The sequence below is a fragment of the Rhagoletis pomonella genome, unplaced genomic scaffold, assembly GCF_013731165.1.
Source record: "Rhagoletis pomonella isolate Grant_MI unplaced genomic scaffold, Rhpom_1.0 Rhpom_scaffold_00003, whole genome shotgun sequence".
Taxonomy (NCBI): Eukaryota; Metazoa; Arthropoda; class Insecta; order Diptera; family Tephritidae; genus Rhagoletis; species Rhagoletis pomonella.
This window is the reverse complement of record NW_023458557.1, coordinates 101,376,983-101,439,155: the sequence shown is the minus strand read 5'-3', so window position 1 is coordinate 101,439,155 and position 62,173 is coordinate 101,376,983. Positions and strand designations below refer to the sequence as shown.

The 62,173-nt window shown below is 32.5% G+C and overlaps 2 protein-coding genes and 1 pseudogene across 2 annotated transcripts; all 3 read right to left on the bottom strand.

The window, feature by feature from the left end:
• Positions 1–2,406: 2,406 nt before the first annotated feature.
• LOC118735994 (guanine nucleotide-binding protein subunit gamma-e) lies at positions 2,407–28,731 on the bottom strand. The gene is made up of 3 exons (XM_036466092.1): positions 28,534–28,731; positions 11,940–12,081; positions 2,407–2,740 (listed from the first exon to the last, which is right to left on the bottom strand). The coding sequence occupies exons 2-3, from the start codon at positions 12,050–12,052 to the stop codon at positions 2,635–2,637; spliced, it is 219 nt and encodes a 72-aa protein (XP_036321985.1). The 5' UTR covers positions 12,053–12,081; positions 28,534–28,731; the 3' UTR covers positions 2,407–2,634.
• A 6,812-nt stretch (positions 28,732–35,543) lies between these two features.
• LOC118736442 (odorant receptor 49a) lies at positions 35,544–40,926 on the bottom strand. The gene is made up of 4 exons (XM_036466536.1): positions 40,145–40,926; positions 37,014–37,215; positions 35,830–35,985; positions 35,544–35,737 (listed from the first exon to the last, which is right to left on the bottom strand). Exons 1-4 carry the CDS (start codon positions 40,924–40,926, stop codon positions 35,684–35,686), a joined length of 1,194 nt encoding a protein of 397 aa, XP_036322429.1. The 3' UTR covers positions 35,544–35,683.
• A 19,730-nt stretch (positions 40,927–60,656) lies between these two features.
• LOC118735993 overlaps positions 60,657–62,173 on the bottom strand; it is a 9,700-nt pseudogene continuing 8,183 nt past the window's right edge.

Sequence of the window (62,173 nt, the reverse complement as noted above, 5' to 3'; positions counted from 1 at the left end):
GATTTACTTACTGCACACACGACCGTAATATGTGTAAATAAATAGATGAACTTTATAAAAGGAACTATTTACTTAGAGGTTAACTCTATATAACTTCTAAAACGTCTTAATTATTAGACATTTTTAATTCAGTATAAAAAGGGAGTGTTAGTGCCCAAAAACAGTCGAGGAGAATAAAAATTAGCGAAACAAAGTACATACACTTATGGTTTTCTTAAAATTAATAAAAATGTAACACTGAACTTTTTTAAAAGTTAGTAAGTGTTTTTACGTTTTTAGTGTTTTTAAATGACAAATTTCTTCGTTTCAATTTGGTTCCTTTCTTTAACATAACTGTTGGTTATTTATCTATCACGTACATATGTATGCAGAAAAGTTAATTTCTCAAAAATATTTCTATAATCGCTTTGTATTTTTCCGAATTTAACTGTTCGCTGACAATTTTTGTAAGTTAAGACATTAATCGGTTTTTTCTATGTACTGGTTATATGTATTTTATTAATATTTCCTTTTTGCTGACGTTGTGTGTTCATCGCGGATGACTGTTTTAAACAAAATGAACAATGCTGAAAATATATCCAAGATTTCGTTTATACAAATCAATGCGAATGCAAACATATAAGGTGGTATCAATTCAACAAATACAACAATTACTTGTATGTATTTGGTGGGCCATTGTCAAACTTCAGCTATTCGTACCCGAATGAAAAAGAGCGACAGAAAATACAAACACTCTCGCGTTTTCCCTCACTCACTAGCGATATAAAAAATTTTGACAATAAAACGCCACACCTACCACCTTATATAAATTCGTCTTGATACAAATTTTAAATTTAAGGACAGTATCACATAGTACACTGCGTTGAATTTAACTTTTGTTGTATTTCTGAAAACTGATATTTATATTAAAAAGTACATTAATTTTTTACTCATGGTACTTGGTGCTCTTTATACTGTATGCACTTCATTTTCTTAATATTGCTAGAAAAATAGGGTGGGATCGGGGCTGTCTCTTTTATTATCCTCTATGGTATGTATATATTTATAGACGATTTAGTAGTAAGAATAACACTAATATCTACATATACATAGATACATATAACCCTATATTTAGTAGCGATGATGTTAATAGTGGATTTGCTAATTTTTAGGTGCCTTGTTTTTTGTTAATATGTGGGTAAGAGATAAGAGAAGATGGTGGGTGACGGATGCAAAACTAAAGGAGCTTCTAAATCAAGCAAAACAAAATATAAATAAAATATTCAGTGTTGTATAAAAACCAGAAAACATATAAAATGCCAAATAAAACTCCAAAAATATCAAATGTTAATAATGGAAGTGACTGTTAAGAAAAAATATACTAAAGGTTAACTAAGATAAATTATTTAGCAGTCATTACTATTAGTAGCTATTGTACAGTTGTCACACTATGTTTTGTTTATAGGATTGCATAAAGCAATTCTTTGGCCATTTTATTCATTATTATGTAGCAAGTTTGCAGATAAAGTAGTATGCAAGTAAATTGAAGATAGGTGAACAATTCGTTCTCGATTTCGCGAATTAAGGTTGCTGGTTTTTTTTTTTTTTTTTTTTTGAAGAATAAGCATTTAAAAGAAATATTTTGAACAATTAATATGAGTAAGTTTTGTTAGTAAATATGTATATAAAATTAGTTTGAAAACGCACGGAAAGTAAATAGAAATGTATATCTACATTCTTGTTGATATAAATTTGCAACATTCACAAGAGCGGTCGTCAAGATGAAATACTGAATCTTTTCCTTTATACTCTGCTTCTTGAAGAAGTTGGTGATATAAAAAGCTGTAAAATATCTGAAGAATCCTTCCACATGACATTGTTTGAAAAGTGAATTCGGCCCTGGAGCAGCAAGTTTTTAATGTGCAACAAAAGCCCTCAACGCAAAAATTAGTATTTCTGGTTTCAGACGCCCACAAAGTTCCGTGTCTTCTTCTTCTTATCTCACTGTAATCTTCGAGTCAGTGTCTCATAATAAAATTTCCAGAATTTTCCGTGAAACCACATGAAAAGTGCCACGATTTGTATAAGAACCGGTCGTTGTAAGATTTCATGTAAAGTGCGCCGTTTCAGCTGACGTATTAGCGTTTGCGTTTTAGATTGGGATTGTTCGTAAAGGTGTTGATTGTAATTCAAGTTGTAGTTATAATAGTGGTAATTATTATTGTTATTGTAATAATTATTACTATAACTTAATGCCGCGATATTAGCATTTAAAATATCTTGATTGACTTCACTTTCGTCGTCTCCACTATCATCTTCGATTTCTTCAATACCGTGTTCTAATTGAATATTTTCAGGATCTAGGGAATTAATGCGGTTATTTTGTCCTCCGTTTCTCTCTTCACACGCGAATTCGCAGCTGTTTGGTTGCTGCCGATTTGGTTTATTGTTATTATTGCTGCTGTTGCTTTCATTTTGAAACTGTTCTCTTGTTTGTTGGGACTTAGCTTTCTTTCTAAATTTTTTTGATTCTCTGCTTTTGTTTTCGCTATACTTAACGGTGTTATTACGAATATTAGTAGCATTGTGGTTATTATAGTAGTAAATGGGAAACTTATGAATGTTTGTATGGTATTGTTGTGGTTTGCGATAATATTACATAAGAACGCATTTTCCTTTTTCAGCCCACGGATTGTTCTTTTTATCCGGGGCATTAATTAGAGGGTCGTTTTTTTCATTCTCCTCGATGAACGATCGCATTCTGGAAAAAAAAGGAATAAAAACAGTACGTTAAAATAAAGAGATAATACTCAAGGAATTATAAGTAGTATGTACATACATATATATGTATGTATGTATGTGAAAAAATTAACGTACTAAGGATAAGCCTGACGCTATAAGGCTATTCTTTGCCATTCATCCATTTATATATATTTCTTGTGCTTACATAAGTATTTGTAAAATGTTAGCTTGCTAAAATTTTGAAAGCTTCAAACATATATTTTCCATTATCATGACAAAGACTTATGCAAGCGTATATCCAAGGAGTTGCACAAAAATGTCGGATCTAAAGTATCCAAACCTACTCATATCGATACTCTTGGTATGACGGTATTCCGAATGAACTAAATGGGTTAAATTTAATTTTTTGGGTCATAAGTTAACTAATATCTGGTTTGACCGACCATAGACTGGTGTGTCTAGAAATTTTGATCGATAATGAGTTCAGCTCAATAAAAAAAAAATCCAAATAACCACATTCTATAACTATCAAAATGCACAAATCTCAAATCGTGTGATCCCTGCTTAGTATTTTTTTGCAATCAGCTCTTTTTCTTCTTTGTTTCTTTTCTTCAATAACAGAGCTAGACTTATTTGCCTGTAGTATTTTCCGCTAGTCGTTTCAGCGCGAAGAATAAAGCCCTGTTTAAATGACGGGAGCTAAACATGCGTTTACATCTACGCGTATTTCATTGCATTTTACTCAAGGTGTCCCCATGCTAACGCGACTTAAACGCACGTAAATTCCATTAGGTGTTAGTAACAAACGCGGGTTAAGCGCATCTCAAGTGAACGGGATCTAATAGAGTTACTCTGTGAGTTTAACATCGCGTTGAAACGTCTGTACTGAGCATTCATCCAGTTTACACTCCCACTCGAACATTTGGGCCTTGTATACGTCGCATTATATCGACTTTGGTGAAGCAATTAGAGATTGCGCCGTCTTGGCGGCGATGACATTTGTGAACAAAATGTAAACAAAGCCGAATTGGGTGTTGCCGCGAAGAGCCAATTTTCTTAATATTAAACTTTTCGAAAGGCTAAATTTTACATTAATAAAAAATTAAGAAGACTTTAATTGCTTTATAAAACGAAAATTTGTTTTAAAATGTCACTTTATAAAGCTATTTAAGCCTATTTTATTTTTATGAATAAGGCCATATAAATATAGTTTTTAGAATAAGATTTAATAAGGAAAATGTGATTTTTTGGAAAAAGGGTATTTTTTGTGGAAGTATTAGTGCATTTCTGTGCATTTAATGTCTATGAGGCGTCGTTTACTTTTAGATCAGAATTGTCAAAATCGACAAAACCAAAGTAGCGGTATGTCTTACGGTGTCACCTTTGTCCGCTTCATCGTGATTGGAGCGTACATTCTTTGCATTATATCGACTTTGCGCCTTCTCGCGGTTTATGCTGCCAATTAAGCAGCCATGAAGAAAAAGGCGCTTAGGAATAATAGTGGAGGAAAAATTGCCGAAGCCAAATTTGCCTTAGTATAGACTTTCCATAGGAGTATTTGTTTTTCGATACCCACTCAGTACTTGGTTCAAATTTATCGATACCAAAATTACTTGGTATCGAACGAAAAGTATCGATTATCGTTTCATCCTTATTTATGGCTGCTGGACTTTTTATGCATAAGAAATTGTATTTATATACATTTTGTAGGGATGCGCTTCAAATTAACAAAAATCAATGTTTCTTGCTCGACGGTCAAATTTAATATGTTTTCTATAAAGCAAATATTTGTGTCCGAGCGACGTTAACGTTCTTCAAGAATTGTATAGCAAAAGTTTAAAACAGCATCCTTTGGTTATAAATTTGAAAAGGACTTTTACTATTGGACCTAAATACCCTCTTAATATACAATATACATATGTCTCCATTTACATAGTAGTGTGTTTACAAAATGTGCACGTTGAGGACGATTCTAAGGTTATCCAAAGTATGCACTATGAGATATATTTATTTGTACGACGAATGCAATGTAAGAATACATACATATGTATATAAAAGGAATAAGTAGATACGAATGCACAGTCCGCAAAAAACCGAAACGCTTCTGCCGAGTGCACTTGAACAGGAATGAAAGATGAAAACGAAAAGCACATACATATAAGCACTAACCTTTGTAATATTAGCAACGACTTATGAATGTAGGATAAAAGTAAAAATGCGAACACGTAAGAAAAACCGAACAAGGAGACGTTTGAAAGGCTTTGAAACAAAAGAAAATTTCGCAATAGCCTTAAAAGTCCTTAACCTAAGGATGTATGTACTATATATGTACATACATATGTAGTATGTATGTATACGAGTATATTCTTCTCTTCTCATGCTCATGTAGTCAATTATTAGGTGCAATCCCGTATTCCTCGGACTCGGACTAGTAAAACTGTCAAAAAAATAAAAATTCGCTCAGAGCGAGAGAGTAACATTGAAAAGTACGGGATCGCTTTCTAGTAAAAAATGGTAACTTTTGTCAACTTCAACACAACCTCCCAATTTTGCTTGTAAATTTTTGCTTATTTTGTATGTAAACACACTCAGTTCACACATGTAAATAACCAAAAATACTTTCAAATTCACTAGAATCCACTTAAACAAGTAATTAAATACTTTTCAACATGAATTAGCAGAGTGCACTTTTCTTTTGTTTACAATTTGGTTGCCAAAAACCTACAGCTGATCGTTTGACACATTTACCAGAATTTACCAGCAAAAAATTCTCGGACTAAAACTGGTAACTTCTGATAGAGAGAGAACCGTATTTACTCTCTTTTTTGTCCTCTCAATAGTCAGAGAACCGAGTACGGGATCGATTTCCAGTAAAATCTGACTGATTCTCACTATTTCTGACTAGTCCGGACTCGTACGGGATCGCAACTATTATGTTTAACGTGTTTATTTCTAATTTTTTTTTATCGTAATTTTGAAGATTCATTAAAATAGATTTTGACTGGGTTTTGCCTTAGTTCGCGTTTAGTGCATGTTTAAACTCCTTTTACAAGGTGCATTAGCGAAAACACACCCGTCACACACATCATAGTGCAGTGAAATAGGTATCGTAAAGTCCCTGACCCTTAATTTTTTTTTATAACTGATATCGTTCGAAAATATTGAAATTGAATAGCAATTTTAGAATTTGTCAATTATATTGAGGATCTCCTCATCAGACTTCTTTAACTAGACTTCAGCGTGGATCGAACCGGCATCATCGATGTGCAAAGTCAGAAGCGCTAACCATGCACACCCCCTAAACTCTTTGTTGCTAATTCATTTCCTTATTCAACCTACCAGTAGTGGAGCTGATTTACCGCTATTTAAACTTTACAGCGTGGTTGTTATTGTACATTCTATACATTATACATTTGCTGTATTGTATAGTTTCAGGCAGGCTCATCCTAAACCATGTATTTGTCAATTTTATTGTGGCTTATTAACATTTTATTTTATATTGTTACTGAGCTTTGTACCACGATTATGTTTAAAGAACTTTAGCTTAAATTACGTTTACATGTAATTATAATCTCAATCAAAGCTCGTTCTTTAATCACCCCGTTTACACAGTCAAATCTCGGATTATTAGTCATCAAATTTGGTTTGCTTGTTTTTCTCACATCTCAAGGCAAAGTTGAATTTCTTCTCTGTGCCATTGTGACCACTCTTTCTGCTAAACTAAACACTTTAATTAAATTTTAAATTAATATTTTACCTTTGGAAACCTTGCCAGCGTCCATTTTTGTTTACGTTATGAGAATTTATGAAAATTTTCTTAAGTTGCGTAATTTATTTACGATCATCAGCGCTAAGTGCAAACTTTAATGCCGATTAAAAAAAAATTACATGCTGCGGCAAATTTCGAACATAAGTGCTTTTTTCTCATATGTACAAAAAAAAGTTAGATTTTGTCGGAGGGTGTTATAGACCGAATTACAAGTATATTTTAAATTAAAAGTATTAAAAGTAAATAAATAAACATAATTTGAAACCATATCATTGTGCATTTTTGGTGCTATTTTTTACCGCAACTGTATGTAAATCATCAAAATAAAGAAATTAAAAAACCAAAATTTTTTAAGATTTTAGTTGCAATGAGTACTTCTAATATTTGCTCAATTCGTCTAAAATTATAAAAAGTGTAAAGCTCTTAGGTGCAATGGTTAAAGCTTGCTGAATTTTTATAATTTTTGTACGAAGTTTGAAATTTGGATTTATGTATGTGGTGCCGAGAATACCCCTATTGTGAGTATTGTATTTAGTTACAAGAAAAATGGTGAGAAGGCAGAGAGTGTATAAGACGGAAATAATGTCAGAGTTGAGGGATTCACAACGGTGTCGTAAGTGTCGTATTGTTGTATGTCGTAAACATTAAAAGCTCAAATAAACGTTTATTGAATTTTAAACCACGACCAACTGTTTTTCAATACTACGAAAATTCATAATATAGCTTTTATGGTACTTTTCGAACCCCTTAATATGTTGTTAAAGCGTTTAAAGTTTACGATATACAACAATACGACACTTACGACACCGTTGTAAATACCCCAAGTGTATCTACATACATATAAGGAATAAGTCGAGCCGCTGTAACTCCGCTTTAGCGATTGTGCTTAAGAATTGCTTTGCGCCTTGTTGTTCGTTAAAATTCAAGTTACATACCTACATACATACATGTGTATATATGTACATACATACATATAAAGCAAACTGAGAAAAGTAAAAAGCAAAGGCATCGAATAATAACGTATGAGCTTGCATTAATGTAACATTTTATGCAAAATAACAATAGGATGGGGTAAATGCAGCAACAACATGAAAACAATTCAACACGAGTGGCAGCACTTGTCCTACTTGCTTAAACGAAGGCGATAAATTTTCGAGGAAAACTTACGAATCTACGTACATATGTACATATACACGTATTTGGTTTCTATAGCCCATTTAGTGGTGCAACTTTCGTCAACCGTGTCCATATTCGTACATATGCAGATATATTCATGTACATATGTACATTAGGGTGGAGTAACTTAGATTTGGAAAAAGTGTATGCCAAATTTGCATTCTACGTTCGATTCTAAGCAAAAATGGTGAACAAACTATATACCAAAAACGACGTTTGACGCTCCCAATTTTTAAAAGAAAAATCGGTGTATTCTAACTTTTTCTGAACGAAATTAATTTTTCATTTATAAAATTTTGTGTCTTCTTGATACAATATACTGCTTTTTCTTTTGAAAATTGGGAGCGTCAAACGTCGTTTTTGGTATATAGCTTGTTAGCCATTTTTGCTTAGAATTAATCGTGAAATTTTAATTTGCTATACACTTTCTTCGAAAATTTTGCTCCGAACAAATTACTCCGCCCTAATGTACATACATACATAGTACACTAGCGTTTTTCTTTCGTTCTTCTTGACAATATTTCCGCAGTGCTGATCTCAGCCTTTTGCTTTGTGTAGCGCTGGGCGGTACTTGAAAGTATTATGGCATACCCAAAGTCAACCGTTAAGTCCGACTCATTGGGCCGTATGAATAAAAACAAAGCAATTTCAGTTTCTTAAAATTTCAGACTATTCACTCGATTTATTCAAGTAAATTTAATTAAAAGTTATGAAATTTTATGAAAAAACATTTGCTTAGTTTTTATGCATACGGCCCATTGAGCCACATTGTGCGGCTAATCACAAAGAATGTAAAACCTGACAGCATGGTTGTGGTATCGCTGGCAACTTGAAAACAATATTAGGATGGCAGATGGATCTATTAAAATGTTAATATGCAACATGAGAGGAGAACTAATCCGTTAATTCCGGTTATGTCGGAAAAAAATAATTGATTCCGAAATTTGTAATTCATTGTTGGAAACGAGGTATACATAAGAAATTATATATGTAGGTCCTAAAATAACATTTAATTTTGATTTAAAAAAAAAACTACATACATATGTACATATGTGCGTACTTAGAGATTAATAAACGTAGATATTAGGGGCGCACTCAGGAATATATTGTGGGAGGGGTTTATACTTCTAGAGATATATCATCAGAAAATACTGCAAATTCGCTTGAAATAATATGCTTTTTAAAATCCATTTATGCACTTTATTTATGTACAGTATGTAATAATCAAATACACTTTTTAAAGTTTCATACTTTGCAGTTTATTTACATAAAATTAATTTTTAACCGACTTCAAAAAAATGTTATCAATTCGTAAGAATATTTTTTATGTATGCTACCGTATAACTTTGGACCAGGTGAACCGATTTCAATAATCCTTTTTTTTTATCGGAAAGATGTTACCTTTACGGGTCGTCTGTAGTTTGGTTTATATCCGATCATTGGATCATGAAAAAATTAACGTTACTCTTAAATTTTTATATGAGAATTGAAGTCGGCTGTTTAACAAAAAATTCTACAAACACAAGATGTGCTCAACTTTCAAAAATAATAAAAAATGTTAAAAAGAGTTTTAACGTTAATTTTACTCGCTTTCTGGTTTTCGATGGAGATGGTGATTTTTCACGATTGTCTAATGTTTTAATAATTCGAAACCCGAAAAAATTAACTCAAGGGTCATTTCAAGACAACGACATTAAATTAAATATGCTTTAATTATCACTATCTTCTTAAATGACTACATTTCATTTATCTGTAATTTTTGTCTATGGAAACTTTTATTTCATGCATAACGGTAGATATGAAAGTTTATTATAAAGCCGATAAAAGATTGTGTACTCCTCTGCGTATGAGTGACGTGTGCATAACAATCCAGATAGTTAATTCATTGTTTTTTTAGATCAACGCAATTTACATGCATAGGTATGTATGTATTAGGGATGCTTCGAATGTCATATTTTTCACATTCGCGTATACAATTTTGAAAGTGCCCAGCGTCGCGGCGCGTCCCCCGTCCACTCCCCTCCTTTCGCGATTATGCACAGGTTGCATTATAACCGTTTAGAAAAAAGAATAATAATAAAATGACACTAGTTCACTTCTGAAACTGCTTTTTAATGTCCAAGTAATGAGAATTATTGCGTGCATCCCCCGTATGGTGGAATTATACCAGGTGAAGTAATATTAGGGTGAGAAGAAATATTTTGACACTGCCTTCTTTGAAAAATTGAACTATAAGGCAGCCGAATGTCAGAAAATAAAGCGAGAAAGCTGTTTTATAACTTCACCTGTTTAGTTCGCCATGGTTCCATGCAAACATTTTAAGGTTTTCCAGCTATGTTTTCACCATCTAAAAAGCATTCAGATACAATTCATACAAAATATTTTTTGAACATTACTTTCTTCATATGAATTATATCCAAGGTGTAGTAAATAAGGTGTGATTGACAACTCAGGTAGGATCTCTCTTAAGGTAGTATTATGCCAAAAAATATAAACAAGCGATTCAAAATTCATAAACAAATTTTTCAATTTGACTTTATAGGAGGGTTCTTCTGAGAGCAATTTCAAATTCCTATCACACTTTGTTGAACACATTTTGATTATATCACATTTTTTGTTTAACTGTATTTTTCGAAAAAAAACAAAGTTCTTTTTCCTTCTGTCAGTAAACTGAAACGATTCATGGACCTTGCCAAAAATGTCGAGATGACCAATTTTTTATATAATTTTTACTGTACTATTACAAAAGTCGGTCATTTAAAACTGTATTTCTTTGGAAATTTCACATTCGTTACACAATTTCGAAAATTGGAAATGAAAAGGCAAGTCGTTGTTTCTGATGGCGATATGCTATTAAATGAAAAAATTTTTATACATATTAAATCTAGGTCTGTTGAATAGAAAAATTGCAGCTATACAAAATGCAGCTAAAGGTTGATATTTTCATACGAAGCCTGATTTGTGAAGCATTTTTTGACCTTGAAATTTTTTATAAGTAGTTTATGTAATCGCAGAATTACAATATACATACATACCTCCGAAGCCTTTTCCAAAACTGTATCGTTTAAAAGGGCAAAAGTCATAAGCCGGCTGCATACTGTACGTGATATGAAGAAAGTAGCTTAAGCGACGACCAATTTTGTTTATAACCACAAAATAAAAGTACATATGTATAATGAGGTAATTTCATTATATGTATTTATTAATTGCCGTCGCTTACTATCGCAACACTTTTTATGGATTAGCACGACGTCAATGCTTTTGCAAAACCGCCTATCTAACGGCACTCAAATTTTACAGGATTGCCTTGATAGGCGGTATTTTCTCTAGCTATTATTTTAGAAATCTGGCGTTTTAATAACGATTTAACGATTTGTATGCATAAATCTCGATGCCTGAAGTTTAGGGTTACCAAATCTCATTTTTGCCACAACGGCGATTTAGGCTGTGTTGCAACTGGTCGATGGGCGATTTTGCAAAAACATCGACGATAAAGCTTCAATTATTCAGTTTATTTTGTTTCTGTTTTTTGTTGACGTACATTACATACATATATCAGCTGGTATCAAATTTGATTGCTTTTCAACTTTTCTGTTTCAGCTTATTATCGTTTCTATACAACATTTTATAAGGAGTTATTGCATTAACGTTCTTCAATCCCGTTCAGCCATTCCCGCTAAGTCATTGTCGGGCTTAAATTTGAGCTGTGGTACAGCGAGTTGCAATGGTCGGCTGCGGTTTAGAATCTTTTCTTTTTCTTTATTTTGCATAGGTTTAGAGGAGTGCTTCTTGCTATACATATGTATGTTTGCACATATAGTATATTTACATATCAATGCTTGCTTATATATCAATTTAGTGTTCTTGTTTTATTCGATTCGCATCATTGTCTCAGACATTTCGTCTGCAAAAAGCTAATAATAAGATATATACATATGTACATAGGTACAAGTTAGCGAGGCACACATGTGTACATACCTACATACATATGTAGTATGTATGTATATGCATATTCGTCACTCAGCCGACCGATAGGTAGACACAGCGAAGTATACCTGCATTTCGTTTTTAGAAGCACAAATTTAGGCGTTGTACTGGGTTCTCTTATATTTCATATTGGGCACCTTTACTATGAGCTTTTCACACTTTCACTTCTTCACGATTTTACTACTTTCACTTAAAATTTTGCACAAGACTTACTTTATGTTATAAATAAATAAACATCATTTGTTTTTGAATCACAATAACAAATTTACAAAAATTAAATACTCACTCTGCAATACTTTTAGACAACGGCCATCGCTCCATCGATGCCTGGTATTTCATGTTTTCAATTTGCTTTTTCAATGCGTCCCGATCCATGTTTTGTAGAGCACTGGGATCCATCGCGGCTAAAAGTTATCCACATACCACCCCTGGAAATGGTATGGAAACCAAAAATGAGAGTGCGTTTTAGTAAAGTGAGAGCAAAGAAAGCATGTAGTTAATATTTCCATACAGGATAGAGAGTAAAATATGTATTTTATGGCGCGCACAATCAATCGCTCCGCATGGGTGCTCCTGCCCCACTTGTCACCAGTGTTGCCGGAAGTTTATAAATGAAAAAATTATATGAGTTTAAAAACAACCAGAAAAGGCTATAGGCTACTTAAAAAAGAAGAGAGAAAGAGCCCAACTTACTTTGAAAATAGTATTTGTTACGCATTGCATTTTTCACATATGTACATATTTTTTATTACTCTCTGGGCCTCAAAAAAATAGCTATCTTGTCCTCTTCTCCTGATGAACTCGAATTTCTGTTTACACCTGAAGAATCCATTATTTTTTTTAGCATTAAAAAATGCTATTTCAAAAATCATAAAATGACTAAAGGAGCTGGAAATTGGAAATAAAATAAAAGGCCTCAAAAAGGCAAACTGGCAAAAATGCTCCCTTAGTCGGGCTTCTGGCTTTATGCCCGTCAAGAAATATATCTCTAAATTAACGCGCGACATATATACTCCTGAATAATTATTACCTTTGAAATACCTAACCTAAATAGCCTGATGGTCTCTTAATATTCTACGGAGCTATCGCTCTTGGAACAACGCCCACTTTCATTGGGGCAGTTTTTTTTTTTTTTTCAAGTATATTGTAACTCTCGCCCAAAGTGCCCGCGCCCTGCCCCAAATTTATTGGAAAGGCGGGAAAATCTCTCCATCATTTTCTCTCTGACAGCCTGCCGAACTCTCAATAATTTTTGAGCATACGATATTATATTTGTCCTTCATTTGTTGTTTTGACTCAACACTACATTCCATTGTGCGCCAACCGTGACATGACCTGGACCAAAACCCGAAAGTTTTCGCGGAACCAAATGCTGCTCATCAATACAATTCAGTCGCGCTGCACAGTGGTCAATAAATGGGATTTAATGTTCATAATTCACTGGAGCCTTCATTTCTCAACCAATTTGATAATTTTTTTTGTTTAATGAAAGCTAATAAAATTTGCAAGAGACTAGTTGAGCCCAATTTTCGAATTTTTATTTGTTTGTATTAAATTTTTTAGTGCAATGTGCAGAGAATGCGCCAATTTTGAAGAAGACCGATTCTCCTGTTCCAGCTAATAAAAGTTTCATAATAAAAACTAGTTAAAACCATTGTAGGGTTCTCTTAAAACAAAAAAAAAAAAAATTAAAAAGTAATAATTTGAAATGTTATAAAAAAATTTTACTAAAAGAATTTTTTTTGTTTTTAGTTTTTATAAAAATTTTGGGTATGCAGTTTTATAGATTACTAAATTTTAGTATAATAAAGTGCAAGTTGTAAGTCGCTAAGAGTTCGCGTTGATTTTTAATTGTTTTTCATTTTTGTAAGCTATTAAAGTGGAAGGACGAAATTCGAGGATGTGGTCGCTGGTATATTAATCCTTAACCTATGATTCGTTCAAAAATAAAAACTTAAAATTTGCAAGGAAACTCAAGCGTAAAATTTTAAAAGGACATGTTCAATACCTATTCGTCTTTATGCACCAAAAAATTGAATACCTTTCAATTCTCCAAAATTGACTCTTTCATTTGGTACCCATATATTTATTCTACATAGCACTGAATTTTTTAAATAAGTTTTGAAACAAATCATATCTTTGAAACTTTAAAGTCCTTTAAAAACATTCTATCGCCGGAGAGAAAAACTAAAAACACAGTTTTACTATATTTGGCCCCAAGTTTTGTGAGTATATTTTTTATATGTAAAATTTACTTTTGCTTGGGGTAATCAATGTTATCATTAACTTGACTTTTTTGAGTAACGTATGCCACCCTCAGAATAAATATCTTCGTTACATCGCTGATTAGTACAACTTCTCTCAAGCAAAACCCCAGTGGTTCTTAACATTTCAATGCACTATTTTTTTTTTAATGAACAGATACCGTTTGATTGCAATTAGTATTATCATCAACTAGACTTTTGAAAAGGTGACTCGCACCTCAATGGGTTTGTTTGATTTTTTTTTTTACAGTTTTTTGACAAGCATTATAAAAACAGGGATGATTAACATCAAAAGCTAAAAAAAAATAATTAAAAAATAATATTCCAACGAATTGATAGTCTTCTCCTTTTATGAAGTCGGTTAAAAAAAAAACGATTGCGTTGGCTGCAAACCAACAAACGGTTGTATGTAGTGCCAAATAATAAGTAGATAAGTTGTAAGATTTTGTCGAAAATTTAAAAAAATTATACATTTTTTATATGGTTATCTTTAACCTTGAATAATAAAATTCATTGAATTTATGGAAAAACCAAAATATACATTTTTAGGGCCTTCAATTTCTTTGCAAAATAAATATCGCTTATTCCGGTACGTTGTCTTTAGAACGACTAATAGAATTTCAAAAGTAAAATTGTTATTATATATCTACATAAATATGTATGTACATAAAAGTGTATATGGAAAATAGAAATTCGCGATTAGCGACCGTAATAAAAAGGGCTGCGCCTTTGACAGGCGTCTTTTTTCACTATACCGAAAATATTTCACAAGGGATTTGGAAAAACCGAAAATATTTTCACAAGGGATTTTTGAACCAGTCTAACATACATAAGTACATAATTTTGGCAGATGAAGATTTTATTTATCAAAACTCTAGCACTTTGTTGCTTTATTTTAGATTTCAAATCCAAATAAACTTCTTTCAAATTCATTTTTGAGTTTAGAAGTTTTTCTAAACACTCGCCAAACATATTGCAATCGCTAAGGACGTTGTTTGATTTTATCCTAGTGGTGTAATTGTTTTGCTTTTCCGACCATAAAATTTAACCCTAATTTTACGTGCTTGAGAAGTCTACAATATGCGCGCTCACAATCACATAACTTGCACAGGCAAAATTGAGCACAAGTCCGTTATAAGTGCGGTCAGCAAGCACACAATCTGAGAAACTTACATAAATAACCCAGCAGTAAGTATTTGAGGTAAGCGCCTACAAATTCATTACCACATTCCGTACGAAAAATGACACGAAACTCAGTTTAGCAATCTATGCCTGAAAATTTTACCGAACAAGTAGTGCTGTTTTCGGTGCTAATTTTAATAAAATGGTAACCTTGACCGTTTCACTGTTCTCTGGCAGCTCTGACTTCATTTCTTTCTAGAAATCAATAATTTTGGAGTTAGTTTGTCTTGATCGATGTAAAAAGTCTAAACAAAGAAAAACTTTCCGGTAAAATTTAGTTAAATAGTTGATTGATAAGTGCTGAATTACATATTGAAATAAAAATATAAAATAAAATCTCTAGAATGAGTTGTTTAACCCAGCCAGTGTTCGCGGTGCAGTTTTCTAGCTGGAGGATACTGTTGGGAACCAATACAAATCTCTCTATAAACGCATAGTTATGTACATACATAAGTTTGTATATGAATTTGAGTTCTCAGCCATAACGCCTGCGCTTCAACACAGAGAGAAATTAATGACAAAATGCTGGAAGGAGCAAGCAAAAGTTAAGCAATGTCCTTAGGAAGAAATGTTGAGCTTATAGAGAGCGAAAGAAATAGAGTCAGAAACTAGAGAACGAAATGGGTTCAGCTATACTTGCCGACGACAAAAACATATTCAGGTCATCAAAGCTAAATACAAAAATTAGCGGGAATTCTTCATTTAGCGATAAAATGAAATGCATTTAAATGAAACCAATCGGTGGGCTTGTGAAATCCTCACACAACAATAAATGTACGGTGGCGTAAATGAGTAAAATTAAACCCAATATGTAAATAAATGAAGAATGATTTTAATATTTTTTTGTATTCAAACTTAATATTTGGCAGCATGTATACACATATGTACAACATATTTGACACTTTTCAGGATTTTGCCAGAAAAAATTCTTCTGACTAAATCTGACTACTTCCGACTAATGAGAGTCACTCTCACTGACTGTTGCTCTCTCATCTTTGCTGTCATTTCCGAGTTAAGGAACGCTTTTTGGACTAAATCTGACTACTTCGGACTTTTTCTGACTATTTCTGGGAGATAAGGAACGCTCCTACTATTTGGTTGTTCATTAGGGCAGCACCGTACTAGTACAGTTTTTCTGCCACATCTGGTAAGACGCCTGTATTTTGTCGGCATCCCTGTTTATTACCATGGAGAGGTATTACATACATATCGATGGAATGCTATTATGTCCACAAAAAACATCTCTCGACTTTTTTCTTTGGGAATACGTTAAGTTCATTAGTCTATGCCAATAAGCTTGTATTATTGCGGTAATTATTAGGTTTCTCGAACCTTATGAAATAGTATGATTTTAAAGCTGTATACAGTATATTTTGCTTTGCTGCCTCTATGCTTAAGTGCACATTTAAGATACATACCCCAAAATGCGCCTCAAAAGCATAATTTTTAACATTTATAAGGAAACTGCTCCGATAGATGCATTCAACATACCTGCACATTGGCGATACCTTGTCTTAAAAATTGTGCGACTAGTATCAATTATCAATGAAAGTATTACGTTTACCTGCACTGGCCCTACAATTACCTAATTTTACAACCTTTTATTTATTTTGCTCATCTCGCAGAACAACGAAAATGGCTATAAATTTATGTAGTTATATAGATAATTAGATAACATTCGGTAAAAATTTCGCTTGCAGTAATTTCTACATGGTAAGTGCTCCGCCAATATTTGGTTTCATAGGGATTCGGATACCTTCCTCATTGAAGTAGTAAAGAAAATTCGCTTAAGTGCCTTTTTCGGTTACGTCCACAAGTTTTTCGTGCAAAGAAGGATGTGCAGCTAAGCAAAATATACTGTAATACATAAAGCTGTAATAAATAAACAAATTGTGCACAAACGCGCAGTACATACATATCAGGGTTGCCAATGCCAATCTTGCGAATTCCTCAAAAGTTGAAGAGAAATTCCACAAATTGGGCAAGAAAAATCTGCTGATTTCTCTGCACATTTCCCCGAAAAATATAAGAAAAAAATCAACCAAGTTTCCACTATTTAAATAATATTTATTTTTTGTACTTGGAGCAGTATTATCAATAAGGTCATACAATTTTTTGTGTGTTGAGAACAAGTAGGTACTGTCGCGCATACCTACTACATCTAAGTCTCGATGGTTTCTCCCTTAAAAACCTAATTAACAATTTGGGTAGGTATTAGGTACCTACTAAGCAACGAAAACGTAATAAAAAATTAGAAAAAGTCACAAAGCTTGCACAGAGTTCACAAAATATAATGAAATTCTTTTTTTAAATCTCATCAAAATTTCAAACTTTTAGTCTACACAGAGAAATTTTCGTTTTCAAATTTGTATGGAACGTTTTACTTCTAAAAACTTTTTGACCCAGGTTTTCACCTACAATATTTATTTAAGTTGTGACAACAAAAAATTTCAATGTAACTTCTAAAAGCTACGTTTTTTGTTTTTAGCACGCACATTTTCAAATCGTTTTTAAAAGCGATCGTTTGGTAATTGTAAATGAGCATGTTCAAATCTATAGATTTTTTTGGAAATTTTTCGAGTATGCAGTTTTATAACCGATTCAATTCAAGTCTAAAAAAGTTCTCCTCCTTCCTCTCCTTGCCTTCTACGCACAAACACTAAAAAGAGGTCGATGAGAAGGCAACTTTTTTTGTAGAAACGAAATCGTCATAGGTTTCACATCGTTAAAGATTACACGGATAAACAGCGGTTTTGTTAAACAAAATTAAGTTCATTTTTTTAGATACTACTGCCTAACCGCATATAAACCTCATACTTAGTTCTATTCTATTACCTCAGTTTTCCGTAAAAATTTACTGAATTGATTACGTCTATTTTGCTTACCAAAGTGTGCTTCTGATAAATTAACGTGTAAATTGTTAATGGCAATAAAACGGTATTTTTTGTGAATGTTGTTTAAACACATCGTAAGAAGATGTACAGCGCGTATGTAAATCATCAATCTAATAACTTTTGTTATATTTGGGGTCGTAGTAAAAAAAAAAAAAAACAAAAACAGCAAAATCATAAATTCCCAAAATAAGCGATGCCAAAATAAAAGGGGCAAATTAGAGACCTATTGGCTGATTAACAGTTTGAAGAAAATCTTAATCCGATCGAAAAATCAGCATGGACATGTTTTCGAAATGTTATTCGGAAACCATAAAGCCGAAAACTATGAAGAGTTGATCAGCAACCTTTTAAAAACCTACACGAATATGGGATGCAGTATGTCGCCCAAGATAAAGTTCTTACACTCCACGGTGGACCTGAACCAACTTTAAATCGAAGGTCATAGCATATCATATTTTGTTGCCAATTTGGGTTAATTATGTTATGAATAACTTGTAAAAATTTTATAGCCCATAACTTATCGAGCCGTTTTTGAAAAAACTCATTTTGAATGAAAATTATTCCTTTTATTTTCAAATTTTCACGCACAATCAAGTTTGTATATGGTTCAAGTGTCTTAGCTTATTTTATGCACAAAATGCCGATAAATTCAATTCAAACGAGAAGATTGTGCGCGCACAACATTTGTTCTGTTTAAGTTTCGAATATAAGTATTCTTTATACTTGCAATAGTTTGTATCAAGTACATATGTCTACAAAACAACAACATGTTTGCAAGACCAAAAGACCATGCATGGGCCTAGGATTCTATACCGAGCAAGACTTCCGACTTTAAAGCAACTGGGACAAGTATCAAGTATTCGTCGAGCATCCGGAATATCCATCTAAATTATTGAGAGCAGTACCAGAATACAATGCTCAACATGTACATACATATAAGCTACTGTTTACAAAAATTAAAGGATTGTATGTAAAACACCATGCTGCTCTCCTATTAGATGTCCAAAAATATATATACATATAATCTATATATAAATACGCCACCAGAAAATCTTGCGATCCCTTTTTTGAAGGCACCGTTTGCTCGATTTCTATGAAACATACACCAATTTAAAGGATATAACTTCTTCTAATCCAGAAATGTTAACCCCGATATATAGGGGGCGTGGCATCTGACATGTAGACTAAAATGTGAAAACCACAATATCTCTAAAACCAATTATGCTGGGGAACTGAAACCTAGCACAGATGCATAGATTGTAAATACCCTACTTACGGCGAAAAATGGCAGATTTTGGAAAAGAGGGCGTGCCACCGCCCATACAAACTGAAATTCTCATATCGCTTATCTCTGGAACCACTTATTGTAAGGTTTTGGAATTTTATACACCTACATTTATACACATATAAAATCGCAAGAATCATTCAACTGGCGACCATTTTCTCCGTGATTTTAAAATCACATTGAATCGTTGTTGTTTCGTGCAAAAGCTTTTAGAAGTATAAGTGCGTTTGTCTTCCGATATTTGGCGCAGGGATTGAGAGCTATCCTTAAAAAATCATATTTATGATCAGATTTGTTTCACTTTTAGAACACATATTAGTAACATAAAATTTGGTGTAACTTTGCAGCCCAGTCGTGTGATGGAAAAATATTGGGCTTTGGCCAAGTCTTGACCAAAGCCCGCGTGAAACCGCCGTTAGAGAAGGAAATATTATCTTGTGTTGTAAGTCTTCAAGATACTTTCTCAACCGTTAACGATTCTGATGAAAAAAAGAAAAAGTTTATGTAGATGCGGGCAATTTAGTTTTTAACCTCCAAGAGGCTATCAGACAAATATAATCGAAAAACTTATTTAAAGTCTGAATTGGTATATGTTTGACATATTAGTCAGTGATGAACATCTTATCTGTACATACAAATACTTATGCATATTGTTTATAAATGAAAATCGAGGTTCCTTTTTCAGTCTAATTACAAAAGCAACTAAAGAAATTTGGAGGAGACTTGATAGAATTAGCATTAATCAATCCGGTATTAACGTTCATAATTCGATTATAAGTTTTCCTGTAAATTCGCTATAAATATGCTGATGGACTTCAAAATGTAATTCGCATAAAGGAGTTAGTATTTGTGACAGGTAAAATTCAAAATTGTATGAAAAAAGATGTCGAATTCCGACAACTGGGCGATAGTAGTAAATAAAAAATCTGCTTTATAACCGGTACAGTTTGTAGAAATAAACGATGTTCTTTTCAATAATAAAAATTTAGTTGTTTATAAAATATCGTGCATTTTTTAAACAAATTATGTATTACATAAAAAAATAAATAACGAGTGTTGTAGCCTTAATAGTGTTTCCTTCACATTACAATTTTTAAAAAGGGCCAATGTAATGCTTAAATCCCTAGTCCAATATGTATGTATGAATATTTTAAAAGAAAAGGAATATTTTTTATTTAAAATGAGTTTTTTTCAAAAACGGCTCGACAAGTTATGGGCTGTAAAATTTTTACACATTATTTATAACATAAATAACCCAAATTAGCAATAAAAAATGATGTGCTATGACCTTCGATTTAAAGTTGGTTCAGGCACACCGTGACTCACATTTACGTTTTTCCTGAAAATTTGTGGTCCGTTAGCGACGAACCAGGCGAGCGATTCCATTAGGATATAACTAACATAGAAAAATGGTACCAGGGCAAATGGATTCCAAATATTTTAGCTGATTACTGTTGGACACTAAAAAGAGATGTACCTGACGGTAAATATTCCCGAAAATCCTAAATAAAATTAAAAGATTATTTATTTTCTTTCTTTTACAGTTTTCAAGCGTATTTCATTAAATGTTACTTAAATTCTGTTGCAAAAAACTGAGAACGACCGAATTATGTTAATAATTTGGATTAAATACAGGTTAGTTGTACTTAAAAAATAACCATTTCAATTTAATTTAATTTTTATTAAGGTAATTTTTGTGCATCAGTGTTATCGTTAATTTTTATGAGCTTTTTGCCAAAAATGTTGAACATTTTCTTCCACAAAAATTTATTTTGTTGATGCGTTATTAATGAATGCGCTATTAAACTGTATACGCGAAAATTTTCTCAAAATTTTAGATAAAAGGTTGGAAATTACGATGAAATTTAATTAATTTTAGTGAACTTTGTGCAAGCTTTGAAACTTTTACATACATATGTGAAATATACATACATACATACATGTATGTGAACATTTTAGAGTTTGCTGACTCTCTGAAAGTGCACACCAACAGCGTTGCCGTTTTGATACAATTGTATCATTTTTGATACTTTTTTTCTAAATTTTGTGATTTGAAAATTTGATACTTTTTTTTTGTCAATGTTATTGTGGCTTCTTAACATTTTATTTTTAATATTTTTATTGAGCTTTGTACCACGATTGTTTATTAGGAAAAATTGAAAAAGCAACAAAGTCTAAGCGGTAGAAGTTATAGCACTATTTCGGAGATCACCACATCTCCTCATCAGACTTCTTTTTTCTAGACTTCAGCAGGGGAAGAAGTCTGATGAGATGTGGTGATCTCCGAAATAGTGCTATAACTTCTACCGCTTAGACTTTGTTGCTTTTTCAATTTTTCTTGATACTTTTTTGTTCACAAATGCCCCATTTTGATAGCTTGGCTGGCAGAAATGAGTTTTTGAAAACCATGAATAATATTACTAGCTTAAAGGCAAATAATTTTTTTCTTGTTATTTAAAGTCTTAAAATTTTATTTTTATTTATAAGTTTAATTTGGTAACTCTTATAAGGGAAATACAACCGGGAATTTCTTTGCACACGACGCTGATATAGGGCCCCTAAACCAAACCAAAACATTGCGCAATATCGGGCTTGCGTGGTCGTTTGTGTGGTGTGTGGGGTTGTTGGCACCAAATTGTACAGTTATTGCGCTAAAATAAAAATCATTTTGATATTTTGCTCATGCTTGTGTTATTGTACAACAATTTGTGTTGCGTATGTCGACAACTGCGCAATTTTTAGTCTAGTTTTGACCCCAAACCAGATCGTGCTGTAAAATATGGATAAGAGCTTAGAAAAGAAAAATTTATTTTTTTTAATAATCTTTTTTTGCGTTTTAAAGCTGAAGATATCAAAATATACAACGCACATTTATATTTCTTGCACATATTTAGGTACTTAAGCAACGTTTCTCCAAAATAAGGTTTGCGCAATTTTATTGTGTAGCAATTTCCACAATATTGACTTATACAAGTCTCGGGTGGCGAAATGATTTTGTGTGGTTAAGGGGCCCTATAAGTTTGTTTTTTGTTATACAAATAAGTATACTGATTCTCTGTTTTGGTTAGAGCAAGTAATATTATTTTTTTTTATAACTATGGATTTAATTATAAATTTCATTTGTTTCCAAACAACAGTTTTGTGTGCTTTTGATACTTTTTGCTACTTTTTCTGCTTGGCAACTGATACTTTTTTTCCAAACCCTCGGCAACGCTGTACACCAGTCTTGTACGCATGATCATTACCCGGATCTGATACCTACGGAACTTATCTACATACTTTACATTTGATACTGATTGGCGCGGTAAAAATTTCCAAAACCTAATTTCTAAAAATTTAATCCAACTGCATATACAAATGTACGAGTATGCATACATATAAACAGACTAGAGAGGGGCACGGGGCTAGATAGTTGATCCCGATAGGGCCCATCCCGATATTCAATTTTTAAGTCCCAAACCCGCCCATGCCGACGGTTTTCAGAATTGTACAGCGGGTACCGTGGATCCCGAAATCTATCACTAAGAAAAATTTCCATGCCTTTCAAATTAATTAAAAAAAATTAAATTAAAATAATAGTAGTAATAATGAAAGATCTGCCATCTTCCGATTACTTTGTTTGCTTTTGTTCGTTTGCGTCTCAATAAAACATAAAAAAGTGTAAATTACATACATCGTTTTTAAGAAAACATTTCCTTTATTTGCGGAGGTTGCGGCTCTATCGAGAGTATCGGGAAAGGTTTTTTTACTAACCTTCCCGATACCGTGCATCGCGGCCAATTTGAAATGAGTACTGTGGGTCCCGATAACCCGTTCCCATCCCCAAAACAGACTCATATGCATACAACTACAAGCCAGTATAGAAAGCGTATTAAGAAGGAAGCCACATAAAAGCAAATGAACCAAACTAAAACAGAGAACAAAAACAACATCATCAAAATGAATCTAGGCCATACATACTTATGTATGTATACAAAATGACGGCCGAAAACAGAAGTAATGTGAAACGAGGCCAACCTAGGTGACCATTCAAAGGCAGAGAATATCTACATACAAACATATCTATTCAAGTTGTACCAACAAAAGAAAATACCAACTAACGAACGATCAGTGAAAGGTGAAAAGTTCGACATTCACATGCAAAAATGAAAAGCGGCCAAAAGACCGCGAAAAGTGTAAAAAACGAATGAATGAAGTTCAGCGCCTAAAAAACGTAATTGAATTAGTTGTGTAACTATACACTATACATGCAGGAACGCATACGTATGTATACATTCATATATGTAGATGCATACCCACCATGAAAAACATGAGGAATAGGCAACAATCGTCAATGGCAACAAATTGGCGACTCATCGACTTATTGCTGTGGTAACAAATCGGCAACAACTTCTCTTTCATGTCAATTTTGGAATAAATAGGATATCAAAAATTTCCAAACTTATGAATTTCGCGTCAACAGTAATATCCAAAAGCATCTAATTTATGCCAGAGATAAGATGGAAAAAATAGAAGCCCCATAGCGAGAGAAAGACTTAATTCCGTTATTAAGTTCCAATTTTTTAGACAAAAAAAAAATAAATGAAGTATTAAAAAGAAAAAAAATGTTTCCAAATATCGCCTACAGCAATAAAAAAGCGATAAGAAAACGACTCATTCGCCCAGGCGAGTTGCCTTCGGCGGACGTTTTAGAGCGACTGGTAATAAAAAATGGTTACGTTGGCGATATTACCGGCGATAAATTTGTTGCTGAGGGCGACACGTTTTCTTATTGCCGCCAACAAAAATTATCTGGTGGGATACATCTGTTACACATAAGCAAATGTGTATGCATGTATGTGCATAAGGACGGTCCTTAAAAATCAAAAGAGCGATTTTTTTCAATCTCACCCCCTAAATCGGTAATACCACGGTCACAGATAACTATGCCATACCTCTTTGCGACACGACTCCAACCGGGACCAAAATTTATATGTGATATCTTCGACTATGGTATGGTTATGGGTATTAGATAAAAAAAATCATTAATTAAAATTTTTTCACTCTCTATAGAGGAATTTGTACTTTTCCCGCGTGCGACCAAAATTTATATGTGAAATCTTCGACTTTAGTCGCATCGACGAAGGGGTTGAGGTTTAGGAGATCTGATGTAAAAATGTGCTACATACATTTACGGACCACCCTAATATACATACATACATGGATGAGCATAGCATATGCAATTTATGAACACCCAGTGAGACTTGGAAGCATAAAAACAGTGCAAAGCTTAAAATCATGATAAAAACATTACAAGGTAAATTCATTCTCTCATTTCGTCGGCCATGATTTTTTTCTGACGTTTGCCAACATTTTAAAATCATATAAAATTGAAAATAAAAAAATTAAATTGTTCACAATTGTTGTTGTTTGAGATTGAAAATGAGAATGTGTGTGTGAGTTTGAGTTTTGATTTTAAAATTATATTGTTGGCAAACGTCAGACTGCCTCTCAATGGTTTTACCTTGTTATGTTTTTATCATGCTTAAAATCATGACAATACGGTATGGCCATAAAATTCCGCAACTCTTCTCACACTCCAAAAATTCCATAAAGTCAGGCATTAAAAAAAAAATTTCTAATAAAATATAACCAAAGTGATATCTTTTTGGGTTTCTTCGTGGAAGGAGAAAAACCTTATTAATAAAGTCAATAACAAGTAATTATTTGTATTACGGCCTCTGTGGTGTAGTGGTTAGAGGTGAGCACTGCCATTCCGTATGGCCTGGGCTCAAGTCCATTTTTCGACCAACATCAAAAAAATCATAAATAAATTTTTTTCTCATAGCGGTCGCTCTGGGCTGGTAATGGCAAAGCTCTGAGCGTATTTCTGCCATAAAGTAATGTTTATATGAGGATATTTAAATAGAAACTTGTTGCACGACTTTACAACTCACTTTAAGTTGGTTGAGGTATTTATCGAAATTCGGCAAAAAGCTAACTACAAGTTGGTTATTTTTATGAATTGATAATTTTTCACCTGAGGGTAGTGTCACTATTACGACACAAAAAAGGAAGCAACTTCGATTTACTCTAATGTAAGTACATACCTACATATGTATGTACATCCAAATGCATCCATATATTAGTGTGCATGCAACCATAAATACTATATACATGCTTTTATAAGTAGCATTCGAGCTAGCTAAGCTCTTATTCTTTTATTTTATTGTTGACAGAAACATTTTGTTAGTCCGTTTGTTATTGCCAGGGAACGGATTTTTAAGACCAAAAAATCTTAAAAAAAAAGGCAAAATATAACAGCGAAATGGCAGGAAGTCACCAAGAACCGCAAAAAAAGGCAAAAGAAGACACTGAAAAAAGACAAAAACCGCAAAATAATCAAAAATACATTTAATTTAGAAATGTTTATTTTACAAGTAGAAAATGAAAAAAACTATGAACTCCAAAACCCACCCCTTGTGTGCGCTAATGCTCTAAACGCTATCTAATACAAAACTCGTTTATGTTCACATGTGCGTATGTACATTAGACTGCACCTTATTTTGCAACTTTGTCCTACAAAACAAGACTCCCCCCAGACAGGTTAATTTCGTTAAAAACGTGCCTTGCGAAAAACTTTTAAAATCGGATAACGGAAAGACGTTTGCCAAAGGCCCTAAAGTTCTGCATTTTCATGAAATTTTCACAAAGTGGTCAAAATTGCCTATAAGCCAGTGTGCAATTTAATATGTTTTAATGGTATTTGATGTAGTTTTGTTTGAATTTAATCTTTATTTTTAGCAGAGTATCTTTAGACCAAATTGGTACAAAGAGATAAAATTGTAGTAGCGAATATTTGATGCAGTGTACTTCTATTTGACACTTAGATCACGGATCCACAGTCTTGCCTCTAAATTACATATGGGAACATTCCGCCATCTTGAGTTTTAGGTTTTTTTTTGGTTTTTTTTTTGCGATTTGCAACCTTATTTTGCATTTTACGTAAAAACGGTTGCATACAATTTTTGGAAAATTTAATTTCCCATATTTTTTATATATCGATGGCTGAGTGGAAGATCGACCTATCTTGGCAGCCAGTTCGAAAACGCCCTATCTCAGAAAATTGTTCAACTTCGTTCTATCTCAGCTGCCGATTCAAAAACGCCCTATCTCAGCCAGCTTATTTTCAATGTATTTTCGTTTGAGATAGGGCGTTTTTGATCCCAATTGTGAGATAGGGCGTTATTCAACCAAATTCTGAAGTAGGGCGTTCTTGAAAAGTTTTCTGAGATAGGGCGTTTTTGAACTGGCTGCCGAGATAGGTCGATCTTCCACTCAGCCATCGATATAAGCTTTAAAAAAAATAAATAAGGTTTTATTGTAAATAATAAGCAAAAAGTGGGAAAACTTTTCACATTGACACGGTTTTCGCCATTTTTCAACAATTTCTGTTGAAAATACGTGGCATATTTAAATGCAGTTTTGTTTGGTTTTTGTTCTCCAGAGGCCACTATCCAATTTCTATGTAGAATTGGTCGGTGATTCCGAAAATCGGGTTGGTTAATTTTTTTTTCTATGGAAACGTTTTCGAGATAATTCCACTCATAGTTTTTGACAAATTCCAGTTTCTTTTAATTTTTAATAAAAAAATGAAAAAAAAAATCAAACTTCAACAGAAGAAAAATTAAAACAATAACAGATTCTGTACCAAATTTTTGCATTTGTATTAAAGCCTGTTCTGTAACGTACCGAAGAAAATCGATGGATAAATACGAAATAATGCGTGGTCAAATGAAAGTGCGCAAAGATTTTTGTATGAAATATGAGCAGGAGAGCGAGCTACTCAGGTGTACGTGGCGTATGAGTAACATTCTTTCCTGCTAATTTTTCATACAAAAAACATTTGCGTATTTTCATTTTACCACTCATTATTTCTTATTTATCCATCGATGTTCTTCATTAGTAATTATGTTTTTTTGTTTATAATAGAATAGGCTTTAGTACAAATGTAAAAATTTGGCACAGAACCTGTAATTTTTTTAATTTTTCTTCTGTTAAAGTTAAATTTTTAACCGACTTCCAAAAAAGGAGGAGGTTATCAGTTTTTTTTTTTTTTTAGGTATGTTACCGCATAACTTTGGACCACGTCAACCGATCTCGATAATTCTGCATCGGAAAGGTAGTGCTCAGAGGTGGTCCCATACTAATCTGGTTAAGATCCGATCAGCGGATCATGAGATATATATATATGTATATATATTTTTTTTTTTATATGAGAGTTGAAGTCGGTTTTTTTTGCTAAAAATCACTTGTTCTTAATTTTGTCATTAAAAAATAAAAAAAGCTGGAATGATTAATTAATTTTTCAGAAACTATAATCCCTGTCGGAAAGTGATGTATATACGGTTTATGGAGAATTTCATTACCTTTCATTTGCCGTATTTTATATAAAGATTTTTTAAATTGGTTCGTAAGATATACGTGATTAAGAGGAACCAATTTTTGCTTTAAGCTGAATAACGATAAACTGAAAATATCTCGAAAAGGTATCCACAGAAAAAAAAAATTAACTCGATTTTCTGAATCACCGAGCAATTCGACATAGAAATTGAATAGTGGCATCCATAGAACATTTTTGCTGTAAACCAGTGTAATCAGTGACTATGCTCCTGATTTAATCAAACGTTTTAAAGGCTGGTTTTCAATCGCTTTTTTGAGGATTCGCATGCAAATACATTTTGTGAATTAACTGCCAATTTAACTAAAGTGATTTAAGTAAAAATTATTTTAATTTTTTGAATTTAATATGGAAATTGACAGAAAATAAAAAATAATTTTCCATTTAAATTTCTAGTGAAACCGGCTGTAAGAATTATTGTCGAAAAAATTAACCATATTTCACAGTTTAGAGACCAAATAATTTGTAAAAAATCAAATCAGCTGTTTTACTGTTGCTACCTATTTAAATGCCTTGGCTAGAAGTATGTATGTATGTACGTGAAATATAAGCACGTTTAATATAATATAGAGACCGAATACCAAATACGCTTTTGGAGCTTTCATCATACAATTAATAGGCTTCATAAGGAGAATATGTCCTATCTAGCAGATAACTAGAACTTCCCAAGAATGGCGAAGATATGTATGAACTGTATGAACTGATTAAACTTTGAATGCGTTTTCCCCACAAAATTTATATTTTAAAATAATTCCCTGTACAATAACAATTTATATATGTACGTACATACATATGCACATACATATATTACTTACCAGTCAAAATTTTTTTTAAATATTCTCCGCTTCTTTACTCAATGGAAAAGCGCGCCTAAACCTTTAAGTACGGAAATATGTAGTCCGAAATTGTTATCTGAAATACGAAACTTTGAAATTCAAATGTAACAGCTCCGTAGTATTGTAGCTGTTAACGCAAAAAGCGTACAGCAACCGAACCAACCGAATACTGCTCTTAATCACTTGAAATCGCATATGACTTTTCGATGCTGCATATTGTAGTTAATTTAATAAAAGCACAGTAGAAAATGTAATACAATACGGTAAGCGAAACGAAAATTAAATTAGTAACACGAACTCATCACTCGCGACACTCAACTAACATCGACCGAGCAGCCGAATTACCGACCGACCGAACTACTGATTCCTACAGAAATCAAAATACAGCCCCGTAAAGTACACTTCACAAACAATGACAACGGTGATGAAGACTGCGAATATCGAAAATAACGAAATTACGAATTTCTGCTTCTCCTGTTGTAAACGAAGAATTGTATTGCTGTCATTTGCATTGATGCAGCCTCATACGCTGGTGCTTTTTCTGCATAAGTGTCACTAGCACAGAGCGTTGTTGAATTGTAGCGTTGCAGCCAAATGGCCAACTGGCTACGACTGTTGCGCTGTAACACCCACACAATGTTACAGCACACTGCAACTGTTTCCTATTCCGACGTTAGAAGCCAATGCTGCTGCCACAATGGATGCAACGAAAAGATATTAGTATTGGTGTGGAAGACCATGTTTGCTGCTTCGGGTTGGCCAGCTATTTTTAGTGACCAACTTAGGGACATGGAAAAGTGCAGACGGAACACAACGATGAAAGAACGCTGTATGAGAAATCGGCAATGAAACATTTTAGGCAGAACGGGATAACACGGAATGAAATGGTAGCAAATGAAATGGTAGTCAACCTTGTACATACAGTGGTCGAAAACATTTTAGCCACATTTCATTTTGATGAGTTTTAACATATTATGGGTATTCATGGAAAAGCGTAAATACCTCGCAGCCGCGTAAACCTCGTAAATAGACCGATTTTCCATACAAAATTTAGTTAGCTTACGTGCTTTACATGGTTACGAGGCATTTACGCGTCTATATGAATTGCCCTTTTAATTTATTTGTTATTTCATTTTATTTTTTATTAAAAAAAAAAAAAAATGGTAATTATATTATATTTATTTAAAATTCCTATAAATATTCTGAGTATACAGTTTTGTAACTCATTGAATTCTAGTAGAAAATAGTACAAATTACCGTTGCTTTTTTAGAATTTTTTTTTGTCGAATATGTTATGGGTTTCTTCCATATAAAAACAAATTGTGTTTATTCGTTATATGGGAGCAAATGGCGGTGAAAAAAATTCTAAAAAATTAACGGCAATTTTTAGCTATTTGAAACTTGCACTTTGTTCTACTCGAATTCAATGGGCTACAAGAGTGCATACTCAGAATCTTTTAGGAAATCTAATTAAAAAAAGTTGAAATTCTTACGAAAGTTTGTTGAATTTTATGTTAAAGACTGAACTATATTTTTATAAAAAATAACCCAAATTAAATTACAAAACAAATAATATGTTAAAACTTGTCAAAATGTGGTGCGGCTATAATTTTCTCGACCACTGTATGAATGTACATACATATGCTGTGTGTGCTCTGTGGGCGTGTGAAAGTGAGTACCGGAGAAGAATAAACAACTTGTTACATACGAAGGTATATTTAAGGTTGTCAAACGTGGGTGTAAGTGAATGAATGAATATCTGCATTTGTTGCCGACAACAAATCGGACCACAGTCGGTACTTTAAAAAAGATGATTTTGTTAGTATTTTGGTATAGTTAGGTATTTACTGCTCAATATGCACATTGTTTTTGTTGGTATACATACATATTTCCTTGCATGTAAATACGCACCGCAGCAATCTTTTGGTTATATTATGGCCTCCTTAAATAAATAGGCCAACATGTCGCAGTAAGTGACTTGACGGGTTCGATTGCATTTTGCACGCATCAGTTAGTGAGTATGTACAAAAAGTCATACTATTTCCGTTCTACTTTTTCTTCTTCATGCTCCTTTTTTACATATTTTGTTTTATATTTTTGACATCTTTACATGCTGCTATATTTTCTGGACAAAATTTTAGAATAAAAAAAAAACAGAAACAGCGAACGATAAGTTATTTAGTTACATTAAATTATTGAATAATAATTAAGGCTGTTTTTTACTAATGTGAAAAGAAAACTCTTAAGCAGAGATCACACGACTTGTACATTAGCACAGATTGGTAAATTTTGAAAGTTACAGAGTGGGCTTGTTTTTTTTTATTTTTTTGTTTTTTATTGAGCTGAACGCCATGATTCGATAATAAAAGGTTTGCTCAAAACCTTTCGTGTGTGTGTGCAAAGCTTTTGTAAGGGAGCTAAGGGAGTGTCAGTCAAAACTCGAATGTCACTAATGGGCAAACCTTTAATTCTTGAATCATGGCTGAACTCATTCTCCATAAAAATTTCTTGACAACCAAATTGTGTGATCCTTGCTCATTACACAAGACTGCTATTTTGAAAAATTTATATTTTTTCTTTCACGCATTTTGAAAATATTTCCATACAGTGGTTCAAACGAATAATCGGTGTGTCTTTACTTCCGCAGCATCTGTATAAAAACCTGACAAAGCTGAAAATGGGTTTGAACATTAGTACACAGATTTATAATCTCGTCAGTTTTCTATCGCAAAAAGCTAAAAAGAAAATAACAAGAAAAAATTCAAATTTTTTTAAAAGCTCGACGAATAGTCGCTCCAAGTAAAACAACAAAAGATTATATGTAAAGTTTCATTATACACGAAACGTTCTTCGGGAGCATGAATTATATTGCAGAATTGCAAGGTGGAGACCCTGCATTAATAAAAAAAACCAAGTATAAGGTGAGCTTTGCAGAAGAATATCTACATAAAACGTAGGCATTTTGAAAATTTACGCGTTTAAACGAATACCCATACTATGAACATAAATAAAGGTAGTCCCCTTTTCACAACGAGTTCTAATTGAAAGAAGGCCAGCGAAATTAGTGCAAATGAAATGTTGCGTCAGTTAAAATTTCCAATTTAATCACAGGTTGAAAAAAAAACCATCCATAATAAATTTTGACCAACCGCAAAAGCTCTGATAAAAATACCAGATTGTAGACGAAGGTCGCTGTGGTTAGAAGTTCGCACTACCATTCCGCAGGGCCTGGGACCAAGCCAAATTTCCGACTAACATCAAAAACAAAAGAAAAGAAAATAGCGGACATACTTGCCGTATGAGTAGCATTATTTTCACTTATGTATGTAGGTGGTGTTAGCTGAGTGGGCATGTGAAGAGGAGCCGGGGTGCTGGTTCGTACTCGTGTGTTACGCTATAACGGGGCCGCGTGGGCGCGTGGTGCCGTAAAGCTTCAGCAATATGTGGCCACAAACATTGGGATCCATTCCCTATGTGACCTAGGGCAAGAGCAGGTTGTTAGTTGATTCCATCCGTTGCAAGTGTTGCACCTCACCGAAGTGGAGTTCGGATGAAGGTGCTTCTGATACGGAGTGGAAGGGCGAGAAACGATAGATAAGGTTCGCCGATCCAAACGGAGGTTATGTCGCAGAAACAACAGCCCTTGGTGGGGAAACACCAGAGTCATTCCCTTGCGTGAAACGGGTAGGGATGTAAAGAAACATCGATGTGTCGAGAAATTCCATTTAATAAATGTTCATGTGTGTATAAGTAAGAAATAGTTTAATTCGTATCGAATCGCCGACTAGCTCGCCATCGAATGAAAAGCGGGCGGACCGTGTGTAGTACTAACTAAATTTTAATACATTTACATTAAAACTAAACATCGTTTCAAAATAAAAACCCACCACAAGTTTTAACAATACATTTTTTTCGTATTTAATTTTAGATTTTTTTTATAAAAATTTAGTTCATTCTTTAACAAAAACAATATAAATCCAATTTAAAATTGTGTGAAATATTCTAAAAAAAATAGCAAGCTTTCCTTAAAACATTGGTAAAAACATCGATACTTTAATTCGATACATCGAGCTACCATCGATGTAATTTTTCGAAACATCGATTCCTCAAACATCGATAGTCTCATTGTGATTTGCAACCCTAGGAACGGGCTGTCGTGGGATTTTGAAAGTTTTATTCTGGGAATGGTTTTAACCGATTAACACATTTTGAGCTGTTCTGGAGTTTGTCGTAGTCCAGATTTACTGCAGTGGATTTCGTTTACGAAGACGAAGCGAACATGTGGTACGAAGTAATGATGTAAAAATATGTAACATTTTACCTACTCTCATGAATGGCGCAATAAACAGGTGAAGTAATAAACCAGCTTTCTCGCTTTATTTTCTGACATTCGGCTGTCTTATAGTCACATTTATAAGCATGTTTTCAATTAAGGCAGTGTCAAAATCTTTCTACTCACTCTGATATTATTTCACCTGGTATAATTCCGCCATGGCATATAACACAGAGAATATTGTTTTGAGTTTTATCTTCAGTTAAAATTTCTGCATTATCATCACTTTCTTCACTATATAAATAAAAATGGTTTCTTAATAATGGTTTTTTGAAAAAAAATCCCCTCAAACGACAAAACGGTTTAAGCCTAAAAAACTTACATAAACATAAAAAAAAAAATAATAAAAAAATAAAAATTGTACGGAATCGTAATAATGAGATTTTTGATGCTGTTTTTTAACTTTTTCCAAAGATTGGTATAAGAAAAACTTGAATAACTGAACGTAAACTCTTCCGATTTAGACTTGTGAGGTATCATTGGCAAGGTATTTTCTCAGCCTTTTTATTTATTTGCTAATAAACTCATTCAAAGGATGGAAGAGAAAGGTAGGACGAACGAGCGTTATTTCAAGTTGCATTAAGATGTGTTGGTATTTGAAAAAAAAAAAAAAAAAATTGGGACGTGAATGAGCTTTTTTGTGCACAGAAATAAAAAGAGTGGGAAAATGCCTTTCTACTGAGACCACATACGTCTAAATCAGAGTAGTCTTTGAAAAAAGTTAAAAAAACAGCATCAAAAATCTGAATATTACGATTTTGTTGAAAATATTTTTAGTTTTTCTGAGGGGATTTTTTTCAAAAAGTTCTTTAAGAAACTATTTTTATTAATAAAAACCTCCATTTTTGGAGGTATTTTCAAATCGGTGCAGCTCACGTAAATCTTAATATTTTTCCGAAATATTTTGGTGGACGGCGTCTTAATATATAATAAATTTTGTAATCCCGGCATAAAAAACGCAACATATTTTGGTGATGCAGTCTAATGTATATGTATAACAAATTATTTTCCTCCTTAAAAAAATGCCTTTTATAATATTAAATAAACAAAATAAAGTGGTATAGTGTTTGTTTGACATGTCATCTCAGGTTGATTAAGAAACAAATGTGGAAGTATTAATTAAAGCATTTGAAAAATATTCTTTAAAAATTGTATCCTTTAACATCCATATACATATTCATAGGATTTTAATTGAACTAAGATTCTTCAAAATGCATTCAAAATTTCAAATCTTCAAAGATAATATTTTTAAGGGACATTTTTTTACATATTATAATAATAGGCGCTTACACATATGTTAGTGTTTGGCGAGCTTCTCCTCCGATTTGTGGCGTGCGCCTTGAAGTTGTCACACAAAGCGGAGGGACCTACAGTTTTACGCCGACTCCGAACGGCGATTGTATTTTTATTAGAACTGTTTTTCATGGCAGAAATACACTCCGAGGTTTGCCATTGTCTGCCGAGGGACCGCCGCTGTTAAGAAAAAAACCTTTTTTCTATATTTTTTTTTCGATGTCGCTTTGACCAGGGTTTGAACCCAGGCGCAGCGGAGTGGAAGCGCGCACTGCTTACCACTACACCACAGCGGCCGGCATATTGCAAGAGGATAATTGAAAACAAAAGTTATAATTTGATCTTGTTTAGAATTCTTCTTTCAACTGATTCCCATATAACCATATTTTGTGTAAAATTTTGGAAATATACTATAACTTAATATCCTTCTTTCCTAGTAAAAAAACTAAAAGCGGAGATTTACTAAATATTATGTTCTAATACTGTCGGGAGTACAGCGTGGCGACGAATAACTGTTACCCAGATTTTTTTTGAGAAATAAAAGGGTCCTTTATAGATTTTGCGAAAAAAGTATTTTATTGTTAATTTTCCACAGATTTTACTTCAGTTGTATTAATTAGTTTTTATATTTTAACCCTTATTTACATTTGCCAGCAGTGTAAACTTTGAGAGAAAAGTTCATTTGGCACGCATGCCTTCGTCGGTTAATTTAATCCATATCTTCTGTAACCATAAGGTAATTTTCTTCATTTTTAGTCCCTTATACTCCCCCTTTTGTCCAACATAAGGCCTCATACACAAAAATCGAATAGACTCGGAATTGGTGACTAGGACGGCCATTCATTCGACCAGCCTTATACAGTTTTTTCTTTTTTTGTATTTTTTTTATACAAAGCCTAAGAAAAAATACACCTGAAAAAGACTTGCGTGCCAAATGAACTTTTCTCTCAAAGTTTAAACTGCTGGTAAATGTAAATAAGGATTAAAATTTAATAACTAATTAATACAACTAAAGTAAAATCTGTGGAAAATTAAAAATAAAATACTTTAATCGCTAAATCTATAAAGGACCCTTTAATTTTTCAAAAAAACTGGGGTAACAGTTATTCGTCGCCACGCTGTATAGTAATACCGTCTTATACAGAAAAAAATGTGTAAATTAACAAAACACGCAAACTGCACAAAGCATATTCTGATAACATTGACCGCAAGTCGGCATGGGTTGCCGTGGTCCAATTTGCTTAAAATTTTATTCGGATAGTTTTTAATATAAAACCAGTAAAATTAGTATGCGTTAAAGAAAAGAACTTTGGTTATTTGTGAGAGTCTTATGTACATACATACTTACGCCTCGGCCACTTACATTTCCTTGCAATATTTTTATAGGTGTTTAGTTGTGTACTTTTGTATTTTCTTCATTTCTGTGTGCTCATAAATAATTAATTTATACTTAATAAAATAAATTTTTTGTAGTTGAGCAGTGTAGTAAACGTTTGCACGAAGTTAATCAAAGACCTGCTGCAACACGGCAAATACACGATAAGTCACGGACATTACCTGTAAAAATAAATATATACATAAGCAAGTAAATATAATCGAGTAAGCAAAATACAAAAGCACGCATAATAAAAAAAAGTGTAGGTCCTTACAATTTGAAAGGTTAGCAGCGAGATGGGTTGAAATCCTTTTGCAGTCAAATTGGCCGGAGTTTGCGCACGCGTAATTATCGTTAATATCATTTTTTTGTACGCCTTCGAACCATTGTACCAGCGGTTTTTGTAAGCCGAAAATGACAGATGTTCGCTCTACAATCAATGGAATTTTTGTTAAACATCAGCGAGTGTTATCAACATCAATCTTTAGAATAAATACCAAAATTAATGCGTTTATCTTTCATACGAGATATGTAACAAGTTAAGAAGTAAGTATATATATATAAGTTCAGGCGAAACAGAACTTTATGTACCCGTCGGACCTATAAAACTACCGTTACAATATAATCAGAAGGGTCGTTTTCTATATACAAATATTTTCGATAATATTCTGAGTTAATTTTAATGAATTAATTGAATCATGTTTGGTAAAAGACGATACAGCGGTCATCACACTGACATATGTACGTGATCACAAGTGGGCGATACTACACCCTTTTCCCAAAAATCTTAAATAATCGTATTTTTTATTAAGATATTGTTATTACTATAAATTTGCGATTTTAAGTGTGATTACCGTTATATTGGAGGTGGGCGTGGTAATTGCCCAATTTGAAATAATGCTCAACAGATATCTTAAAGCGGCTTCTGAGACATTTCATCCAAGAGAACGGGGCCACAAACATTTTCCAAACATTTTTAATTGGCTTATTTTATGCCGAAAATATAATTAACGGAGCCAGTATTTACGGAAATATCGCAGTTTTCGAATTTTTCGAAATTGCCGTTATAGGGGAGGAGGACGTGGTTACTGTCCGATTCCGCCCATTTTCAATACGAACCTACCATGGGTAAAGCGCAACCTACACATCCAATTTCGTTGATATATCTCAATATTTGTTCGGCAAATGGACGGACGACTTTTTTCAGTACATGAATATAAGTATGTCTATATCTATCTCGATTCTTTAAGCCTGTTGGAAAGTAATAATATTACCTTCATGCTCAAGTACGTGCGGGTATAAAAACATTGCGAATATTAAAAAAAAAAAAACTTCATGTGATTGCTGGACTGTGCTACTGTAAGTCATACTAAGACTTATCGAATAAGTGTCGCTAAATTTTTAACAAGTTGCATACATAAATACTGTATTTAAATTTAAGGTTTTTGAGATACTTACTATTGTAATCAGATTCTGCCCGTATTGGCATACCATAAAAAATTGGGCAACAGTAAGGAAAAAGAAGCTTCCAAAATTAAGAAAACCATAACCATAACCTTCGAGCATGAGCTGAGCAACAATTATGCAAAAGTAGGTGCAGTTTGTTATTAATTTACACAGAAGGGTTGTACCAAAAACTTCATCTAGATCTGCACAGAGACTGCAAAACATTAAAAAAGAAATTGCGAATTAAAAACAAATATAAACATCTTTTCATTTGACACAAACTACAGTTTAATTATTTATTTGGCCTTATTTTTGTAGATCTATGTTTACTGAATTAGTTTACATATCTTCATCAGCAATGCCAAAGAATCTATTTGAATTTTTTTAGTTAGTTTGCTTTAAATACGATGACCAACCGTTCTTTATTGTACGGGAGAGTCCAGTTTTCAGCCATAAAGTGAAAAAGAAATTTCTAATTAATGACCAAAAAAACGGTTATATCTTCGATTTAAAAATTTAGAACTATATTTTCGAAAGATGCTTGTAAATGGATGCCTGCAAAGTTCTAATTCTGAAGCTTTGACGTTTTCTTGGTTATACTTCGTACTGAATGCGTACTGCTAAACATATGGTTTGTAAGCCAAATATTATCCCTCGACGCCTATGCTTGTATATGTACATTTGTATGTACGTACTCAGTACGGCACAGCTCAACCAATTACCTCAGAAAAAAATAATTTTTTCTCTAGTTATGTAGCAACTAATTTCAAATTGATGCATAATCACCTAGCAGCCTCATTGAGGCTTTGTAAATAATTCTATATTAGTTGAAAAAACATCTAACTTTGGGCAATTAAGACATCTGCAAAAGAAACATACTGACTTTAATTGAAGTGCTTTAACCCAAATACATTTTAAAGTAATTGAAATCAAATGCAGAGTCGGACAATCGACTTGATGCTTGCACACAATTCAAACTGAACATTTGAAAACACACTTAGTACATACATACATGTTGTGCCTGTAGCTGAGTGCGCAAAGATGCTTGTTACAATTGATTGCGGCCAAGAGTGTCCAGGTTTAAATCTCATTAGGCGGAATATTTCAATTTAAATTTTTATATTCGGTCTTTCTTAATTATGAAACAGCATCTGTGTAGTGCAGAACGAAGCGTATTTAAGCCAAATGCATTTTAAAGTAGTTGAAATCAAATGCAGAGTCGGATAATTGGCTGATGTCTGGGACAACGCCATGTTAAAGTCAAGGAAGAAAGTCAGATCTTCAACTAGTAGGTATGTAGATAAAAAACTGGTTGAACATCGATATTTAAACTGTTTTCTTTCCGTACTGGGTATGTACGAGGGATGTTTGTAAAGTTCTGGGAATTGGGCTATATTTAAATTACGAAGAACTTATAGGCAATGTTCATGATTCAATAATAGAAAGGTTTTGTAATAAAACAGTCTTCTCGCTCCCACACATAAAATCGGCTCCTTTACTTGTGCAGAATGTTGCTTACTCTATAGTTTCTAGTGATATTAGTAGTAAAACCAAAAATTCTTCATACTAAATATTCGTTTGCGTAATTTTCTAGAACAAGTGTAGAATAGCGACCGTTTAGCTATAAAATAACCAAAAATGCCGATTGATAGAACTTTTTACGCTGATTTCAACGATACCAAATTTATTTGGCGCAGGTAATAAATAAAGAAGACATAAAAGGTTTATTTGTATTTTTTAGTATCACTAAATTGTTGAAACCCAAAAGTAGATCATGATAAAATATGTAATATCGAATTAAAGATAATAACTTGTACTTTCTAAATAATATAAAATTCTTTACCATTAATTATGCAGTTTTTTTCAAAAAGGTTATTTCATGAAAAAATAATATTTGTTCGTTTTCTAGTGGTTTTGGTTTCAAAATACAAAAGGCTATAAATTATGTACATCAGCTGAAGAACAAATTAATTACCTTTATGGTGACGCTATTAGCTTTTTAATCGGTTATAAAGTTCATAAGATATTAATATTTAAAATATCTAAAAACTGAACTCTAACCTTCTACAACCTCTTCATTTTTTACTTGCGCCAAATAATTTTGGCATGGTTGAAATGAACAAAAAAGTTCTATTGATCTGCATTTTTCATTTTTGCATAGCTGAACGGTCGGTATTCTAGATTTCTTCCAGCAAATGACGAATAACTGAAATCAAAAATGCATATTTGTATGTATTGTTTAGTATTTCCATTAAAACACGAAATATATTGCAAATTCACATAGAATTAATTATACACATTTTACTTCTAATTGTATACTTTGCGCACTTTTTTAGTACCTTTCTACTACCGTTTTCGCAAAATGCGATCACATTCTTCCCCTTTCTCCTACTTCCAAAATACAAATCTAGATAAAGGAGTGTCAAATTTTAGCTGTCACAAATTACACAACCTTGTATTATTGAATCATGGGCAATGTTATTGAGCGACAAGTCTTGACATGTTTATGCAACTATCTAGTGCAATATCGTCCAGTCTGATTTACGTGTTCGAGTGATACAGACGCGTTTTCATAGCACTGTTTTTGTAACCATGGAAGACGCAGCAAAATTTGAAAGAGCTATAATTTGCTTTTTGCGAAAAGAAGTTGTGAAAACATCAGAAATTGTTCAGGGGACCACTGCGAAAGGCACTTGTCAAAAAAACGGCCTGGAAAGTTGCATGATCGTCCGCTATTGCAACAGCATAATGCAAGACAACACGAGAAAGACGAATCAGGTAATATCAATAAATTTGCAGAGAAGTAAGTTGGCATTTTGGTGTCACAAAGTGCCAGTTCTTTTCAGGCACTTTCTTCCAAACTAAAATGATTTTCAAACATACTTTGTATACTCTTCTTCTTTAAGCAGCCATTCTTTGAATAAAATCCATTCGTCAATAAAACAGCAATAGTGTTTTTAATTATTTTTGTGTACTTCACTCATTTTAATCGGGATACAATTGCAAATTTCGAATTTAAATATTCAAACAAAATTATTGTTTTTTCCGCAAAAATTTTAATTAAAAACGGCCTCAATAAAATTGTTGAATAAAAGGATAAATAGTTAAATAAAACAGTACCTACATAGGAAAATTACACTCACCCAAGCATTAGTTGATGTTTTCTAATCCACTTCCTTAGGAAATCACAGTCTTCCTCTGATTTCTCCATACTTGGTTGATAAGTCTCAAGAGAGTAGCCCAAGTATTCCAACTGCATACATAATTGACCCGAAAATATGCTTATAAATAAATCGGTACCCAAGTTAGTTGTGGAACTAAAGTGACCATTTAAAGACTCCACCATATAAACGGGTATGTAATAACGTGGCGTACAATAGTCGAAGTTGTATGGCATTGGTATTGGATGCAAATATGGATATTCTGCTGCATCATAACCAAAACGATATATATCAATAATATACGTGACAATTGATTGCAACAGCGGGCTAAGCATTATCGATGCAACAACGGCCATATAAGCACAAATCATGACAGGTGCCCTTTGAAAACCGTATATATCAATTTTATATAATTTTTGCTCACTGGCTGTTTGTGGATACTCTGCTGCTAAGAAGTCGTAAATTTGGCGTAAACGGTGTGCATTAAAAATAAAATATGCAAACTTCACGTTTGAATCGATACCATAGGCGATGAAGGCGCCTAAACGGAAACTGTTCAGAATGTCATCTCTTATGACAAGCTCTCGCAGTGACATAAACATATAGATGCGGATACATATGGCGCTGAGGATCATAAATACAAGAACTGCTTTCATAAGTATCTGTCGCCAATAAGGCCGTGGCAACCGTTGAAAGTCGTATCCAACCGCGCGAAATAAAGCATTAGGCCCCCAAAAAACTTGCCCAAAGTCTACGGAATCCATTATTGAATATATAACAGCAACATGCAACAATTTGCAAGATTTAACAAGCTAATATCTCTGAACATATTTCGAAATGTGATATGCTTTTATACTCTGTCATTAATGTGTGGAATGGAGTATATGTATGTACATATGTACATATATATGTAGCACTGGCTACAGTTTGTCTTTGCGGTTAATGCACTTGTGGTTTTGTGACACAAACCAAGCAAGTATTTTAAAGCCTAGAGAAACAGAATATTAAATTAGTCGTATGGCCTTGAAACATTTTTTAGTATTCCATTTTATATACTGGATATTTGAAGCAAAAATTTATTTCGAATTCTGATCACGTTTTCTGTTCATGTTATATGTACATTAGACCATGTAGAAAAAATCATGAAATGCGATCTAAGTATCCTCCATGAATCCCCCCTCTACGATAATTCTAAGAGGTCGGGGATCGAGCCTCCATTTTTCCTATAAGAATAATACACGTTTAAAAATGAATTCTTCTATTTTGAGATCAATATAATTTTCTAGGAACAATCAAAACGCTCCTTTTTAATCACTTGCCCTGTTTGGGTCAAATCTAGTTATTCAAAAAAGCTCCTAAACCATTAGCGTACACAAGGGGTGGGTTTTGGGGTTCAAACCCTCCCCCCCCTAAAGCTAATAACCTGAAATACAAACTGTATCCCAAAGCAAGCTCTCAAGAAAAATCACAAGAAATATTTTTTATTATAAAGCACTTTGCTTTTGCTGTAAATTTTCTTGAAGATATAAATAAACGAGCATTTTTTTCTTGAGAGACGCAAATTGATTTAAGATATTTTGATAGAGGAAAATTCCTATTCCATTTCTTGTGCGCCATTTTATATGAATTTTTCGTTTTTTTTTGAGAGCTCTTAAAAGTTTAACTGCGAATGAAACCTAAAAATATGCAATGCATACTCACTTACTGAGCCTAAAAGAGTTTACAACTGATATGTCCTTAACAAGGATTCGAAGATTTAGTTTGCCCACTTCGAATTCGTTCCACCAAAATTGCCTACATAACAAAAATTCAAGTTCACTTAATTATAAATATTAAAAAAATTAGGCAATCGTAAAAAATCACCATCTCATTCGAAAACCAGAAACCAGATATCGAGGAAAATGAACATTAAAACTCTTTTTTTTTATTTTTTTATTACTTTTGCAAGTTGAGCGCATCTGGTGTTTATAGAACTTTATATTAAACAAGTAATTTCAAATTACGGGAAGACCCTTGAGATACCATCTTTCCGATAAAAAAAAAAAGAATTATTGAAATCGGTTCACGTGGTTCAAAGTTATGCGTTAGCATACTATTCCGACGAATTGATAACCTACCCCTTCAAAAAGTTTATTTATTTATTACACACTGTACATAAAACTTGCATAAATGTACTTTAATAATCATTTTATCTGAAGCGAATTTTCAGAAGTATAAACCCCTCCCAAAATATATTCCTGGGTGCGCCCCTGTCCTAAACTAATAATCTGTTTCGAAAATGTTGTTCACATAAATTCATTAGCGCACACAAGGGGTGGGTTTGGGGTTCTCTTCCTGGTTTTCGAAACACCCTGGGTTTCGAGAGTGTCATCGTCCACCATTATCGATGGCGCTCTTACAGGCTGTAAACTTTTCCATAACATCATCAATCGAGCTTTCGGTGCTTAAGCTCTCCTGAGGGCCTCTGGGAGTAGTTCCCGCAGCTTTTTGTTATAGGGGTCACAATTGTTCTCCTAAAATTTCTAAAGGGGATAGTTTTAGAACGATCTTCGTGCAGAGAAAACTGAATATATGATCCGAGAAGGAGCGATCATCAAGAACCATTCAATCGTAAATGCGGGATATTACAGAAGACGAGGCTGGGGGTAAGGCCAAGATCACTTGCTTGGTCGCAATGCTAAAGTTGGGCTCATTTTCTCTATTACAGATACCTGAGTTTTCACTTAGAATATAATCAAAAAAAGACTCACCCCTCGCGTTGATGTCTGAGCTTCCCAGCACGAGTGCCTCGAATTTGCATTCGATCCAATAACTACATCGGCTTTGCTTCATCTCGCTTCGGCTATGTCGTCATGCGCCATTTATGTGGGTATGAGCGCCGTACTCCTCTCAAACGAATTACCAAGTTTTTTCAAAAGGCAGGCTTTCAATAAAGTAAATTTTATTTTTTCAAACATTTTCGTTTTATTTATTGAATTCTGTTTTTTCTCTGCAATAGAAGCCTAAATCGTTAAATTGTCAGGGATATTCATACATAATTGATGGTTTATACATACATAGTATATGGATGTTAATGAGTATAAATACGTATGCGATTAAGTGACTAAACATTTTCATGCTGCAATATCTGTTATCTTTCATTTAAAAGTCTCTGCGAATGTACATAAAGTATCTACATATGTTTAAGTAGGTAAAAAGTATGGTGTTTGAATTTCTCTTTGACAATTGCATTCGCTCATGGGTTGGGTTTTTAATATTGATAGATTGTGTATTAGATTGGCTGCCGAATTTTACATTATTCTTAGTACTATTAATGATTTTTTTAATCAATGCGATAATGTATAATATTCAATATACATATGTACATATGTATGTACATCAAGGTGGTCCAAAAAATTAAAGGCGAAATTTTAATGCCCTTACCCCCTAGGAATGCGCTCAAAGTTTTCCATGTATTTTATATGTGGAAAAACAAGTTTTCGTAGAAATGGTATAGAATTCTTGAAAATCAATATTTTTCGATCGGAAAACTTTATTTTTCTGCAGGAGACTTCCAGTAACAATACCCCATTGTTTATTTAACCATTTTCTATTATTAACTATTATTTATAGGAGGCCTGAAAACCTAAAAAATACGATGGGCGATCCATGAAAATACGCTAGTATTTTGTCACATGCATTTTTGGACCACCCTGATGTATGTACATTCATTCATATTTGTCTGCATGCATTTTCTTTTGTAATTCAAAACACTTGATAATACTTGCAGTTTTCCACATTCCTAAATTTCAAAAAAAGAAATTCCATTTCGGATACGCAAAACATCTACCTTTACTTGTTCGGTTTCTCCAATAACGCAATGTGTTAAAAACTTTTTCAGTTCTACAATTATGCAGGTAGTATTTTTGAATGCTTTTGAGATTTTTTACTATACATATTATATAAGTATCTATTGTAAGTTATTTAATATTTGCAATTATTTATCTACGCATCAATGAATACACAACACAAGTGATAGTGAGTGACATTAATTATCTAGCTTTACTTATATTCAATATTACATAAATGGCAATATGTACACCTATGGCCCATATAATAGAAGCTCGACATTTTGATTCGTTTTATTATTTATGATTCGTTTGTTTAATGTTCATTAATTTTCTCAAAATTCATTATTTTTGAAAAAACTAGATAAATTCAACAAAATTACACCAAAATTTAAAAGTTTAGTATGTAAAATAATATAAATCCTCTTGATTTTTCGCTGATGGTGTTATAGATTCCCTTCCATACAAAGCATGTTCGATTCAATTTGCTTATATGGAAGAAAATGCACAATACAGCCAGCAAGCAAAATATCAAAAGTCAACGGGATTTCTTCGCATCATCCCACTTGCACTAAATGTTAGAAGGCTATAGAACTGCATACCAAACATTTTTATAGAAATTCTAATAAAAAAAATTTTAATATAAATTCGCAATTTTTTTTAGTCTGTGATCACACTAAGTTTGAAATTTGGATTTAAGTAAATATGTGGTTTTTATATAATTAGCCATGTATACATTAAAAAAATATTGAACATAAAAAAGCAAGAGGAAAAGAGTCTAAACTCTTCAAAATGTGGAGTATCTATTATTTTGGCCACTCGTGTAAACTTGTGCTATTAAAGCTTGCGTACAAAGATTAAGAACGTGCATTTTTTTGTAGTAATTTATGTTTGTTTATATTTCCTAATCTCACTTTAATATAACTCTAGATGGACTAATTTTAAATGAAGCTGATTTTATTTGAATAAAAATGAAAATAATATATGTTGTAATTGCATGTGTATTGGTGAAAACTAATTTTATGTGGTTCGCAACATCAGAACACATTTTTATTCGATACACATTTATCTCGTATTCTTTAGTCAATATTATCCCGCAGCGAAAATTCTGAGAATTTGCTAGCATTCACTCTCAGAGAGCAAAATATCCACAGGAGTACCAAAACGCAAAAAACTTGCAAGTATCAAAACAGTAGTGGGAGATCGCTGTTGCAAGAGGCGCTCCATTGGGGACGCTATTTCCTGCTGGGTACTTACATTGTCCCCGGTTTGGTTGAATCCTTTTGGATAGAAAAAAGCTTTTTAACAGATACATAGACGAATTACCTCGGAACATGATCAGTTATTTTTCTCAAAATTATTTGTGCGGCCGCCTCATGGCATATGCAAAAATAAAAGAACCTCCTCCAACAATTATAGTAGTTCCAAAAAAAAAAAATTAAGAAGATACACATTTGGGCGGTTCCAGCGAAAAGTCTACCGCGAAAAAAAGTCCTAAATCTAACTCATTTATATGCCGATTTTGCCGTTTTTATAGTTTCTATTGGTTATGTAAGCAGAAACAGTTTTGCAAAAAATGGTATCGTTAGGTGGCACCACGTTCGAGATAGTATTTACGCTCTGATTTGTTTCACATTTGACATATTTAGTTGAAACGTACACAGAGAAAATGATTCATGTAACACCCAAGTATTCAAAACAAATTGTAAAACAAACATTTTTGGAACAATTTTAATTCATGCAAAATTAAAAATACACTACTTGTATAACAGACTTTAAAACGTAATCTTCGGAAAATAAGAACGAACATTATATCATATTTTGTCTTTTGACTGAGGAGAACATTTGAAATGAAAAAAATTACGCCAAAAATGTGCCTTTTTAAAACTAAAATGAAACGTTTTGGAATATTGTTCCTACAAATTGTAGTGCGACAAAATTTCCAACCAGAAAAGTAAAACGAAACACTTTTAAAATAAAAATGAAAATTTCGTTTCAGTCAATTAAACATGACAATGGTTTAAAACGAAAACGTTTAGTATTACAATTTTCAAAGCTACTTATAAAACTGAAATACTTTTCATCTGTTTGCATTATTTGTCGGAAAAATTTTGTGCAGATGATTCAAGCTACATTCATACATAAATAGCAAAAGATGCGGAAATATGATATCGTTACGCCACTTTATGAAAGGAACGTTGCTGATACGGTACCCTTTTTTGATTAGAGAAAAGCTTTGGTAAGACTTGCTTGCAAAAACAAATTCTAATCCGTTATTTAATAATTGTAAATTTTTCTATGTATATTACAGGATCTAACCAGCTTTAATCAAAATTATCAAGGCCCGTGGGAGAAAAGCCAGAATATGTACATATCTCTCAGTTATTAAGCTTTGTAACTAATTACTACATATGTAAGTATGTCTACATATGTATGTACATATATCAATAAATGTATGACAATGTATAGTTTTAAATAAAAATGACTTTGTGTTTTAATCAAAATAGAAATTCAAAATCATATTTGAAAACGCATATTTTGGAATATAACATAAAAATTTTAGAATCTCATCTGAATATGAGAGTTTCCAATTATCAAACGATCGCTTTAAAAATCGATTTGAAAATGTTCATTTTAAAAACTAAAATATACATTTTAGAATATGAATTGAGGATGTCTTTTTCTCAAAACTAAAATAAATATTGTAGGTGCAAAACCTAGGTCAAAACGTTTTTAAAAATAAAACGTTCCATACAAATTTGAAAACGTAAATTTCTCTGTGTAGTAAGACATTAAAATCCCAGCGCATATGTTAACTAATATCTTTAAATTTTTTACTACCAACAGTTGAATAAGGGGCCATTTAATTGCTATGCCAATTTTAGAAAAAAACTTTTTAAAATTTTGAATTTTTATTTTTTTTTTTAAATTTGGTCAAGTACAAGTGTAACGTGACGCTAGATTGGAAATGCTCATAGGTACTTTTAAAATGATAAATTTTTAACTTCAATAATCAACCTAACCAAAGCTGATAAATTCAGGCGTAAACAATTCAGCTTGCTGCATTTCAGTATTTCTTAGGGCCAATTTCACAATGCGTAGTTAACTCAGAATTGGCAGTTAACTAGAGATTTTCAGTACAAATACATACATACGTATGGTACAAATGAAAAATTGCACATGGCAACCGTAGTTGATACAAACAAAAATGAGAAAAGAGAAGAGTAGTAGTAAATTTACTAAAAAAAAAACTCAACAAATTTTGTGCTTGTGGCTTTAGTTATAAAATAGAATATTTTGGTATGCAGTTTTGTAGCCCAATAAATTTTAGTATAATAAAGTGCAAATTCGAAGTAGTTAGGACTCACGGTTGATTTTTGGCAATTTCTTTTGTTGACGGTGTACCACATTTTTTCCATATAAAACATTGTCGAACATTCTTTGTATGGAAAAAATACGGAACACCATCAACAAAAAAACTGCCTAAATTCAACAGTCCTAGCTACTTCAAACCTGCACTTTTTGTACCAAAATTTAATAGGTCACAAAACAGTATACCAATAATTTTCTAAAAATGCTGATTAAAAAGTTAGAAATTTTGGTGAAATTTTGCAGAATTTTGCTAAGAATCAGCTATAGTTTTATAAAAAAATAATAAATATTAAATAAACTACAGAAATATAGCAAATATTTGTTAAAATGTCGCGTCACAGTTCTTATTTGGTTCACTGTATGTATTTTTCTTCCTATTGTCAAACGCACGAATATGGAGGTCCGGATTAGTCAACGATTCAATGCTGTAGCAGCCTTATATTAGGGGGATTAGCGAAGTCTTGCAAAGCCATTCCACGGTACATGGATTGCACGGTAAAGCCGGTTTTCCTGTGAAACATCTTCCGCGCATCGTGTAAGGGCTTTGCAAGACTTAGAGAATACCCCTATTGATTTTGAGAAAGGCTAAATGCACAGACAGACGGCAGCGTTGATCCGGATCAACTTGTTTTCCAGCTGTTGTCTATTGTGAATGAAAAATAAATGAAGCAAACAGGTAAACAAACAAAGCAAGTTAATTTGGTACCCCGGTAGCAGAGTAGTCAGAGTTGCGATATACAATTCGGTAGCGCCGTTCTAAAAATTCATTTTTTTGATATTCAGCCCTATCGCCAATTCCATGCGAACATATTGTTCCCATAATTTGACATGCAAAACAACAAAAAAACAAGAAAAATGGGAAATTTTTCTGCTTTATAATTTTTGGGAATATTTGTTCATGTGAATTACAGGAACTAAACCCAAATAAAAAAAAATATACACATACACGTATATGTATAAAAAAAAGCTGGCCGTGGAATTCGAACCCAAGACCTCGCAGTTGGCTCAATTCGCAATACTGCCGTCCGTCGCCGCTTTTACGAAATTTGTAAAGAGATTGTAAAGAATTATTTCAGAATGTTCTTCAAAAATCGTACAGAATTTCTTCATATAAATTTCCTTGAGATTCATAAAGCAATCGTTACAGAATTCGAAACACACTTCCGTTAATATTTTGGAAACTTTGGTTTGCAGGTATATTTTAATTTACCCAAAGTTTTCATGTATATACATACTCCAACTTCGATAGATGAGGAAAGAGATTGAAAATAGTATTGAGAAGATCATTGCTACAAGAATCAGTTGGAGGACGTTTAATGCCAGCCAGTGCTTCCAATATGAGTTATATTTTATTTGCGAGTGTATCTCGTTATAAAACATGTATGTACATATGTATGCATGTACATATTTTAACGCATTGAAAGTATTTTGTTTTCAATATTTAACTGACATTTTTACAAATGTTTTTGTTTTTGGTGTAAAAGTACAAAATTGAACAATCATACCTACTAATAAACTCTCTTTACTATTTTATTTATATTTTTCATTGCGTGAGTATGCAATTAATGTAATAATCTGTAAAATAGCGTTTATCTATTTACGTTGCCCTCGGTTTTTCATTTTTACCTTCTTTTTTTTTTATAAATTAGCCAATTTCTGTGATCATACGTATCGACGACAATTTATTGATTTACATATATATTTAAGATATGCGCTTTTGCTATGTTAACGTTGATTTTTTGTATTCATAATAACTTTTATCTTGCCCATCTTACTCTTCGTTCTCTTAGCGTTATTCCGTTTCGTATTCACTATAAATACTTGACAAAACAAAGTCGAAAAAATCAATACTTACTTACTGTTACGTTACATATTAGTGTGCGATTTGTTATTTTTTGTTTTGTTAGTCATAATTGCTTCATGTTATTTATCCTTTATATTTAAGTGAATAAACATTTTACCAACAACAGCTTGTACTGATTTACATTAATATATTTTGTTATAAGTACATACATGTAAAATGCCTGTTTGTATTAAAAAAAATTTATGGTTTAGTTCTTAATTCCAGCTCCCCAGTCCGTGTATACGCACCAGAGAATTTATTTATTACTTATTCGTTTCGTGCTTGTATCCTCTTTTCAATTTCGAGTATTACCCCGAAAAAAAATTCGTTGCCTCTTTGAGAAGAAAAATTGTCGTTCAGTCAACTTGTATTGATACATCTAAAGACCCAAAATAATTATTATCCTAATATTTGGGATCAAAAACGTCGCCTTGTTTTAAGATAAATTTTTATCGTCTTTGTATAATGATTATTTACGAGAAATATTTTTTCAGATGGAAATTGTTTACGTATTCTTTATAATAATTATATAAGATTTTTTTCTCGTCTCTCGGGACGTTTATTTCAAGACGAAAATGATTTACGTCCCACGTTTTCTCTTAATAATGTTGGTACATGTACAGCCGATTTCACGAAATTAAGTAAGTGCAAATATCTCGATTGGTTTGCTAACATCTGGCCACCCTTTTCAAAAAACTCTATCGCCACGTACACCCGAGCAACACGCTTTAATGCTCGTATTTCATACAAAAAATCTTTGCGGATTTTCATTTGACCACTCATCAGTAACTTGATTTTTTTTTTTTACAACAGAACAGGCTTTAGTACAAATGCAAATATTTGGCACAGAACCTGTTCTTAAATTTTTCTTCTATTAAAGTTTGATTTTTTTCATTAAAAAATAAAAAAAAGCTGGAATGATTAATTAATTTGTCCGCTAACTATAATCCTTATCGGAAAGTGATGTATATACGGTTTGTGCGAGAATTTCATTGGCTTTCATTTGCCGTATTTTATATTAAGATTTTTAAATTGGTTCGTAAGATATACGTGATTGAAAGGAAACAATTTTTGCTTTAAGCTGAATAACGGTAAATTGCAAATATATATCTCGAAAACGTATCCATAGAAAAAAACATTAACTAGATTTTCGGAATCACCGAGAAGTTCTACATAGGAATTGGATTTAGTCTAACGATTTTTGTCTCAGGAGACGAAAACCACTTTTTCATTGTTCAATAATAATTATACATCAATATTTAATTTTATTTCTTGTAGTCGTTGTGGTCTCTGGAAACATTCATACTTAAATCTCGATATACCAGGAAAAGGTTACATAAATATGCACACAAAAACGGAAGATATCAAAATGTATCATCACCAAACTTCCGGGAGTTGAAAATATTTTTGTTAATTTTTAAAGCATTCTTTAGCCGCTCATTCGATGACGTCAAAATGTTAGTGAGTTGGAGCGATTACGCAGATCAATTAAAAAAAAAATGTTTAGTGCCGATGGATATCGTTGGTGGTTTGTTCTATGTGTGCAATGAATCTGCTGTCAGTTATGTACATATGTCGCAGTCAATTCTTTCCAGGCAAATGTAACTCTTTTAGACAGGTGCGAATTTATGTCTTGACTTTCTGAGAGACTAACACCCGTATGCTGTAATCCGAAAGTTCGTAGTTACGAATTCGTAGCTCCGTTCCGAAAATTCGAAAATTGGTATGCTGTTATCCGATCGTAACTATCAACGGCGTTGCCATCTAAAATAGTAAAATTCGAAGTTCTTAATCTGCTGCTTTGACACAAACAAATCAAAATAAATATAATCGCAAGTGAACAGTGAAATTTAAAAAATTGTTTAATCGTATTTGAAAAGGCTTTTCCTTAATTAAATAAAATATAATGGATTCAGTGGCCGATGCACTTTTGTCTCAGGAGAAAGAACGGGCTGCAGCCAACTGTTGCATTAATATACAAAGGAGATTGCTACGAGACAGTTCTGATCCATTTCGCATAAATGATAAATGTATGCTCCCTCTTTTTAAGGGCGGTCATTCAACTAAATATTGTGCTGCTTTAATTCTTGCAACGCTTTCCCAAAATTCCACCACATCCTCTTTAACTACTTTTACAAAGCCTCGGGCAATGTCCTTTCGCTCATGCATTCCACCAGTTTTTCGTATTGCGAGCGATTTGTTGTGATTGTCGACTTGATCATTTTGTAAACATTTAATAATACATTTTTTTTTATTCACACTTCAACTTACATACATATTTTTGCGTTTCCACACTTTATTTTATTGATATTTTAATACAATTTGTTTCGCTCCGACACGAGTTGCTATTCGTACAAAATTTCCGACAAATACATAAAAATGACAGCTACGTCGGATTCAGGCATAGCAACATTACGAATTTCGAAGATTGGCCTACGAACTTCGAAACTGCGATCCGACAACACGGATTTCAGCATACCAATTTTACGATTCGTAACAAAATCGAATCTACGACGGATTACAGCATAGGGGTGTAAGCCATTTATCATAAAATCTTAGAAATCTTAGTAACGAAGTAAATCTATATTTAACCATTGCGCCATGAAGTATCGGATTTCCAAATATGTGGCCAAATTATTCTCTAAAAATCCACACCACCCTGTTAGGACCTGCAGTCAATAAAATATCTATATTTATACAGGTGGGCCAATAAGATGGATCGGTTTCCATCGGTTTTGTAAAACTACGTACGCTTCACGTTCGGATTTCCAAGGTCTTCCATCTCTTCCGTGATAAATAAGAGTTGAAATGTATTCTTGCAGTGATGAATTATCACTCACACTCCACGATTGTCCACCATGGCTTTCAGATGCCGGTTCTATTAGATACATTGCTTTCACTTTCAAAACAGCTGCCAGCAGCGTAATTCTCATCTTCGCTATCAAACTCCTGACTAAGCATGTTTTCGCCATAGCTTTTATCAAGAACGTGTTAAGTTTCGTCCAGTATTAGTTTCTCCTTGTCGCCTTCGTACAACAAAAACAAATGCGAGCAAGACTTTTTACAATGAAAAAAATATATAAATTTAAGCACTGAAACTAAATAAAGATTAAATATTACACTTTCACAATCAAATCTAACAAGAGATTACTGTGTCTACATATTAAACACTTGTGGGTTGGTGAGTTACTATTTTTCTAAAATGGTTATAAATATTAAACTACACCTTATCCAACAGTAGTTCAGCAAAACACAAATGTATTTCAGAAAAGGCCGAATGAATTCCAGAAAAGTGCAAATGTATTTCAGAAACGGGCAAATGTATTTCCGAAAAGCACAAATGTATTTCAGAAAAATATTTTTAGACTACAGTTATGCTTTTCTGAAATACATTTGTGCTTTTCTAAAAAACATTTGCCCCTTTCTGAAATACATTTGCGTTTTTCTCAAAATCATTTCAACTTTTCTAAAATACAATTGTGTCTTTCTGAATTTCATTTGGCTTTTTCTGAAATACATTTGAGGTTTTCTGAAATACATTTGGCCTTTTCTGAAATACTGTTGGAAAAGGTGTAGTGATGCTATAAATATTTTAATTTCACGTTTAGTAGATGCATAAAGCCTTGGTGATAAAATTAGATGATGTTTTTTTTTCGTAAAAATAAAAACTTTGGGTTTTATACGGAAATTAATTTTATTAAAGTATGTCCGCGAGACATTTGTGTGTTGTTAAGGGTTAAATAGTATGAATTTAACAGACATATAAAATTACCTTCGTATCGAAAAAGTCACATTTACAAATGCAAATACATATGGCGTAAGAACACTTTAAAAAGGACTATGTTCTATTTGACGTATGTCGAAGATCAAGTAGCGGTGGCGACCGCCCATTGACAGATAGATCGGTTATATGCATAGCTTGATAAAAAGGTGTTCGCACGAGGCGATTTTGTGTTCAACTTTTGCGTTCAACTCACGCAGGGTTGCACGAAAAAAAAGTTCAATGGCTAAATGTTGGCTGGCGACCAACTTTGTTGAAAGCGATTGGTTGAAAGGCCGTTCAAGCAAAAGTTGAATGCAAAGTTGAACAATGCAAACGCCTTTTTATGGCGAATATTTTGATATTTTTTTATATTTTGATATTTTTAGCAATTCAATTTTTTTTTCGTGCAACCCTGCGTGAGTTGAAGGCAAAAGTTGCCTGAAAAATCGCCTCGTGCGAAAGCCCTATAAATAATACATACATATCGCACCCTAAATCAAAAATAGTCACAACTCAAAAAATCCCCAATTGTTCAGGAGAAGCAAAAAACTGTTGATGGTGCGCAAGCGGCGCAGGCAAAACAAAAGCAGTTTTTAAAGTATGGTGATGAGGAAGAAATTTTGGTGAACGTTAGATATGCATATGGTCTGTAAACTGTTTTATGGAAAAAAATAAATTTTGAGCTGTGACGGTTTTTGATTTAAGGTGCGATATATTTAAAGCGATAATTTTGACCTTTTACCTGTTTTATTACACAAATACTCCTGTGTTTATCGTCTCGATCATTCACTGATATACATTATTGATAATATAGACTTAAAAAACAAAAACAAAAAACACAATATGGTTTTTCATCAAAACAGGGCCTGCAGATAAGTACGTAATTTCCTTAAAAAATTGGTAAATTTCCACTCGTTATTGGCGAAACATATGCATGTATATGCAAGAAGCCAACAAATAGTATATAGTAAAGAAAACTCAACACACTTTTAAAGAGATGGAGCACTGAGCATGTGCCATTAGTTTAATAGCAGGTCTTTTAGATAATTTGATGATTTGTTAACGGGATCCCCATTTTGTTTTTTTTTTTTCATTCTAATGTGATATGCGTACATGCATGCTTTTAATTTATGTGTCAATGTCATATAAAATTGATCATCTTTCCTACTTGCATATACCCAAATCTATTTATTTGATTCGACATCAGCAGTGTTTGCTTTTAAATGCTCTTTTAAGTTATTTCGAAATCTCGGTTTTATATTGCTTTTTTGTATTCTGTTTTTTTTTTTTTTGGTAACAAACTAGTGGTATCATATTTTTGCATTTTTTTCAAAATGCGGTAATTTCTTATAAATCGAGTTTTTTTTTTTAATTCACTACTATTTGGCTTCAAATATAACTTTCATTTCATTTATTTTTAGACATTAGTTTCACAAACATGCATTTACATTCATTTTACTTTGATTTAGGAGGAGCAATTTGTCTATATAGGCATGTATACACATTCATTCCTTTTTTGAAGTTAGGTGTTATTTTAACTTTATTCGTTGTATTCGAAAATTTTGTTGTCTTGAATTACTTCTAAATATGAATGTTTGATTTTATAAATGTAGATTATTGCGATTAGCTTGAATGCAGGCATTAAATAATTTTAAACTAATTCAAAATAAATGAAATTGTTAAAACTACTTTTTTCGCTCGCTAGATTTGATGCTGTTGCCCATGCAAATCAAATTGCTGGTGAAACCGGCTGTTAGAGTAAAAAGTTGCTATGTCCACTTTTTCTAAAAAAAATATATTTTATTGCAAGAAGCAAAAACCTTTTTTGCAAGTTTTTTTTTTTTTAATTTACTATTCGGATTTGCTAAACTACAAATCTGCATACTCAGAAAATTTCTAGAAAATCTGATTAAAAAGTTGAAAATTTTCATGAAAATTTGCTGAATTTTCGCGCGTTTTGCTCAAAGTTTAGGAATTGTATTTTTATATTTTTTGTTGTAGAATGAACCATATTTTTGTACGAAGTTAGCGGAAAAATATTAGAATCAAAATTGTGAAAAATTTGCTGTGCCAATACTTTGTTCCGGCAGTGTACATAATTTATAGAAAAACTATATCGAGAGCTCAATTTTCACAAAAACTACTTTGTGTTGTTAAAAACCATCTGGGACTTACCTGTCATCACTGATGTTAATTCTGACTTTGAAATTTAATAGTATATTCTTCTGTCAAGCGTCATACAAGGTCAGCATTAATATTACCGATGACAGTTAAGTATTAGGTAGATTTTTATATCAGAATCTCAGTTTTGTTAAAAGTGCAAATAGAGGGTATTGAATATAAGCTCTCGATATTCAGTAATAAAAGTAATATCAACTTGACTGGTTCTCCTAATGATAGTTTATTGCACCGGATTTCGTCTGTCTAAAAACTAAGAACTATTGCAGAGGTTTTATGTATTAACAAAATTATGTACACTGTATGGCAGCGCTGGGTAAATGCAATTACATTACAATTACAATTACATTCCTCAGTAATTATAATTAGGATTCAATTCCTTCAGTTCACAGCAAATGAATCGATTGCTTTTTCAATTCCTTGAAGTAATTTCAAATGGAATTGGTTTTTTTCTTTAATTACATTACAAGGAATTTCATATTGTAATTAGAATAAATTACGTGCTAGTAATGTAATTTTTTTTTAAATTCCTTTGAAAGGAATTGAAAATGTAATTGATTTTTTTCGAATTCAATTCCTCAAAGTAATTTAAAAAGTAATCGAAAAATTTATAAAAAGAAAAATATTACTGTTGAATTGAAGTAGCTTTGTTAAATTTCTTGGCTGGTTGCTAACTGCCTTGAATAAATAACTTATACCTAAGTAGTTAGTATTACTAATTGGACTTTAAGGAAACTGAATAACTTAAACAGTAGCTGTTCAGTTTATATGGTAACGGTTAAATTTTCCAGATCTTACCGCGAACGCGCTTCGCGGCAGATGAAACCCATAGATGTCGAAGCAGGCATAACCCGCTTGGACTGTTGCTGCCTTGGGCACTGCTGTTCTCTTGGACTAACCCATGCGTATATTATGGTACGCTTAATTCTTACCAAAATGGCGTGCATCCTGGGGCCTTTGAAGTACTCTTACTGGTATCCTGCGTTACAAATGAGGATAGAGTGCGCTTGAATTACGAGCCCTGTCGGACTGGACATCCTACCTCCTAATACTACGTTCAAATTGACGAGCTAAACATGTTAAATGGGCTTGAACCAGTTAAGTGAACGAAACATGTTCATAAACAAGTTAAATCGCATGCAATTGTTGTTGGAAAATTGAACCAGTTAAATCATTTAACTCGTTTGAAAACCAGTTCAATGCAGAGTTGTATCGGAAAGCTTTCTGCTCCGGCCAATCAGAAAGACCCAAAAGCTTTCATTTGACATCTCAACATTCAAAAAATTTATATTCTGAAAAATATTAAAAATTTAAAATTATCAAAAAATATCAAAATTGTATGCATGTCTGCCCGCCAAAAAAGAGGCCAATGCGGAAATTAGTTATTTCCCATGAGGTCTCATCGTACGCAGAGATAAATAGTGCATACGAACTAAGCATTTTGAAGTCTCTAATTGATCCGTATGCGTTAATATCATGAAGCAGAAATTCGCACAAAACAAATTGAAACACAAAAACTTGATTTTGAATTATTTTTTTTTTTTCAAATGTTTATTGGTAATCAAATAACCGTCAAAGTTAACTCCAAATGTCCAATGTGGACGATTGCGTTTTCCAAAAAGCTCTTTTTCATTTAACAAGTTAAATGGGGCCAATTTGAACGTAATATAAGAGTTTTATAAACAAATTGCATTGCTATGGCTAAATTTTGATGATAACACTGTAACGACATAAAAAAAACTCCGAGACACGTAAAATTAATTTTGAGTAGTATGTTTTGCCGTGGTTTTTGAAGAGCTTGTGCGCTGTTGTTGCAGTAAAATGAAGGTTTTTGATTTCTTAATCTACTGAAGGCAGAAAAACAGGGAAGGTTTATTAAAACGGGTCATTTGTATTTTATATTGTAATTGTATCTGAAATTTTTAAAAATTTCTTTATATAATTCTCTTCTCATGGAGAAAATTTAAAATTTTTTAATGCAAAGCTTAACTATATATACTTAAAAGATATTAAATATACTTTATTTTATAAATTTAACTGAGTTACAATTTCCAAATAGGTGGCAGCCCCCCTCGAAAATATTTCCAACGGTTATCTTTCTTAAACCTCTTTCATTTGATATCCATATTGTAATATTTTATTTATTTTATCAATGTAATTTTGTGAAACTTTCAAACAGATGGCAACCTTCCTCAAACATATTTTCGGCAGTAAGCCTTCTTAAAACTCTGTAGTTTGACACCCACATGGCAATATTTCATTTCTTTTGTCAATTTGACTCTTTAACTTGATACCCATATTGTAATATTTCAATAATTTTATCAATATAATTGGGTTTAAAAGCTTTAAAATAGTTAGCAACACTCCAAATTTTTGCGATATCATTGGTTGTTGTTGTTGTTGTAGCAGCATACAAATTCCCCAAAGACTTTTTGGGGAGTGTTGCTGGAGTGACAGTCCTTGGCCAGATATAAATCTGGGTCGTTCCGGTTACGTAGACCCGACTGTCGTGGGAACGCGATATCATTGGTTCTGGTATTATACCGAATAATATAAAAAAAAAAAAATTATTCAAAGCGGTTCAGCCACTCTCGAGTTTTGACGACCGTGACATACGAACAACACAACATTTTTATATATATAGATATACATAGAAGATATCCAATGTGTGCTTTCGATTTTAATCTTTGACCACAACAGAAATTCCACATTGTACATTCGTGAATGAACTTTCACGTTCTCGATTACTTTTACAATTCCTTTGAGTAATTAAAAAAACTAAAGTACTCTTGCAATTCCAGGTAATGGAATTAAAAATAAATCAATTACATTTGCGATTCCTTTCAAAGGAGTTGGAAAAAAAAGTTACATTACTAGCACGTAATTTATTCCAATTACAATATGAAATTCTTTGTAATGGAATAAAAAAAAAACAATTACATTTGAAATTACTTTAAGGAATTGAGAAAGTACTCGATTCCTTTTCTGTGGACTGAAGGAATTGATTCCTAATTACAATTCCTTGTAATTTGTAATTGGTAGTAACTTAATTCCTAAAGGATTCATTACGACCCAGCTCTGTGTATGAGTTAATCAATGGCAATCGTTGGCAAGCTAACAAGTAGCAAACGAGAACAGATTCGATGTGTGCCAGTAAAGTTTGAAAAGCAAACAATACAAAAATATAGAACTATAAACCAGATTTGCTTATGCGCGCTTTTGTTCGCAAAATTTGTTGGAGTTTTCACATAAAAATGTTTCATGGCGAATCAAAAGTGCCTTTAATTGAAATAAGTACTTCCAATAAATATTGTCCACCATACTAATATGCAGATTTGTATTCGATTTTCCTCTGAAAATTTAGCCATCGTTAAAAATATGATTTCTTAGTTGAGTTTTATATAGATACATGTATTTTTAAAATGCCACTTGTTATGGTATTCATATTCAACCTACATACACGTCTTTCAAACAAAAAGATAATGCCCTAAGACCATTATTAATAACATAAATGTAATTACTACTTACATGCTCTTGTCCAAATTATTGTTGAGCATTTATAAGCGGATTTAAAGTTACCAATGTTCAAAATTAATAAACGGCAGAAGAATTGATGTAATACACAAATGTAGCGGGCAAAAACTAAAAACGAAAAAAGGAAATTCGTTAGTAAGAAGAAAACAACAGGGTTAAACTATAACACATGCTAGAATAAATTAAAAACTTAGGTTAAAATAACGATCATATTAAGTAGTTGGGAATAACACGGTACAACAAAAACAAACAAAAAAAAAACAAAAACCCTAGGTTTGAAAAGTTTGGGTGTATTGGAGCTGTAATTAATGCGGCAGTGTTACTTTTTGTGAAAGAGCTTCAAGTTCTACCCAAAAATTCGGGCAACTCTGCCTACATACATACGTCAAGCATTCGAGGAATAAAATTTTGACAATTAGTTGCTCATTATTGGCAAACCAAAAGCAGCATTTCACAGACCAATTTCTACCAAGCTTGGCACAGTTGTAACGGTTCAAATTTTTTATACTCGGACAAAAATCACGCCCACATGCCATATACCGGTAATTTATACACCCCATGAGTACATTAAAGCATCAAGGAACACTTTTTTTCAACATAGTTACTTTAATTTTGTTGTATTGAAAATATTAACCCTTTAGATTTTCAAGAACGTAGTCTCCTCAAGTAGCCGTAAAACAGTATTATAGCAAGTAATTTTTAAGCAAAAAAAAAACCGACTTCAATTCTCATATAAAAATTTAAGATTATCGTTAATCTATTCATGATCTTATTGTGAATCGATAATAAAGCTATTTAACACCAAAATTAATTAATTTATTCCCGAAAAGAATATTTTCGTTTTTACAGCTCAAAACATGATAAAAACATAGCAAGGTAGAACCGTTCTCTCAATTTGTCGGCCATGATTTTTTTTTGAAGTTTGCCAACATTTTAAACTCATATAAAAGTGAAAATAAAAAATAGAAATTGTTCGAAATTGTTGTTGCTTGAGATTGAAAACTGAAAATGTGTGTGTGAGTTTGTGAGTAAATTTAAAAATTAAATTGTTTGGAAATGTCAAGAATTTTAAAAGTGACTCTCAGCGGTTCTACCTCAATATATTTTTTAATGGCTCAAAATAATGAATGAAGAAAAAGTAAGGAAATTTTTGAAAAATCATTGAACAGTAAAATATAAAAGTAAAAGTGAATTATGTTTACGAAGTTAAGTGCCTTTAAATCAAAGTGTTTCACCACAATCTAATGATCGGATTTAAACCAAATTAGAATGGGACCACCTGTGAGGTAACACCTTTCCTTTATAAACTTTCTCAGTATTAGGTGTTTGGCACTGAAGCTATTTAATAATATTGTTGTTGCCCATTTAAATCCAAATAACGTGTGTTACACTGTTTAAGGGAGAAATAAAAACACCTCTCCTGTAAAATTTGCCTTTTGTTGCTTACGATAAAATCTAATAAATGGATCAATATTACGCCGTATTGGTTTTTAGGAGAATTTCGAATATGGGACTCGTAGGAAAACAAAGATAATATCAATATAATAAAACAGGTAATTTTAAGCAAAAAACAAAACCGACTTCAATTCTCATATAAAAATTTAAGATTATCGTTAATTTCTTCATGATCCAATGACCGGACACACCTGTGAGGTTAACACCTTTCCTTTAAAAAAAAAAATAACTATTGAAAACGGGGTCCGAAGAATTGATAACCTTCTCGTTTTTGTGGAGTCGGTTAATAATCTCACATTGAAATTTTCGTTTTTAAATAATATTTCAAACATAAACATGCAAAGAGGTACAAGCAAATGAAATAGTTTTTAAACAATTTCCGATTATTATTATTTATATACAAGAGTATGTATATATTATTTTTCCGATTATTATGGAGAGTTATTGTTTTTTGAGCAAATATTTAATTGGATCTTTATTATTGGACAAAGAATAGACGCAATTATCTAATAGTTTTCGCAGATTTTTATATTTTTATTGCATATTTCTCATATTACTACTGAGATAATTCACTTTTTATAATATTCATTATTTTAGTTGCATAAATTTTTCAATATAGCACTTAGCAAAACAACAAAAACTAAAATATATGTTTGAGTAATATAAGCAATGAGAAATCCGTAAACTTTTATATTTCAAACAATAAATGGTTTATTAATATTTTTGCCATCAACTTGAGTTTGCAAAAAAAAAATATATATATGCATATGTGCATACATACATATACATACGTATGGATATGTATATATTTAGATTGCTTTTCAACCAAAAATCATTATTGTAGGATTTCACATTTGCTTACTATTAGGTTATCTGTTTAAAAACCATTATTCTTCAGTGAATTTTATTGTTGTAAAGTATATAAAATCTAGGTGGGTGCGAAACCACCCCCTGTTATTTTTATGCAGCACATTTACAATACAGCTCTATAACATAGCTTTTTTAATCAAATTTATAGTATATATGACAATTGCAATATGCAAAAAAAATTTCTGTGCAAGCCTATCGGTTAGCCTCTCAAAATTTTGGAATTATATTACAATTTGCTACAACGGATAGAATGTGTTTTCAACAAATACTTCTCATTATTTTATATTCTTTCTTCATTATTTTAGATAAATTTGGAAAATGAGCGAAAACTCACTTGCAAAGGGTACACATACATAATACAGTTGTTTCACAATTAGTTTGCGTACAAAATTGATTTTTAATTTATATTTTATTTACCTTAAGTACATACATATGACTATTGTCCTTGTTTTAATTTAAGGTTAAGTGAAAATTCTTAGGTATGTATGTATATAAAACGAAGACATTTATAGTGTAGCAAATAGCTTTTATTTAGCTGTTTGGAGAAAGATTACTGATTGATTAATGTATCTATATGTGTATAAAGTGCTGTTTCTTCACAACATCATAGTTGAATTAGGCAAATTATTCTAAATATTTTTTTTAAGCTACATATACATTATATTACTTGTAGATAACGAAGACGTGAATGCTAACTTTTGAGAGATACACCCCTCATTTGCTTAGTTCTACGAGTGCATCAAAAAGGTAATGAAAAAGTGTATATGTATTTATTTTATAGAGCATAATCCTCTGTCATAGATCTTTTTAAAACTGGATTGTTACTTATGTGTCGCATTGGAAAATATACCGACATGACTACGGCTATACTTATTATATAATTAAAAACCAATGCATGTACAAATGACTGCATACTCAATACAGCTTTAAATATAGTTCCAATTCGTGTTTTACTTACAATATATGGTAAGAGAATACAAACAAACAAAAATTCCTTGAAAGAAAGTTGTTAAAAACGCATGATGTAATTTAGATTTTATGAAAAAGGTGCAAAAGAAAAGTTATATATATTATATGACTTTATGTGGGTCGATTATGGATGGCAATCGAACTTCAGTCGCGTTGCCAGTGGCTGAAATTGTATTACAGATGGAAAGTGAAAGCGGGCA

What these genes read in the sequence shown, in the direction of transcription:
- LOC118735994 (XM_036466092.1), bottom strand. Translation starts at nt 12,052, where the DNA reads ATGGATCCCAGTGCTCTACAAAACATGGATCGGGACGCATTGAAAAAG. An exon ending in TTGTCTAAAAGTATTGCAGA is followed by an intron (nt 2,741 to 11,939) that starts GTGAGTATTTAA and finishes TTTTTTTTCCAG; the next exon opens with AATGCGATCGTTCATCGAGG.
- LOC118736442 (XM_036466536.1), bottom strand. Translation starts at nt 40,926, where the DNA reads ATGGATTCCGTAGACTTTGGGCAAGTTTTTTGGGGGCCTAATGCTTTA. An exon ending in GGCAGAATCTGATTACAATA is followed by an intron (nt 35,986 to 37,013) that starts GTAAGTATCTCA and finishes CATTGATTGTAG; the next exon opens with AGCGAACATCTGTCATTTTC. An exon ending in CGCTGCTAACCTTTCAAATT is followed by an intron (nt 35,738 to 35,829) that starts GTAAGGACCTAC and finishes TTATTTTTACAG; the next exon opens with GTAATGTCCGTGACTTATCG.